The following is a 65,831-nucleotide window of genomic DNA, read 5'->3' as shown; positions in this document are numbered from 1 at the left end:
TCACCAATTATACTTTGAGCATTTTATAAATTTTAAACAACAAAATAATTTGTAAATTTTCAATTTGATAAATTATGACAAAAGGTTTTGACTGAGCAAAAAAGTTTTATCGACAATAATTTTAAAAAACTAACAAAACTAGAAATTTTCTTATGCCTATAAATATCTCAAACAGAATTGCAACATTACGAACATTTTAATGGTACATAGAAATTTGCTAATATAAACATTCTGTGAACATTTCATGTATCTATGGAAATGGACCATGCTATTTAATTTTTTTTAGTGTTAGGTACACTAAAAAAACCAAATCTTCAGATACATACTGGCTACTACCTACTTATGTGTTAAATACTTAAATTTAATACAATGATACAAAAAAATTATATAGTATATACGAAAAACTATTCTAAGGAAGACGGTCTGCAGTCAGCCAATAGGTATTACTATATCGTCTATATTATATTTCTACTATTAACTTAATTTATTTTACTATTAGTCAAACAGTAGGTTGAATTAATTTTTTGCAGAAAGCATTTGATATAGGTAGTTACCTAATTAAAAAGTTTCAAGTAAATAACCACAAATAATATCTTTAAATTACGAAAAAAAACACAACTTGTTACTCTCTGATTAAATATCTAATTTCGTCATTGCGATCAAATTTGAACTTATATAGGTACCTAGCCATATTATAGGTAGGTTACCTATTAAAAGTGTGTTCGTATAATTTTTAGATTTTTTGGTTACAGTATGAAATACTAATGAGCAGTGTTTGGAAGGAATGGGATTCCTGAAACGAATTTCTTTTTATAAAAAAGAACGAGAAAATGAACTAGTTCTTTTTTTCAAGGAAAAATAACAAAATTGTTCGTTCCTTTCTAGTTCCAATAATTTACACAGATAATTATGTAAATAATTGAAATTAAGATATATTTTTTTTAATGTGTATAATGTATATTGCTAATTAGTGATCGTTATCGAGTATCAACGTTAAGACAATCGAAATACGTTGGCCAACAATGTAATTTTGAAGAAAATCTCAAAATAGAATTATAAAATATGTACCTACTTGTAGTTATATATTATAATTAAAAATTAAAGAAGTATGCATATAAAAAAAAACATAAGTGATTAAATAAGAATTTTTATTTTATTTGGAACTAAAAAAGGAACGAATTCTTTTATTTTTTAAGGAACAAGGAACGGAACGAATTCCTTTTTATAAGGAACTTGCCAAACACTGCTAATGAGTAATGACGTATGAGAAACCTTATTTAAAATTTTCAATCCTTAGCTACGAAAATTCAAAATTTATATATCTACATAGTTTACAACAAAATGATTGAGAAATTTTCGTGATTTTTATGTATTTTACCAAAATTTGAACTTCAAATGATTAGAAAAAAATTATACCTATCTATCATGAATATTTTTGAATTACTGTCAAGGGCGTCCGCAAGAATTTGTCAATGGGAGGGCAAAATATTTTCTTTTAAATTTTTTGTCTCACTATACTATTAGTTATAAAGGATTTTTGTGACATGTTTTTTTTTTTTTATATAGTCAAGGAGTGTAAAAATATTTATGAATTATACGTAGATAGTAAGTTAAAACTTAATTACAGCATTAATTTTAATTAATTGTTATGTCATTTTAAATTATCAAATACATTTTTTTTAATAAATAAAATTTTACCGTTGATTTTATAGTTTTAGGTAATTTAGAAAATTAAATATTTTTAGCTTATTCAGTCAGTGATACCACAAACTTGAAAAGTTGTAACTATTGTAGGTATGCCATCTATGAACAATTAATTTTTTTATCAAAAAAGTAAAAACTGCACTTGGGACCACCACTACATTTCATAATCTATAAAAGCAACGTTCTTAGTTCTGACAAGTGTAATAAAAATCACTCTGTAACAAAAAAACATTTTTATATTACAACGATAATGATTGAGATTAGGATTACGATGCACTTTGCATTGTTTTCCAAATCTATGATACTTGTAAAAAACATACCTACATAGAATTTTTTGACGATTTTAAATTTTAAGGTCATTTTTGCATTTAAAGATTTTTGGAGCATTTTAAAGTTTTTTTTAATTTAAATTTTAAATTTTATTTTAAAATTTGCACATATTTTTACATTATTTTTATAATAAATATAATATGATCTAAAGTCTAAACCTATGGGTAAAGAAAAAAAATTAACTTTCAGATTGAATAAGTAGGTTGTCTAAATGATAAATTCTATCTGTAAAACTGTTAAACAACCATTTAAAAGTTTAAAATGTATATTATAATTTATACCAAATTTATTTTAGAATTTATATCTTTAATTTTAAAAATAAAAATAATTTAGTGTACCGTTTAGAATTGTTAGGGTATTTTTAAGTTTTTTTAGAACATTAAAATCATCAATAATAATTATGATAATCATCCCAAAAAAAGCCAAAGGGGACACAACTTCGCTACTTGCCCCCCCCCCACACCTGTGGACGCCCTTAATTACTGTTATAATAATTTATGAGGAAGTGAGGAATCTTGTATGAAACTTACAAGCTTTTTGACCCAGATGGCAAAAAAACTTTCTTATACCTGTAAATAGCTCAGTCAAAATATTTTTTAATTATACCATGTAAAGAAAAATCTAATTTAAATATTTTGTGAAATTTTCAGACGGTTGTTCATTATTAAACTAAACAAAAGAAGAAAATCCTTTAATGAGAAATCCTTATAGCATTTACGGTTGAATATCTAATGTCAACAAATATGTATCTTCAAACGCTCATGACAAATTAATTTGACTTTCGGGTAAACTCTTCTTTTTTGTTTAAGTAGTCAAAATTTTGAGGAATCTTGTATTACATTTTCAAATCATACAAAAAGGAAAATTGTTATGAATTTTGTTAAGATTCTAACTTCAGACGCTCTTAAAAAAATATAATGAATATACACTCAACTTCTTTTTTAATGACACTAATAACAACTTATAAAGAACCTTGTATTACCAAGCAACCATTTTTTTGTCGACCTAACCTATACAATGTTAGTTTATATGTACCTGTACCTACTATAATTTAAATACTCGGATGTACGATGCATTTATCAATTATCTTAGATACCTACCAATATATTTTTTTTTGATAATAGAGGTAGGTAAACAATACCTCATTTTGCAATTTCGTATGACCAGTTTAACATATTATTATTTTTGTTTTAACTATTTTGTCTCTATGCACATAAAGTAAATATAATAAAAACAATTTAGGTTATATAATTTCCTGAAATTATCTGTTATCAAATCAGTTTATTACAGACGAGTTACACATAAATATAACTGAAACAAAAACCTAACACATGATGTACAAAATTATTTCGTAAGGTAAACAAATACAATTTTTAAGTTTTGAAACAATTAAGTATTGTAAGTACATCAAAAAAAAATGTTAATATTGACGTGTTAACCACGAACAACTTGAATAACTCACAAATTTAACTTTGTGGCCAGGTTTTTAGTTGCCCTCAAAATATAATTATCATTTTTAAATAAGCGAAACAAACTTGAACGTACAAACTTAACAAAAGAAAAAAATGTAATGACCTTTTTAAATTAACAATCATATACACAATATTTGCTGAAAAAGAAATATTTTAAGTGATGCAGTCACCATTTTAAATTAATGTTTTTTGTTTTGTTTTTTCAAGAAGAAAGAGTAATTTTTTACACTGTTTCTTAATATATATATATATACAAATTACATACATAAATAATTACTATGATATATAAAAATTTATCGAAGAATATTAACGAATTCTGTAGAATTTTTTTCTGTGGAATGAAAAAAATTCATCATTTATTACAAAATATGATTAGTTGTCGAACACAAATTATGTTTAATCATAACATTATTTGGCAAAAATTTCATATGTCTCCAAGAACACCACTGTTATCTCGTTTGTATTCCAAAATGTTGGATCTACCATTGATTTTCTCTTTTTCAACATCTTGCCAAGCTGAATAAAATAATAAAATAAAAAATATATAACATTATAACATTTTGTAGTACAGTATAATATTTAGTATAATATTATATTATATAAATATTCGAAAACTTGGAATAAACAACATTTAATTTCCCATTAATTATTAGTTTTCAAATTTAGAAGTCCATACAGTATAACTCTCGGGGGAAAAAATGCTATGTAATATTAAATAATATTATTTCAAGACCAAAATAAGTTGTGTAAAAAGTGAGTACTTCTGTTATTTGGAACTGTTTTAAATATAATATTTTACAATAATAATAGTAATAATATGTATGCATGAAAACCAAAATAACAAAAAAGACATTTTTCAGTTATAAAATTCATGGTTTTATACTATGTATACTAGTTATAAATTAAAAATGCAATTAAATTTTTAATTACCTTGTTTGATGAACAATATCACTTCTTTATAGTTGTACTCTATAGGCATAGGAATTGGTGCTGGAGGTGAGTAATCATTACCACTATCACACAGTAAATTTTGGTCAATTTCAAATCCAAAAGACAGGCTTGTATCCACCTCATACTTATTATACATAATTGGGCTTTGTTTTTTCTTTGACGGTACACGCACAGTCAGCGAGGCGCTCTGTGGGGGGACCGCTGCAGGAACTTTGTTTAAAACGGCAGTCTTTTTAACGGTCTCAATATCCGCTTTTTGGGGTTCATGCACAATATATGTGACATGCACATCCCCATTGATACATTCATTATCGTAATTTACATTACTCGCTATACTGTCAGCATTTCGCTGCGGTAATGCAACAGTAACTGTTGGTATTGACTCTTCAGAAGTGGTAACTACACAGGCTGGTTTAGTCAAATCAGTTTTAGGAGCTTCTTTGTATGATGGCTGTTTAGAAGGTGTAGATGAGGCAGGCAGAGAGTGTACAGAATCTAGATCAGAGTTATCTTCAGATTTGTCAGAATGAGGCATTGAAGATGTGGATTTCCTTCTTTTTTTATTTTTTACACTTTTAGGTTGTGTATACTGTGACAATAAATATGAGTCATGGGGAGGAAAGTTACTAGTGGTCGTATTTAATTTATTTTGTGATTTTTGTTTTTTTCTCCTCTGTTTATTGGTAACCAACAAAAAATCAGCAGAATCTGTATCTTGTGACTCTGATGATAATACATCAAGTCTCTGTTCAGTAGACGCAAACTTCTTAGAAGATTGATTTTGTTTTGGTATTTTTTTTTTACTTTTTTTACTACTTTTAATTGATTTAGACTCATCGTCTGAACTATCCATATGTTGAAAGACTGTTGTAGATACTTCTTCAACACTATTATACTTGGTCATTTTCATTTTACCATTTTTTGGCCTACCACAATCATCATCAGAACCTTTTCCATTTCGACTTTTTATTTTATTTTTTGTTTTACTACCTTTATTTTTTTTATTATCACCACTTTTATCTCCAATGAACTTTAAGATTTCATCAATATTTTTGTCCCCTCGATATCCTTGAATATCTTCAGAGCGAACAATTTCATCTCTCTATAAATTGAAAATTTTATAGTTTTATATAAAAATTAAAATGCTTTAATATAATTATAATCATCAACAAACCTTCTTTAATTCCTTTTTTTGCTTATTTCTTTTAATTGCAGTATTACTAGTATCTTCAGTATTGTTTCTCTAAAAAAAATAAAACAACAAAAAGGATTAGATTTTGACAGAAATATTGGTTTACATATTAGTCATGACCATAAATTTGTAATTAAATTATATAATATCTTGCAAATTTAATTTATAAAATATGTAAGTTTAAATTACATACAGTTTTCACCAATGTTGCACCAATAAAACTTATTTAAAGTACACGGAAAACTAAAAAAAATATATTATTTACTTCAAAATTAGACATACCCTATTATTATTATATGCAGTCTGTAATCCTAGGTTATCTGAAACATTTTAAAATAATACATCACAATTAGAAAAAAATTGCAAGTAAATGAAAAATTAAAATATTAAAAATCATTCTGAACTGTCCAAAACTTTAACAATTTTTTTAATATATATTTATACCACTACAATTAATAAAAATTAAAAATAGAATAAATACTTTTTTATGTATATTTATTTATTTAACATTACAATTTTTATAAAAACAATAATGCATATTATTTATTTATTGCATATTGCTATTTAAAATAAAAAAAAAAATATACATTAAATATTCAATGAAACTAAAGTATTTTTTTAAAATTGAATAAAAATTAAAAATTAAGGAAGCGCTGAAGAAAATATTACCTATTTTTATCAAACTAATAAAAAAACTAAGTATTGTATTTGAAACAAATTCACATAATCAATTTTTATGTAAATAAATTCACCTTATAAATAAGTTGAAATTATTTAATTTTAATCCTTACCATACACCACAGCATAAGACCATTTTTATAAATATAAGTATGAATAATTTAAATTCTTTGCATCTTATAAAAACCAACAAAAACCACTTTAAGCAATTAAAATTAAAGCCAAAATTAAAAAGTTTTAATTCTTGAATACGTGATTTGTTAATTAATCCTACAAATAATATGTGCATGGCAGTGTTGACATCAAGTCAGCTAAAATGTATATTTTTCACGAAAAATATTAGGTGATTTATTATTACTTATTAGTTATTATTAACCACAAGATTGACTAAATCAATTTAATAAATTATAACTTTTTACATGAATTTTTATAAACCAAATGATAGCTTTTGTTTAATTGTACAATAGAGTTAAGGAAAAAAAAATATATAAACAATACACACTAAATACTGTTTAATATAAATAAGAATTTGTCAATTATCATGTCAGTAGATCTTAAAATGTGCTTCGTGATTATGTGTTAGTTAAAAAAAGTATACTTAAATTTCAACTAAATAAATTTAATTATATTATTTTAATTTTGATATACCATGTGTTCGTGGTAACTTAGTACCTTTTGCAATTTTCTTTAAATTTGGTTATGGAACATGAAACTAGATTATTATCCATTTATCTGACTCACAATTGTATTAACTCATGCATGGTACACGCAACACAAGTTACATTTTTTTAATAAGAATCCTTTAGCATTATATATTTGGATAAGTCAATTTATTAAGTCATTTTTTGTACCTGTTAACTTATATACTAAATCTAAAATTGATTAAATGAGAGCTTTTTCAATTTGATGTTTGTTTTGTATACAGTCTCAATTTTCAAAAAGCATACTAAACTTAAGAGTTATTATTCTAATAATAATCAGTCAAATTGTTAAATTTTAATTATATCATAGTTTAGAAGTTAGATCTAAAAAGTACATGCACACATTTGTTTATTTTATTTGAAATAGCTTTCATAAAGTCAATTCTGGATTTAGAATACAGGTTGATAGATCAGTGTGACCAGTCAGAATATGTTATTAAAAATAAGAGTTATAGTTTAAAAATAATAAAGTTGTACAGCACATCATGCACAGAGTAAACAAAATAAATAAAAAGTTGGGCAAGTGGTTACCACTCTGCTGTACAGTTGGTGGCTAGAGGATGGATGTGTTAAATTTTAATTAAATTATAGAAAATGTTTGTATAGAAAATTAGATTCTAGGCAAAGATAGTTAGCCTAAGTATACTTTATGATATTATTGGTGTTAAAATATTTTATTTTACTATTAAACATTCGTAATACAGTAGATTGAATACAATTGTTTCTAAATACATTTTATTTTAAAACGTAATTGTGTGTATAAAATATTAAAATATAATAATATACTTTTAAAGTTTCAAGTAACCATAAATATTTTTTTTTTAAATTACAACGAAATAAACATTTGGTGAAAATTTCAAGTTCTATAGGTTTTAATTTTATTGAATTATAACAAAATAAGAAAATTGTTAATTTATGGGTAAATATCCAATGACAAAAAAAATAGAGCTTCAAAAGCTTTAGAGCTTCTGAAAAAAAATTAATTTAACTTTTCAGTAAACATTTTTTTAATAAGGTAGAAAACTTATGAGGAATTTTGTATCCAATTTTAAAATTGTAATATAAAAAGAAATTTTTTTATGTATTTCTATGTTGTTAAATTTCTAACTTCAGACACCTATAAAATATTGATTGTGGAATAACGTTCAATTTTTTTTTTAATTCCACCAACAACAGCTTGAGGAACTTTATATTAAATTTTCAAGTTTATTAACCAAACCAAATATGTTTTGTGTAAACATAACATTTTTTTTTTTAAAACATCATTGTAAAATCAATATATTTATCGTTTCCGTTCAGAATCTAAAATGGTAAGTGAAACAAAAAGTGATTGCTCAGGAATCAGTAGTCTAGTTTCATACTCCAAAAACTGAATTAAAAATTATTAAAAAAATATTAATTTTAGAATGCCTAGGTTGAGGTAAAATTGTATTTGTCTTGGCAATGTTGCCACGTTAAGAGGATGTCACACCCGAATGTGTTGTTCTGTCTTACACACGTGCGATATACCAAATTTTCATTTGCTAGTTTTAATAGGATGCTGTCAATTTTGATATTAGAGTGAATTGACCGACCTAATATCAAACTTTTAAGTAACAACATTATCTATGTTCTCCCGTTGGTTTTTTACAAGATTTTAGTTTTTAAATTAGTTATGAGTATGTAAAACATCAATATTTTAAAATGGTCATAATTTACTTAAAAATTAAAATATCTTTAAACCAACAAGAGAACACAGAAAATACTGTGAACTAACAATTAAAAATTGAACATAATACTAAAAAATTGATAATAACTAAATTCACTCTAATATCAAAACTAACAGCACACTATTGAAACTACCAAACAAAAATTTGCTATGTCGTTCGTGTGTACGACGGAGATAACACATCAGGTTTGACATCCTTTTAAAGGAAAATTATTGTGGACTGCTACCACTTTAGTGTGTACGGGCCCTCAAAGTGAATTTATTGTTTCGGTAAACATACAGTATAATAAAGTTTAATAAATGTACAAATATTAGGTTTATGAATTTTAATTTATATTTCAGTTTTCTAGGAAGTGTCACAATCCGAAAAGTTTGAAAACAATCATCACAGTTGTGTACATAATTATTCATTGATACTACTGATACAAGAAATTAATATAATACTATGGATTATAATTTTCTTATTTGTATTATACTTATTGAACTGTAACACAAATAGGTATATTTTTTCTTAGATATTCAATTATTCAAATATAATAAAATGTGATGTTTTCAAGTAAAATTTTTAAGTTTAAACATCTATAATATTAATATATACTGTTTCTGAAATTAAAATATTGATAAAACTTGATGTAATACACTAAATGTCTGTTTGTTTTAATTGTATAGTTGTAGGCATGAAGTGGCTTGTAATCATAATAGCATGAGCAATTAAGCATTATGTGTAATCATAACTTAGGACCTACAAGTTAAAAATCAATGTTTTTGTTATTTTACATAAGAAGAATGATAAGTCTAAAATGTTGAACAAAAATATTAAAGAATCTTATAGAAAATAAATAAATATATTATTGAATAAAAAATTTGATTTTCATTTAAAGTTAAATTTAATTGTATAAATACCTATTAAAACTCCAATAATTCTAAAATCTGGATCAAAAAAAATAGATGAAACCCATAGAAAATTAAATAAAATATTAATTTCAACATTGAAATGGTTGTACAATAATGAATATTGAAATTTAAGGTCAGTTAAGTTTTATCAATTATATTGTGTTACTATGATTTAAAAATTATTATTGTATTTAGCTTGATTCTAATTAACATTTTGAAAGTATGCCTATCAACTACAAATTGTACAGAAAAATAAATGAGTTCAGCGATATTAATATACTTAGAATGAATGTAATTATAGTAAATAACAAGTTACCATTTGGTGTTAAAAAATGCAAACTCATTGGTTGTGAAAATCCATTATAAGGATTTTGATAGCAATTAATTTGGCCGCCAAATAGGTGTAACAAACGATGGTCTATCACTTGTGCATCTTTATTAAAATCCGTTACCACTGTAGCTGGCTGAAGTAAACAGTTTTTCACGTCTTGATCGCCCTCACCTGAAGTCCGTGGCAGTACTTCCAAATAGAATATAAAAAGCATGCCAATTAAAAATGAAAAACAAAAACAAAACAAGGAATATTCTGCATTTTGAAAAAAGTTAGATAATTAAAAAAAGAAAAACACCACACACTCCAATAAATTATTAAATAATTCATTCCTTAAAATGAAATCAATTGTTAGCAATATTTTGTATAATAAAGTGTCAACAACTCATATTCATATATGGTTCATTAGTTCTAGATTAATTTAACTATAATTAATTGTGCCTCTGCCTTTCAAGTTAATTGAATATTATTTTTAGTATTTAAAATAAAGGTTACGGTTAAGTTTCTAAAATATACTATTATTTGTAGGTTTTAATAACTATACATGATGTTCAATACAAGAAAAATTAAAATAATTTGTTAATATTATAAAAAGTTTTTTTCAGCTTTAAGCAATCAAAGTTAATAAAAAATGTAATAGTAAATAATTGCAAGCCTAACAATTAAAAATACAGTAAAAAAAAAATATTTTATGTTTTTATTTAAGTAGATATTCTAGATTTCAATGTCAAAATATACAATTGTATAATAATACTGCTGAAGTAATACTTTAAAATCAGATTCATTATTCAATTAAGCATTTATTAATATTTTTAAAAGTGATATATTAAAATTTACTTTTAAAAATAAATTAAACAAAGCTTGTCAATATTATCATGTTGCAGAAACAAAGCAAGTAATTAATTGAATTGACAATCACTTACCCAATCAGATGAAAACAAATCTAAATAATTAATTTTAAATACATACTTCATGCAGTTTATATGAATAAAATTAATACTCAATATAAATTATAACAAGCATTGTACATATAATTTGTGTAATCAATAAAGTTGAAAAAAAAAATTATAAAATAAATATTTAATCAAATATATAAGATAACATTTCCTTTAAAATGTATGGACTACTCAATATTAAATATTAAACCAATACATAACAAAACCAATTACAAGTGAATATTATTTTCTAGTAACAGACCACAAAAGAAAAGCACAATTAATTACATAGGTACTGAATAAAAAATGTGTATTTTTTTTTTTTTAATTGCCGTGGAAAATCTATTAAAACTTTTAAAAAGCTACTTAAGCATAAATGCAGGAGCTATGATTTCCAATTTGAACTTTTTAAAGCAAAATAAATTTGTAAGTATATATTTTATCCTTGAAACAATTAAAAATATATTACCTTTAGTCATTCCGTCTTTGGAATCTTTAGTGTATGGTGAAGCATCTATTTCCATGTAGGAATCATGGTCTTCATAATTTTGACTTGATTGCTTCAAAAAAAAAAAAAATTTAATTACAATGACAGTTATTATTGAATATTCTAGAAAAAAATTTAAATAATGAATTGTTTAGTATCTTCGTATCTATAGAAATTAGGTTTTAAAAAATCAAAATATTCCAAGTTATTTTGCAGCTAACAAATATAGTACATTTTTATCTGTCTTGTTATGATTAATATGAAAAATAAATTATTGTTAATATTTTCATTTAAATGATTAAAATTATTTTTAATTGACAACTTGAAATATAAAATACAAAGAAAAATCAAATCAAAGTTGGTACAAATATTAGTCATTTGATAGTTCATTAAAACAACTTGAAAACAGTATTGGAGACACTTGAAGACAAATTAATAAGAATTTATGAAAAATAAGGTATCGGACAGTTGTTTTGTTTTGCTATGCCTATCCAAGAGCAGGAGAGTGTTCTATGATTATAAAATATAAACGCAATGATATTCGAAGCCTAAATTAGTTCACTATAGTAAAACATTTATAAATGTTAAATTCTGGATTGTAAAAAATAAAGCAGATGTTCATTTTGTTAAAATGGTGGTCGTTGTTTTTACATGTCATGAATATATTTTGCTAGTAGTTTTCCATATGTTAAATAAAACTATTCAGAGATTTATTTCTTTTAAACATAATCTAATAAAGTTTTTTTTATAAAGGATATGGGAAACTTGTTCATTACATAAAAGCGTTCAAATTATAAACAATTTATTATTAAGTTAAATCTCACAAAGTTATAACTAAAATGTAATTAAAAACGAATTTGTTACATATTATAGAAAATTATTATTGGGTGTTTCTGGAATGTGATCTAATTATTATATTTCCAAGGTCATCAAATTATAAAATTTAACACAGTTAGGCTTTTAGTTTTTTCAATGTATTGTATTACTATAATTAATATTGTGAGACCATTTCCACATATTTAGATAACTAAAATTAAATATAATTTATATTATATACCTAAATATAAATAATAATTTTATTTAACAATTATTTTTCACCAGATATAAAATGTAACTATTAATTATCCATTCAAATATAAATAGGAAATGTATTATTATTTTCAATAAATGATAAATAAAACAAATTTTCAATAATGTTATAGGTATTTATTATAAATTACTATACTATTATTGTTTCTATTAAAACTATTGTTAAGTTGTGAACATTTATGTTATAACAAATAATTTGAAATAACCATCAGGAATTTGATGTGGGTTTTATACATTTATTTAGATATTTAAAATTGGTCTATTAAGCAGATTGTGGTATACTATAATAAAGATAAATTGTTGTATCCATTAATTTTAGTAGAGTAATAATAAAATTATTACTCTTGTGAGTTTGTCATAATATAAACTTGTTCTACCTACTAAGTTTTGAAAATGTTCACCAAATGTTTATCTTATAATTAATGACCACTATAACCAATGTTGAATTTTGATAATCTATACTTAAAAGTAATAACTCGATTGATTTAATAACAATTTTCATTTATTTTAACTAAGTATTTACATATATTCAAATTTAAAACAATATGTTTAATAATAGTTCAATATGTATTTATGAATTTTAAAAATATAAATAAAATAACAGAACATTAATTATGAAATTACATATTCACTAAAGTTAATAAACCTTTCACTCATATGCCAATATTTTTTCTACTCTGTTCAAAATATTATACTATTTTAAAAATTGTTTTTCAACATAATTATGGCTGAGATAAGAAACTAGTCTGACAGCCTTTTAATGAATCAATTTATCATTGTATACATAACTATATTATCCCTGTCTTCATAGTCTTCATATTAAATAGTTGTTAATTCTTAACCGTAAGTTCCTATTGTTAATAAATAATATACTGAAGTGTTAACTTTTGTAGTGTAACCTAAGCTAGAAAACATTGTGCATGTTATTGAACAATAGAAATGTATAAAAATATATTTCTAAAGAACAGACTATATTGGTACCTATTATACTAGAGCTCAATCTTGATTTATTTTTTAATATTAAATAAGAAATAGTGACAACACTTTTATCAGTGCAAAAGGAGTAATTACAATACAACTAATAGATGATTCAAGAAATATTTTTAGTGTTACTTTAGTTTTATTTATATTTACCTTGCACAATAATGGTGTGGTAAATCGATCATCTATTTTAGTCTCATCTTTACCGGGACAGATTTCCAAACTTGCATGACTAGTATAATTTGACATATCTTTAACCTGAATTTCTTCATACCCAAAGTCTCCAAGATCAACCACTTTATCTACATTTTTAGCCATTTTTGATGACTCTGCAATTTTCTTACGAGTGTTTTGGGTATTTTTCTTATTTATCAATACAGATATAGCTTGTGCATGATTAACATGACTTGGCAATGAACCTCCTTCTAGTTGACGGGCACTAACTTTGGTAGTGACACCAGAGAGCCGCTTTTTAAAATCTGGTGCTAAATCAAAAGCTTCAAGAGAAGAATTTTCCTTGATGTGTTGGTCTTTAGATGATAACTTATCAAGATCAGTCTGGCTATCAACTAAGCGTTGATTGTGCAATGGTCGCTTTACATCATCTTCTCCATTTTGAGTCACATCTTCCAGCAGATTCTGTAACATAAACTATGCAATATTTAATCTTATCTAAAAATGGTTTTGTAGTTCTGCTAAGATGATGTATATAGTTATAAATAACAAACTAAAAATTGACAAAACAATAAATATAAATCTATAATTTTTTAACATGTTATCACGGTTATCTCTAATGTCTTACAAATATTTACTAATTTTAACTTAATTTAACATAAAATTTAGTTTTCAATAATAAAACTTAAAATTTATAATTTAAAAAAATTAATTTACTTTTATTATAAATCACATATATTTATTATAGGTAGTTTGGATATACTTGATTTATGATAATATTATATAAAAATTAAAATAATTGGTACTCAGTCAAATAATTACTTTTTTTATCAATTTAAGTAGCATTAATTATTGTTAATTATATTTAAAGACCGGATTTATATGTTTTTACATATCGTTACTGGGTCAATGTAGTCTTATGAAAGTGAAAAATATGGACAATTTATTCAATTCTAAATGCGTGGAAAAAAGTTGTTTTGCATATTTGAGAATATTTCATGGGCAAGAGAATATTTAACCCATTTAGCATATTTTGGAATAATTCGTAAATTGTGAGAAAAAATTTGTATTTATTTTTAATTTTAATATTACGGTATTTTTAAGAGGATATAATGAGAATATTTGAAGGTTTTTTTTTAGAGAATATTAGCATCATATTTTAGGTATTTTAAGAGAATATAAATATATATAAATCTGGTCTTTAAAAAAAATTAATAAATAGTAACATGATTCAAATAATGGGTGATATTAGGTAAATTTATTTCTTTATTTTCAAAAGAAGTTTAAATGAATAAACATAAAATTTCAATATGCAGCTTATAGGTGACGTAAGTTGATTCAAATTTTAATTTATAGATGAATTATTTGCATTTAAAAATATAGATATATATATATAGATTATAAATATTATAGTACCAAACTCAAATTAAAGACTTCCGCATAAGGCACAGGTTTCTATATACAGTAGTAGGTACGTGTAGTCTGTGAAGTCAATCTGTGGCACGGACTAAGATAGATCCTATATAGTCAGTGTTCTGTTATATAAAGTCCGTGAACATTAGAGAATATCATCTAATGTTCATGGTACAATCCTAACAATATTGATAATACATTAATACCCATGGATGAAACAATTTAATGTAAATAGTCTCCGTGATTATCCCAAACGCATACCTAGAAATAGGTTAGGTTAGGTTAGGTTAGGTTTATACTAGTTATTTCTTTAGGAATCACCATTTAAGATAGTATGGTTGCACATTCATTAGTGATAAACTGACCTACAGATTAAATCATTAAATAAATAGAAAATTTCGATTTGCTAATAGCGTACTAAGCGAATAAAATATTCAACCATAGTTACAAAGGCCAAGAAGGAGGTAACAAAAAACCAACTGTAAAATCAGATTACTAGGCGCGCTAATAGTAGATCGAAACAGCTGATTTCTGGATTAAATTCTGTTGCCACAATTTAAGGGCATTATCACTGATGGATGGGCATCTATCTTAAATCGTGTCCATCTCGTCTCCATTAACCACGATTTAAGATATACAGGTTGCGTATCGAACTCCCATAATTTGACCGGTGAACTAACTATCTGAAACAGCTGTTCCCAGTACTACTAGCACACCCTGAGGACAAATTTAAAGATTCAATAATACTGTATACTATAGGTATTAATGGTATCAAAAGCAGATAACCGTGGTAAGTGGTTTATATCGTCATGATATTATATATATATTTAACATATTTAAACCACAACGAGCGCTAGTGATTCTGGGCCCTCAGCTGTTTCAGATAGTTGGTTCACCAGTCACCGTAAAGCACTATTCGTTATAGGTCGATGTTTAACCTGTATATTTTAAATCGTGCCATTAACTATAGGCAAAACCCTGGCCATTAGATAACAGGTTTATGTTGAAGATAAATGATAAGTTTTGAAATCACGTATTTCAAATACATGTAAAACAGTCCGCAATTTTCCAATGACTATAGTACTTATCAATAAATACAAAATGTTTTCCTCTTTATAACGGGAACACTGTTTTTTCAAATTGATATTAAATCCTTAGTCATGAAGATTAGAACAAGGAGACAAAACTCGAACGGCCACTCACAGGCTGCACTGCGGTTGTAAAATGTAAAGGTTTACTTAAACCCACGTAGCATATAGGGATCATTAATGTTTTTTACGTTTTTGGAAAATATATTTATTATTTTAAACCACGACCCTTTATACATTTTATAGCTTAAGGGGATTCGATACCGTGATTTTCTGTTTTTGTCTAACACACACGTGACATAGTATTTTAGACGTGTTTTTTGCCAAACATTCCAATTGATCTAATAAGCGATATAAAATCTAAAAACAGACTTGAATTTTTGGTCAAGTCTACTTGAAATTAATTTTCCCACATTTTTGATATCATCCCCAAAATTCCTAAAATTGTCATATTAAAAAAAAGTATTTAAAAATTATTATATTTAAATTTTTGGAGAAGTTAAAATAAAAAAATAAAAAATGTGGAAAATTCGATTTTAAGTAGACTTGACGACAAATTTAAATCTGTTTTTAGAATTCTTATCGCTTCATTAGATCAATTGGTATGTTTGGCAAAAAACACGTCTAAAATACTATGTCGCGCCTGTGTTAGACATAAACAGAAAATCTTAGTATCGAATACCCTTAAAGAATTACGCATTCATGCATGTGCAATGTGCATATGTGTATATTTCATAAACATTTATTTTATTATTGTGTAAATAATCAAATCATAGAATCCGTTAACACTATATCTAGTTATTTGTTTACCACATATCTGTGTTCACAGATCACAGTAAGCCTGAGCCCGATACTAATCCGCGATGCACCATCCACATGTCGTGTCTCCTATTTTGATCAATCGTTTTGTACGGATATGTACAAAAATTTGTTTTTTAAGAATGTTCAATGTTTATACAGGGCTGTATTAGCGCATAGGCACTGTGCCTAGAAAGTAAAATGTGTGACTACAATTTTTTTGTAATAGTTTATGTTTTTTTTTATTATTTTTATAAGTTAATCTGTACGATTGTACACGTTAGCACAACAAGTAAAATGTAATGTATTTAAGAATAATACCCCGATTACTGTTAAGAGTATTTTAGGAAATAATAATAAAAAAATAATATCGTTTAAGTAATACAAACAATAGTTTATTATCGACTGCAATACGGTCGCTCCACGACTGTACGGTAGGTACTCACTAGTCTCGATAAATTATGGCAATGCAATTGATGCTGTAGACAAAATGACTGCTAGAGTTAAATTCAAAATTCAAACATTTTATGTTATAATATTATTGACAAATTGATCGTAGAAATGGAAAAACGAAAAGACGTATTTATAATTAGACGAAAGATTTAGTTTTTAACTGAATCGAGTTTAAAAGACGAAGAAATAAAAATAAAGTCAAATAATTTAGTTGAAGCCTATAAAACTGATTTGGAATCTGAATTTGTTAATGAGTTTTTAATCTTTTAGAGCTTTCGAGTAACTGGAATGTCTGTCAATGAAATTCTAATGAAACAAATAAATACTAAAATGGTAACAAGTTTTCCAAATGTAAACATTGCTTTCAGAATATATTTATCAATTTTTGGTACTTCGTGATATAATAAAGAAATATGCAAAATGGTATAGAATAAGTTGTTTTTTATGGATTTTGACAATTTAATTGTATATAATATATTTGAAGTAAAATGAATTGTTTTTAAGATCTATTAAAATTGTTATCATATAAAAAGTAATAAAAGTTTAGATTTGATTTTTATGTTGTAAATATTATTGTTTTTAAAGAATTAACACTAAGATTTGACACTTCCTCACTCAAACAGAAGGTTTCTTAACCATTTAAACACTGGACACTGCAGGGCAATGTTAGCGTGTATGCACTAAATGTACTGTGTCTAGGACCTACGATAGCGTTAATCCAGGCCTGTGTTTATGAAATACACACATATGCACATGTCATATATAAATGAGTTATTATACAAGCTATACAATTAAAAAAGAAAACATAGATTTTCCAAAAAAAAATAATGAATAATCCTTATTTAACGCGGGTTAAAGTCAATACTACCTTTGCAACCTTTGGCCGGTGTGATTCTTTTCGGGACGTTACCAGAAACGGAGTTTAGTCTCCTTATTAGTCTTCATGCAATCATGCGTATAGTAATAACTAATAAGTATACTTATTACCATATGCATGAAATCACAGACCTATACACCAATGGACAGCGTCTACCCATAGATAATCCCTATAAACAATCTCGGTCCCTAATGTGGATGAGAGATCGACTGCTTTTATTTAATGTGAACACTCCAGCAAGGGGTTTTGTCATTAATTTTATTTTTTTTATATAAAAATAAGATCTTTCAAAACCTAAAAATATTAAATGTTCATTCTCGCGTTATGAATTCTGCTGGCATGTTCATTCTTATATGACCACAAAAACCTTTCCAGATATACTTCATGGTAACGAGATAGAGTGAGAGAGAAAGGACTACAAGTTTGGGAATATCATGGAGGATCTACATTACGTTTTTCGTCTATGCGTATTATCAATATTGTTACAGTAATATCATAGACTTATTAATAAATGAACTGCGCGTCTCCCATACCATACTATTATAGGTTGCCAAATGCAAACATTGTTGGATGGATAGCCCATCGACCTTATCACACGGGCATGAACATTATGTGGCCACCACGATTTAAGATAGAATAGTCGCCCAATGCCCATCCATCAGTGATAATTCCTTTATATTGTGGCAACAGAATTAATTCCAGAAATCAGCTGTTTCGATCTACTACTAGCGAGCCTAGTAATCTGATTTAACAGCCGATTTTTTTACCTCCTTCTTGGCCTTTGTAGTAATATGGTTAAATATTTTATCCGCTTGGTACGCTATTAGCAAATCGAAAATTTCTATTTATTTAATGATTTAATCTGTAGGTCAGTGTATCACTAATGAATGTGCAACCATACTATCTTAAATCTTGGAGGTTACAAGGGATCTTATCAATTATCAAAATGGTAGTGTTCTATTATTGTGAAATAAAATTAATGATGAAACCCCTTTCCAGAGTGAGAGCACTATATAAAAGCAGTCTGTCTCTAATCCACATTCCGGCCCGCAAACTCTTATGTTGTTAATATAGGAATGGCCTATCCATTATTTTATTAGCTATGGTCCCGCTCTCAGTCTATCTCTCTATTTCTTTATAGGTTCTAGTATAATATTGATAATACGAATGGATGAAAAAATGTAATGTATCACTTGGACCTCGTCCGCTGGTTTGTCTCTCTAGTCTCTAAGCGCTGTCAGAAATTAGGATAATTAGTATATTATAGTAGTTATAATATTATATCAAGATAATTCAAAATATTTTGAATATCCATGTTTAATGTATCGATGCATCGAAATTTAATAAATCGATTATTTAGATGTATCGAATTCTTGGAAAAAAAATAAAAATCTCGATGTTTTTCGACGTTTAGTAAAAAAAAATTTGAATTCTGTTTTAAGCGTTCTATCATAGCTAAAACAATTTACAAATTAAGATTATATTTTTTCTCATAAATTTACATGGACCTTACATGTTGGTATGTACTGTTTCAAATAAAATATTTTTTTAAAAATATAAATTCAAAAATGTAAAAAAAACGTATAATATGAAAAAAACATCGATATTTTTTTCGATACATCGAAGACCAAAAATCGATGTAAAAACATCAATGTATCGAACAAAAATCATGATTTTTTTTTGCCCACATCTTGTTATATATAATAGCATTTTAAAATAGTAAATTTATTGTACATTTTAAAATGCTATGAGCAACTTTAAAATTTAAATTAAAAAAAAAACATATGTCATAATATTTTTAATTCTAATTTAGTAATGGGGCAATTCACTCTAAAATTAAACATAACAGAGTTAAATTATATATTTTGAATGTACTATTTGCTATGTTATGTGTTTGTAAGATGAAGAAAACGCATCTGGGTATGGCATCCAGGGGCGTAATTAAGGGGTGATGAAGTGGATACCCCTTCGGCCCTCCCAGAGCCTTCATCATATATTTATACAAGAAAATTAGTTTCTTTTATAAATCCTACAAAAAAACTAGGTATGTAAGTACATTATACAACATTATATTATACTACAAATAAAATTAATTTAATATTTTCAAAATTATTATTCAATTTTAGTGTACCCAATATAAAATATTATTTTGAAGAATTTATTATAATATTGTATGGGCAGTGTTGGAATTGGGAAAAATTAAGTAGAGGAGCTCAATCCAACAATTTAAAAACTCTGTTCCAAGGGCGCAATTACTCAACACAGACCCAGGAGGGGCCTTGCCTCCCCACCCACGCTCCTGGGTATAAAAAAATTCAAAAATTAAAAAACACCGATAAATGATAACCGCGTATAACTGAAACAGATAACATTTCATTCGGAACACGATTTGAGATGGTATACTAGCACACATCAGTATCTATGCCTTAGATAATATACTTGTATATTATGATCTATGAACTGTGAACTACTATATAGGCAAAACACAGGGTGATATTATAATTAATTAATAAACTTATATCAAAAATAATTATTTCGGACATTAGTTTGTACCATTCCCCTGTCCAAGTAAAAAAAAATAGTAGGATACGCAAAAAATAAATAAAAATAGTAGGGGAGCTCCGTCCCCCTGCGCACTCCCCCCCCCCAAATTCAAGCACTGTGTATGGGTACTAATTTTAAAACAAAATTTAATAACTTTGTGTATATGTTTAAGGATTTATGATAAAATAGTATTACCAGCTACCACTCACTACTGTACTTGAAAATGTAGTATTTATTATATTTATTTAGTATTAAGTATTTTGTGTGTATAAAATGTCTCCAACCCCCTCAAGCCAAATTTCTAATTACGGCTACTGATAGCATCCTTTTAAATTTTTGTTTTCATGGCTTATCAATAATCAACCATGAAGCAAGAAACTTTGAATATCGTTTAAGGCATTAAGCCATGCATGTTATTTTAAAACATCTTGTTAAAAATTACTTTATATTTCTAGTATAAGTATTATTATAGATTTAACTTTTATAGTTTTTACATTATATTATCATAAACACCATGATTCGTATCATAATCATTGGGAAAAAAAACGAACATAACAATTTTCTTAGTAAAGAAAAAAAAACTATGAATTTTTATAGAAAATGTGTCTATAAAATATGAGAAAGTAATTTGATATTTTAAAAATGAATTTATTGAGGTGGATATTTTATTTTACAAAAGCAATCAATTAGGTGCCTATTACCTTGGATTATAAAATAAAATGTCGGTGAGAAGATTTTTTTTAGGAAATTACTTATTTATGTATTTTTTATTTTCCAACTTGTACCAATTTAAAAGTATTATCCTAATTATTTCTAAGTAAATAATAATATTATCTTCTATGTTATAGAACATTTAAAAAAAATTACATATTCGATTTTAGATATATAATTAAAAATAAATTTGGTTAAAGACACAGATAAGTGTACAAACAAATAGGAATTAATATTGAAACGTTAAGTTAACAAAATTGATATCTGAAATAATACATACGTTATATAATTCGCTTTTAGTCTGTTTGGCCGTATCATATGCGACCACTTCTTCTAATAAGGACTTAAAACTAGCTGTGTTCAAATTCGATAAATCCAGTGACAATGATTTGGACTTGTTGTTCTGTATAAAAAAAAAAATGTGATGAAATATAAATATATAATATACAAAAATAAAAAAATTAGATAGGTACAATTCACAAATATAGGTACATGGGTAATACAGTATTATAAGGTATTATTATTATTATTATTATTATTATATGTGGACGGATAGATGCATAGATAAGAAATGCATGACCTTATGATTTAAAAAAAGGGCATTAAACGAGTATAATATATACCTATATATAGATTATAATAAGTATTCTAGCGTTGAGTAACAAGATTAGCAAGTGTGTCCGTACAAAGGCACTAGTAAGGTAAAATTGTCGATTTAAAGGGCGATTAAGAAAAAAAAAAAATCAAAGGCAATGCAAAAACGTACCGGAGAACACACGATGGACATACCTCGCCAGTCGCCACTATACACTCGCGCACTAACACGCATAAACGCACCGACGCACACACTGCAGTGCTTTTGATACAGAAAATTGATTACTCATTATTTCGTATATATAAATATATACAAACATAAAGCTATATTATAATAGTCGGGTGGTGTTGAGGCTTTGCAGTAATATTATGCGTTATTATTATTATTATTATTATTATTAATATTATTATTATCATCATTATTATCATTATCATCGCCGTCGTCGTCATTATCATGGTCGTCGCCCATCGGACGCAAAAATCCGGAATAGGTTAGGTAGGAATTCTCAATTCTGGAAGTATTATGGGCAGGTAGTAAGTACCTATTTTTGAACACAGAGAAATAACGCGACAGAAAAAAAAATGTACACGAATAAAAACGCTCAAGCAAACGCAGACCGACTGACCCGCACACGCGAATACGGACGATAACAATATTATTACATATAATATAATAATAATAATAATAATAATATAACATACCTAATGATATCGCTTAGATCGTACATAGGTACTAGGTATATAGATGGGGAAATGAAAAATATCTCAAGAGGTGCGCGCCCTTCTGTGTGCAATTCCTAATAATTAGGGCTTTGGAGACACGAATGATGACTGAAATTTAACGACAACGAGTGTGAGAAAAACCACTGGCCCGAGGACTGTCTATTATACTGTATAATTTGTGTATAACTACCGGTGACATGGTACGAAAAAGGTGTTGTTGGTGTGTTATTACTACTCACGTTCGAACAGTCGGCGGATTCTTGAATTTTCTTTTGAACTTCGCACGCGGCCGCCGACGAGCTTTTGTCGGGGGCTTTAGGTTCAAATTTGGGTTGCGGCAACGATGCCATTTATATATTACGTCGACGACGACGACGACGACAACGACGACGACGGATGTCGGGCGACCAGCGAGGCGGCGGCTTTTACGCTACGGTGCGCGTCATCTCCACGGCGGCAAAGAACGGCGGATACGACGACAGCGGACGGTGGCGGGACGGCGACGTTACGGCGGATGCGGTGGTGGCGAGTGGTGACGAACCGGTCATTCTAACGTCACACGCGGGGCCCGTCCGCGACCGGCAAAACTTAACTTGGGCACTTGGCACTTCCTACGACGGCGATCGCGTAAAGTCGACCCGTCGGCGAGCGGCGGGTAATACGCGATAACCGGTGGGCAGACCGATATAAGTATATAACACTCGGTCGTCGGCGAGCACTGTGTACGTATTATAGTAGTCGTAGTACGGACGACAGGACCGCGCGCGCACCTCACACAGTCCCACACGTACCGCGCACACGCACACAGGCACACATACTCGCGCCGGCGCACGTTGCGCACTCACGTCTCACGCACGCACGCACACACACACAATCAGCGGTTCCGACGCGGGCGCACACGCGACACGGGCACGTCGGCGGTCGGCACTACGGCACACCACACACACGGCAGCTGAAGCGTCGAGCGTGGAGTGTACACTGTATAGTGTGAAGCGTTATCATTTATCAGGTAGTCGGCACTCGGCCGAGTCGGCGCTCGTTTGCGCCACAGTGGTTATTGCGTGCAGCTGCGGCAGTGCGACGGCGATGTTTTATTGCGCTATGAACTGCACTGCCGCGGTCGCCGCCGTATTTTTTCTACAATTCTGTAACGTGGTTACTGGTTTTTGGGGTGGCCTATACCACCGGTCATAAACGGCTCCACCGCGATCATGATGGTGGGATGGTGGGACAGTCCAACAGACTGACCGATCTCGCTGACAGAGGATTGCGTTACGTTCCGATTTATCACGGCGAACTAAAATAAGTGGTTCACACTACACCGTGTCGTGTCCCGTATATTTAATACATGGGCACGGACGTACAGACGTGTACATAGGTAACAAAATGTTGGTAGCATTGTAGCACGTGGTTACCCACTTTTTTATTTAACTACACGTCATAGTGAAATGTGAATCTTCATCGTGAAGTCGTGAAACCAACTTGATGATATTTTTGAAAAATAACCCCGTCCAATTACCGGCTGGCGTCGAGATGCGTATTAGAATCTAGAACTAAGAAGTGGATACGCAGTGCCAGTATCGTGGCTAAAGCTCATCAACTTGATAAATAAGTAATAGCGTCATGGCACTCGATGACAGGCGTAAACCTCGGCCACTCATAGATAATAAATACATATTAAACGCGGCCACTATAAAAGTATAAAAGCCATCACCCGATCACCGTGATCGAATCAAAAAGATTACAAAACGTATTATCTGAATGTCCATGGAATACAATCAAATGCATCATTTATGCCAAGAAATATTGACGTCACTGATCACTATAAGATTCTGGTTAAAATAGCTTCAATATATTTTTATATTCATGTTTGAATCACCAATTTCGAATTCAATATTGAGTATAAAGAAATTAAGTTATTACATTTCGTTATTGGATTTATTTTACCGAGATCTTTGCATACCTATTATATTTCTAGTTACTATTTGTATATCTAAATAAGAGGACGCCTTACGTCGTATGTGTGGTCCTATTGTCTCCGTCTTACTAACGCATCACATACCAAAATGTACGTCCACCAGTTCCAATTTCGTGTTGTTATAGTTAAAATATTAAAGTGAATTAACCTATGATAAAACTTAAAGGTCAGACTATTATTTGTGTTAAATTGTTGAATTTTTGCAATACTTGAATTTTAAATTAAGTAATGAGTATGGAAAATTTAAAATAGTAATATATTAAATAGTAATAATTACTAATTAATATTTGGGTAGGTAGTACCAATCTTAGAAATGTTCTACAAAACCTCAAAAAGTCTTCAAGACTTCAAATAGTTCAATTATGTATTTATTTTATTTGTTTGTCACACGTGTCCCTTATATCATGTATAATGTATCGTAATTATATAATATATTATTCAAAATCGACAAAAAAAAATGTAAATATTTTTTAATGATGCTCAAGTATTGAGTTACGTCAATAGATTTCTTGGGAGTCGTAAAGAAACGTATATAGAATGAAATATAGAAATATCATTCTTATTGAAGAATTTAAGGACAAAATTAAGAACGTAACATTTATTCATCTAATGGGTGCATTATTGTTCAACTTCCTAAATAAAACAAAAGTAGGTCGCGTAAATAGATTTATGTGACAAGTTCGGATTTATTTTCTGGCATAAAAAATATTAAATCAATTCATCTGTATAAAAAAACATTGAAACTAAAGACGATAGTGAATATTTGTACAGATGATTTGTAAGAAGAATTTGATGAGTATAAATCATTTAATTGAATAAATATTTTTTAACGAAACAAAACATACTTCAATACTTCAATAATACGTCCTTAAGCATAATCTCCCTTAATTTTTAACTTTGAATTGTCTTTAAAATAACGAGTTGTATACACATGTACCCAGTGATGTAAATTGTATAGTACAAATTGTATAATATTGTATTATACTAGCGTATTATACGTCATGTATAAAAAAATACAATACAAATGGTATAAAAAAAATCAGTGATAAATGCTAGATCAATAATAAAGATAAAATATACGCAGTACATAATGGGCCAGAGATTTTGTATGGAATTGTCTAAATACTAAAACTGATGGTAATCATATGAACATAATAACATGGTGGAATGGAATTTGTTCATCTACAAATTTGGCAAAAGTTGCATCGGAAATTTGACAATGTCCACCTACTTCAGCTTCGACAGAGAGATCATTTTCAACTTATGGACTAGTGAAATATAGCTAAAAAGAATAGATTAACAACAGAGATAACTTCTAAACTAGGGTATGTTAAGCACAATCTAAAATTGCAAAAGAGTAATGATGGTGATTACTAATTAGGTATATTTTATATTTAATTATTAATATTTTTCTGATAAATTGTTTCAAAAAGTTATTTATTTATGTTTCTGTATTTTATAATAAAGTTGCTTTCTTGTTTTGTTAAAACTTTGTTTTTATTAGAACTATAATGTTTTGGGTCTACACTTACTAGTTGTGTAGCCAGTAGCCACAGTAAACACTTACTAATTAAATAATTACATAGGTACTAATTAAAATTAATGAAAATATTAAAACCCAGTATCTATTCAAAACTTAGAACTATAATCTATTTCCATAAACTTACTATTAGTTATTAATTTATTACCAGACTGCCATTACATAACTTAATAATCAAATTGAATCAGTATTCATCAATAAACTGCAATATTATTATTGCACTCTGGTAGCTATATACTCATATTATTTAACATTAATCCAAACGCCATACGATTTTTGTAAAATACTGTATTATACACGTACAATATATGTATAATACACGTATTATACGATTGAAAAATAAAATACGGTATTTTTACATCACTGCTTGTACCTATGCCACATTCTAATTATTATCTAGCTATTAATATTTTTATTTAGTTTTGTTTGAGAATTAAACGTACCTATATGTAATATCTTAGATTTTCTAAAGAAATGATATCAAATATTCAAATGTCATGTTGAATTGGCCCGTATTAGGGCACCAATTATATTATAAAAAAATAGTTAGCATGGTTCAGCATATTTTGTTATATAATGCATTATTGTAACTATTATCATTAATTATACAAATACGTATACTGTATACTAGGTAGTATCAATAGGTACTATATTATTATAAAATTATGGTTAGTAAAAAATATTGGTATGATTTATTAGACTATTTATTAATATTTATTAGGTATAGATTGTAGGTATATACGAAAAGTTACAATAAATAATTTTTTATAAATTTTGATTAATTCTAAACTATCCATTATATGTGTATAATTGTATAGCTTACAATGCAGTATTACAGCTAAGACGATTGACTATATAATCTTCAATAGGGCAAACTCAACGGGGGAGGGGGGATTTGAACTGTTATTGCATAATATATATATATACATGCAGATTACAATAATAATTATTAAACAATTACTTACATTTTAATAAATGTGCAGTATTTTATTTTGATGTCTTATAAATTATAATAATATGTGATTAAAATAATTGTCTATTCATAATCTCGAATGTCTAAGACAAATACCACGCCAAAGTCTGCTTGCGGCCATGGCCCATAGGCCGCGAACGAGTCCGAAGACCTTTTTTTATGTCTGTCGTATAATAAACTTTTATTTGATTGGCGTTTTTCTGGTCTATCGTCGATTTAGGGAGTAGAAACTCCGGAAACTTTTTATCGAAATATATAACCGCAAGTAATTTTTAGACGCAATTTTTGTTTACAGGGCCCAAGGCCGTTCTTTATGGGGCCACTTAAAAAAACTGATCCATGGGCCTTTGGTGGGCCCGTGGCCAACACTGAACACTACATGTACAATAACGTCTAACGCATAACATATCATATTTTACATTTATCAGAATAATCCATTTTACTCTATTGTTTTTAAATCCTGAGTGGAGCGATGAATGTATTGATTTTACGTGTTTTTTGATATTTTTTGTCTGTATACACAATACACGTAATGTCCTCAATTTTCAATTTTGGGGTTGATTTCTGGTACCAAATTAGATCTATATGGTACATTTGAGAGGTTGATAACATTCGCTATAGTTTTCAAAAGCACCGGAAAAAAATGTAAGAAAAAAATAGAATTTTTACACAAAATCTATATTTTTGACAAAACTGATTGTTTTTTTGAAATAACAAAAAAAAAATAGCTGTATATACTTGAAGTTTTTAACAAATGTGTATATTATGATATGATAAAATAATCAAAATATTTTGACTCTATTTGTCATTATTGAGTTATTTATAGACAGTTTCAATTTTTCGATTTTTTTTTTTTTGCTTGGTTCTTCATGAGTTGCGATTATAGCAATTTAAGAATATTATAGATATATATATTTTTTTAATACCAAAGGGCTTTTTTATTTAAACAACTCGAATGTCTTTATAAATATGTTTAACAATTGTATATATTTTACATACTAGATAATAAATTATATATATTTTACATACTATAGGCACAATTGCACAATTTTTTTTTATAAGCTTTTGAAATTCAAATATTGACAAAATTTGTAGAAATAACGGTAATTTGAAAATCATTTGGTTGTTAAAACTTTAAAAATGTATGAATTGTTCAATTTGTATAGCTGAGGATTGAAAATTAAAATACAACGTTTCCCATAACGAGCAAATATTGTAATCAAAAACTCCAAACAAACATACTATAACACAGTTTTTATTTAGATATTTTAGGTTCAAATTTAAACAAAATTAGATATTTAAACGAATAATAACAATAGTTCAGTTATTTTGTTGTAATTTCAGAATTACCGTGTAAAAATTCGTGGTAGTGGTACCTATCTATTTCGTTACCTACTTGAAACTTTTAAAGTATATAATAGAATATTATTATTTACCTAATATTTATTATATTTTGTACAGCCAATAACATTTTAAAATTTGATGTTTTCGGCAAAAACTAATTCAACCTACAACCTACTGTATTACTTTAATAGCAATAATGTATAATATCATAAAATATACTTGTAATGTAGGCTAATAGTACTTGCAACTGCAAGCAATTCGACGGCGATCGACCAGACATATTATACCTAATAGCATAATACAATATTATTATTATTAATTTATTGTAAAATAATGTTATTTAAATGTACCATGTGGAAGATGTTGGTACTTGCCACTTGGTATATTATCATTTATCATATCTACTATAGCACTATCACTAGCAACAGTATATTTTACTATTTGCTATTTACTTCGTAATATTGATAATTGATAAACTTAAAATAATAAATAATATTTAATATTACGAGTAACGAAAAACTTACAAGTTACTACAACCGTTTGTTTTCGGACTGAATAACAATGGGTAAAGGTCGAGCGGAGCCAGGAACCCCAAAGTACATAGCGAACAAGATCAAGTCAAAAGGATTACAAAAACTAAGATGGTTTTGTCAGATGTGCAACAAACAGTGTCGGGACGAAAATGGATTCAAATGTCACACTATGTCCGAATCACATCAGCGGCAACTGTTATTATTTGCAGACAATGCGGGACGTTATCTGAGTGAATTCAGTTATGAATTCTCCAAGGGATTTTTGTTCCTATTGAAACGGCAGTTCGGTACTAAAAGAGTAAAAGCGAACAAAGTTTACCAGGAGTATATCTCAGATCGAACCCATCTGCACATGAACGCCACTCAGTGGACAACTCTTACTGGATTTGTCAAATGGCTTGGGAAAACAGGTACTTAATCATAAATAAATATGAAATAGACACTTGATAATCTGTTATGTTACAGACTACCTACGGTATGTAATAGTATAAATTATAAAGGTAACAACAAATCTTGAAAAGGCTTAATTTTAAATTGTTTTCTTTTTATTCTTTTAATTAATTATTGTTTGTATGAAAGTGTGTGTTCATTATTGATTTTAGTACATTAGTACCATTTATTACATTGTAATATGTATGAACTATTAATATTATAATTTATAAATATAAACTATATAAATAGTTAATGATTTTTAGTTACATTTATCATCTTAAAAGCTTAAATGAATCATGTTTTAGTTTCAAATATTTTAGAGTAAATGAGGAATATCTATAGATATTCAAAATATAAATTTCATTGAAATTAACGTGTTACAAATACCTTTTAAATTAGTTCCTATATACGTTTTACACTTTTACCTGTTATTTGTTTAGGTAACATTCATGTTTGATACTTTCAAAAGCAATGTATTAAACTTAATAAGTAATAATAATCAGATCATTGATCCAATCCAGTATTTACATTTAAAAAAATCAACATCATAATGTTGTTTTTAATTATTTATTATTTACTTATTTTAATTATATTCTATATTTATTTTTAGGTAAATGTGTGGTTGATGAGACAGATGAAGGTTGGTTTATAACATATATTGACCGTGATCCAGCTACAATCGAACTTGAAGAAAAAATGAGAAGAAAAGAAAAAGCAGAAAAAGATGATAAAGAACGTGAAACGGATTTTTTACAACGTCAAATTCGAGAAGGCCAAAAAAAAGAGTCTACCGAGAAACCAACTGATGATGGCAATACAAAAGAACTCATCAGAGAAGAAGATGGAAAATTGTCTTTGAATTTAAAAATGGACACTTTTAAAAAACCAGCTGTTGCCCCAATTAAAAATGTTTTGAGCACAGCCGGCTCTGACCGTATGTCTATGATATCTAAATCAAGCAGTCGTAAATCTGAGAAACGAAAAATGTCTGCCCTTGAAGAAATAATCCAAGAAGAGACTAAAAAAAAAAATTACATGAGAAAAGATTATTGGTTATTAGAAAATATTGTTGTAAAAGTGACCACTAAAACTTTAGGTCTGGAATATTTAGGAAAAAAAGGCGTTGTTATCAAAGTAATGGACAAATATGGTTGTATGGTAAAATTATTTGAACCAAAAGTGAAATTAAAATTGGATCAAAATCATGTAGAAACTGTAATACCAAATGTTGGAGGTAGAGTAATAGTGGTGAATGGTATGCATGTTGGACGAGAAGCGGAACTAATAAAGTTGGATGCAGATAATTTTTGTGTTGATGTCAAACTCAAAAGTGGACCAGCTACTGGTAAAATCATAACACGTTTACCGTTTGAAGATCTATGTAAACAACACATAGCAGAATTGTAATTTTTAGTGTTTAGTAATAAACAAATTTGTAAATAATGTATACATCTTCAAAAAATAAATATAAGACTAAAATATAAACTACTTTATTTAGAACTCAGATGATATATTGGTATTTTTATAAATCTGTGATATATATATTATGTTAAAAAATAAAAATGAATCCAATGATTTAGAATACCTATTGTAATAAATTAAACAAATGTACAGGTTCAAAAATATTGTTACTCATTTAAAAATTCTTCAAGTTTTGGAACCTCGTTTGGAGCTGTAGCTGCATCTGCTGTTTAGGTAACAAATTGGCTTGCCAGTTGATTTTTGATGAAACTTTACCATTAATTATTGTAGCTACTATATAGCTACGTGAGCTGTGGCCTGTGATCACTACTGAACAACATCTATAATAGCTGTCAACAATACACTCACAATGGCTTTTCTACGTTCTTTATTATAGTTAATAAGAATTTTCTTGTATTTTGAAAGTAATAGATTTAACTTCGGCCATTTTTGTCTGGGTACTGGTGTAAGATTTAGATAACACAGTTGTGTTATAGTTTTTAATCCAAAAAACATTGTGAATGTCTCAAACTTCAATTCACTGTGCACCTTTACAGAATATATTCATATCAGTGCAATACAGTACGTTAACATTATTAACTATTTTAGATCCTGAGCGTAGCAATGAATGTATTGATTTTCATATTTTACAAAATGTTTTTTTAGTATATATACGATACACGTTAAGTAATCTAAATAATGCTTTGATATTTTCTTAGTCAGTATAGTGAATCTAGTTGGTACTTTTGAGGATCATAATAGAAAATTGCCAGTAAATTCAAGTGTTGGGAAAAACAAAAAAAAAATTAGGAAAAAGTAGGAATACTAGTTTTTGAAAAAATGTATTGTTTTTGGTGTAAATTAAAAAAAAATAGGCATGAAATATTTACTAAATTTTATTTTAATATTTTCTATACAATTTTAAAAATATTTTCCCATTTTGAGTTATTACAATTATTTTCAATTTTCAAAATTCTTTTGGTATAAACGTCAATAAAAACTACCCTATGGACGGGGTAACTACACCACTGGACTGTAAGCCACTTCAAAGCAACATACATGGTTGAAAAATAATGCAAACACACTACCTCCAGTGTCTAAGAATTTATTGATAAGTATATAACTTTAATAGAAAACTTGTTCAGAACAGGTAAACCCCGGTTACTTGCCCACTTTTTTATTTATTGCAAAACAGTAAAAATTCAAAAAATTGGCAACAGTCATTTATTGAAATTGGACTCACAAAGGCTAAGAGCCAACAGGCTTATCACTGTCTTATATTATATCAGTAGTTTAAACACAGATTACCTATATATGAAAATTTTTTTCCATTGCATTTTCATATAATGTATTTTAAATCTGAGTAAGTGGCTATCATTTGCCATTGACCCATATACATATAAATGTATGTCTATGCAATTACCCTAACATAAATAAAAATATTAGGTAAACCAATCGCTACCGCAAACCATGATAGGTCATAACGTATCCACAAAATATAATAAATATAACCCAGTAGAGTACTCCACAAATTTTTGGTTCATCAATGTTTATCAGAACTTTAAATACTTACTAATAATTAATAAATCTGTTGAAATTCAATAAATTCAAACTACTCCAAAAAAGTTAAATTAGTACAGAAAAATAAAAATGTTATTAAACTATTTTAGCAATTTTTTGTTTTACATACAACATTAAATTATGTAAAAACATTTTTTTTTTTTAATGTTAGTACTTCTTGAAATAATGTGGAATCAGACTCAAAGAGATCACCTTGTATTGTGTAATTAATACCTATACAGTAAACTAGCAAAATTAAGAGATATTGTAGTAGTAATGATAAAATAATTTTCATTAGTAAATAGCAGTAACATTATTACTCCCCACCATCTAAATTAGTCATTTTGGTCTGAACAGAATGATTATGAATTGTAATTGTGTTCGATTTTTTTTTTACCATGATATAAATCATCTGAAACCAATTCTTGTTTAAGTAGATTTATTGTTTTTACTGCTGTTATTTGTATAGGTATTTAACCTATTTTAATTATTTGTGTTGACTGTATTCACTATTCACTGTATGCACTTTTTGCCTTTGGGCACATAATAAATTATTATTATTTTAAAATGACACCTCAGAAAGTATGAGACTGGTGTAAAAATACATTAGTTTCCAATAAAAAAAACAACCCACATTTATAAATTGTGTATCAATTTTGTTATTAATATATTTGTCACAATATAATATTTTAAAAATTGTACATCATGAATCCTTGCAGGCAATAAAATAGTATTTAACAAAAAAAAATTAAATAGATTATTGACCTTTCTTTTTCTTTTTCTTTTTTCCTGATTCACCTGTAAATTTGTTTTAAATATTAATAAAAAGGTTAAGTAATTTTAGAAAAATTCTCATGGTGTGTCTACTTACTAACTGCTTCGCCTACTGAAGTATCAGCAACAATGGATTTCTTCTTCTTTTTGGGAGAATGTTCTAGAATAATAAAAAATTTAAATTAAAACTAAAATAATAAACTTCCCAAAAAAATATTTGAAATAGTAAGTGCACATACAATGAATAAAAAGTTATTAGATTTTAAAATAATTATATAAATAAAAAATTAATTAATCATACCAATTGTCTCAGTTTCTTCTTCTACTTGACTCTTATTTTTCTTTTTCTTTTTCCCAGATTCCGCTAAAAATGCAATGATAATTCATTATGTATAAGAATATTAATAATTAAGTGTACAATGTCTACTTACTAACTACTTCAGTAATTGAAGTATCAGCAACAACTGACTTCTTCTTCTTTTTAGTAACATTTTCTGCAGAAAAGATATAATTAATATCCAATATTAGGAGGATGTACCCTATTTATTTTCTTTAACATACAAACTTATTACCCACAAAATATCAAATTTGGGTTCAGCAAAACATCACAGCTTCAATATTGTTATAAATTGATCAACAATTAAACTTTATGTTACAAACATTAATTGATATTGTACATTGAATTTTTACAATACTTCAATTAATTGCTAAGCAAGTTATGAATAATAATTATGTAAAATATTAAATGCTTATAAATTGCAGAATAATATAAAAAGCCAACATACAAATACAGATAATGTTCTTAATGAAGTAAATTTTGATAATAGGACAAATTTACTATAATATTGAAGCAAGCAACGCAAGATAAACTATGCAAAATATTAAATTATACTAACATTTTTTTTGCATGTCACTTCTAGGAAATACCTCTTACCTAGCCTTGGCATTGAGTATAATTTTATTTATATATTGTAAAGAGAAAAAATGTTTGATATTTCATGCTACGCCAAATATTAGTTTGTCGCTGATAATAGAGAAAGCTACCAATCACTGTTATTTTTTATTTTTTTTTAATAATTGTAAAAAAATATATAATACTATTGGTCGTAATTTATTGTTTGACATGATAATATTATTATTATGTAGTGAACTACTATATCGTACATATTAGATTATAGGTAATTATTTTAATGATTAATTTGACACTGGTGATTGTGTAAAATAATTATTAATAGGTAGAATTTTATTCTCTAAAGAAATGGTAATATTCTTATATAAAAATATATTGTACATACCAACTATAGGCTCATCTTCTACTGGCTCTTCTTGAAGTTCTCTCTTCTTCTTCTTTTTAGATTTTGGTGTTTGTTCTTTAAAAATATTTAAAATTAAAATGTACCATAATATCTTTAACAATTTCAATAGTATTTGGTACAGTATTTTACTGCTGTTTTATTTACCCTCAGTCAATATCGATTCTTGTTCACTTTTTACTGAAATATCTGCACCATTGTTAATAGATTTATCGGCACCATTTGATTGTTCCTTGTTTTTTTTCTTTTTCTTCTTTGGAGGTTGTTGGCCTATTGTTAAAATACAAATTGTTAGAAAAAAAAAAAAAGGAACCATAAATAAAAACTTACCTTCCGGTTCTTGTTTGATATCTTTTAAAGTTGCTTTTTCTGAATATTCTTCTTTTATGTCAGCATCTTCTATTTTGCGTTTATTGCTGGGAATAGTAGAATCGGCCGCAGCTGAATACTGTACTATTTCTCTAAATATATAATATATAATATATAATATATAATATATAATGAGTTATTAAAAAATCAAATCAAAATATTTACCTTTTAACTTGATACTTTTCAAATTTAGCTTTAGCTTTAGCAGTTCCGCTTATTCTAGTCATAGAACCTTCTTCCATAAGACGAAGTTTATATTCTAAATTGGCCAAATGGTTAGTACCTAAATCTAAATTAATTGTTTCAGATTCACCAAATGCATCAAAACGTGCAGCAAGAGCAACTTTTGCTGCCAACATACGAGACATCTAAAAATAATAATTAGAGATTAAAGTTAATAAATAACACTAGATACTTTAAGGTAATATTTGATCAATATCTTATAATTTGGTTTACATTTTTAAGTAATTGTACTTACTCTTCCTTTAACTTTAGCAGTGGCTCGTCCGACCAAACTGGAATGATAAATAAGACCATATTTAGGTGTATCATGTTTTTTTTTCAAAGCTCTAAATAATGCTTTTTCAGCTCCACAAAGTTGAATTGTAGATGCAGGCATTTTAGCAACATTTACCAAAGATCCTATAAATCATAAAATAACAAATTACCCAAATATAGTTATTACATATGCTAGAAAAAAAAATTACCTCCTTGTGCCAACATTCTAGCTCCAACCAAATCGCCAAGAAGTACAGTTACATTGGGTGCAACAGCCATCATTCGAGACTTTAAATAGTCAGATAGCGATGTTCGGTAAGTGGATATATCTAATATCTATAAAGATGAATGAACAATTAATATTACATTACTCAGAAAATGCACAAATAAAATATGAAAATTTAAAATAAAAATACATATATTTTTAGTAATTAACTTAAAAAATAAATAAATTTATTACAATGTAACATCAAAAATTACCTCGTCACACATTTGTACTATATGTTGTATATCATCTTCAGCAATCTCAGTTCCCATAGAAATTTCTGCCGCAGTCTTAACTTGATCCTCTAAAGCAGGATTTAGAATAGAAGATAAATCTATTGATTTGGCATTTTCTCTCATACCTAATAAAAGTAAAAAGTATTAATAATATTTCATGCACTTATAATTTTAACATAAGTAAAAGAAAAAAATTAACATTTAACTTATACTAAACCTTCAGTTAAGCTAATTTTATTTGTTTGTTGTTTAAAATATGCGAGATTTTCTAATGTTGTTAGAATAGTGACTTTTTACAAAAGCTAGTAACTTATTTTTTTGTAATTTTAATTCAACGTTTCCCAATTTAGATACCCGTAAAATATAAAATGTTTATCAATTAAATCTATTTTTTTTTTAATTTTCTTTATTTGTGTACTAGATGACTAGATGAGGAAGACATGATGATTAATTAATAATAAATATTGAGTAAAGCATGATTCACAGCAAGATTATGTTGAGTCATGCAAGGGAATGGTAACTAGGTTTACAATTGGTAACCATATTGGTTTAAAATTTGAGCTGTAGTCTATTTATGGTATACTCGGGTAGTATTACATGATACCAAAAAAATTACTGTCCTATCAATATGTGATTTGATCGACACACAATGTAGCTGTGAATGTTCATTTATAGAGTATTTGTTAAGCCCAGGAAACATTGAGATTATAATTTGTCAATAGTTAAGAAAAGGTTGACAAGACTTTTTTTTATTAAATTGGATAGTAATTTCCTAGAGGGCGGTGAATATTTTTTTTTCTAATAATGTTAAGCAATTTTAAAATATATTAAAAGAACATAATATGTAAAACTAGCTTAACAAAATATATTGAATGAAAGATATAGCACATTTTATCTGATTTATGCTTACCGAGTGTTTTGATTGTTTTAACATATTCTAAATTGTCAGTAAGAATCTTTCCAAGTTCTGGGAAATGCCAACCGTACCATTCTCTACATCGCATTATGTAATTATTTACTTCTTTATCAAGTTCATCTAAAAGTCCAATTGCCTGAACTATCATTGTATCAATTTTGTCTGGGCTAAATTTTAGCTTATATCGTGACAAACTATAAAAATGAAATTCATTCTAAAACTGAAATGCAAATAAAATTATTAAAGCAATATAATTATATATTACCTATGGGCAAGACCTAATGACATAGCAGTCAAGTCTTTCTTAGGAAGGCCAACCAATAAGTTTTCAAATTGAGACCGAATGCATCGTAACAAATCTGCTGCAGAAGAACTTGAAACGCAGCTGATATTAAATTTTTCTTTAATAGCTGCTCCCAATTTTGGGTCAGCAACCATTAACGAATCACTACTATTGACATGTGATTTAATAACCTGACAATTGAAACAACAATTAAAAAACCAATAATAAATAGAATCGAAGCTATACTAATTATTAATCATTTATTCTAAAAATAACATACCTTTTTTAAAGATTTGCATAACTTTCCTTCAATTAAGGAAGCAGCCGATGCTAATGCTTCTGTGGTGTCGTCAAATTTTTGAAAATGTTTTAACTTTATACTGTAAATAAATATTTTTAAAGACTTAATTCAATAAATAATTCAAGTATTTATATGTAGGTACCTACAATAATAGTATAATTAGGCAAATAGTGTTAGTTAAAATAAAACTTAATATTTGTATACATTTTTTTGATAAAAAATTCAATATAAAAGTTAAGTTATACAAATATCTTTATTATATTTATTTATTAATTTAATGTCCAAGGATATGTTGTGTAACGACTAACGGAATTACTATTATATTACACTCTTTCAGAAACAATATTTTTCAGGGTTTTTAAATAGTGATTCAATATTTGATGTCATTACAACAGGAAAGTACAAAACAGAATTCTGTAGATTGTTTAATTTTTAGGGAACTAGAACACGACCATACTTCAAAGTTCTAACACATCATCAAACTCAACGACAGGTCAGATTGGGAATGTCAATTAGTAAATTCAGTGAATAGTTAAACAATAACCACAATTTACAGGTAGATCCATAGATTAATTAGAAAACTGATAAATCAATCACCATACAGCTTTAACTACCTACTTAACTAATTCATAACGACAATTACTACTATTGATTTTAAATTCTGTTTAAAAATTAGATTGATTAACTGTATTTATTCTTGATCGATATAAATACTGAACTATTTATTATCCTTGTGACATTTATATGAAAACAACAAATAAGTAGGAATGAATAGTTACATTTTACTCGTTGCTTCTGGCGACTCGAAGTGGCTGTACAGATCGCTGACATTTTTCAGTTTGTTTTCATCCAGTAACTGAAACACGAAAAATCGAAAAGTAACACGTATTATTATTGACATTTGTGGATGGACATAAACGTGGTGACGATATATATTGCTTATAAAAACGCCAAGATACCTTAAATATTGCGTAACCGGCAGAGGTTTCGAATAGAACCAACATATTTGATGTTGTCTTGGACCATCAACTATATAAAAATACAAAATAATTGTTTTAGTTAAAATAAAAAAGCACTACACTCGTCCGCATGACAGACAGACATGATACACGCACATGTTCGGTTGCGGTTTTCAAACAATATTGTATTTAATAACTGGGAAATGTATTCAACACCCGACATTTTTTAAGGTTAATACTTCTGGATGTCATGGAGGAAAAAAATATTCAGTAGTGACCACAAACTTAAAATGTTTAAAACGTTGTTGAATCTGAAGTTTATTGTACGCACAGCCGCTGATAAATGATGATTGCTAACTAGTGATATGATGCTTGGTTATCCGCCATTTTGAGTAGGTCAAAAGCATAACGAAATCCCACCAAAATTTGAATTTTCGTTTAAAATATTTGAAATGTAATTTTTTTTTATCATTGATATTTATTTTTGTCACAATAAATTATGATTGTATATTTCAAAAATATATTTTTTGAATAAAATATTATCGTAGTATATAATTTTTAAGTTTATGATTTAAAATTTTAAACAATAAATCGAAATTATTATGATAATGCAGTACCTAGTACCGTACGTCAAAATTAAATACCATGTCTATAATGTACAGGGCTTCTACCTTTTACATCTGATAGGACATAATAACCAGACTTAATTAACATTTCCTTGATTTCTGCCTACTAAATACCTACTAAATACCTTATTGCGAATATTTCAGATTATAATTTATAACAGTGATTACACCACATAGCCAAAATAATAGTTGTATTGATTTCAATTAGAGCAAAATAAAAATGCTGTTACGTCGCTTCTGCTACGAGGTAGAAGACGAGAATACCTCGTCTTTGTAGTGTAAAGTGTTGTTGGTGTATTAAATTTTAAAGAAACGAAACAATAAATCATATGTTCAACGAAACGATTCGAAGCAATTTTTCAGTGTAATATAAAGAAAAAAAAATAGTTTTTAGAAATCAAATTTATACTAAACAATTTTTCAAGCATAATTCAAGTAAGTGTTTTTTCCATTGAATCTGAAGTATTTTTCACATTTTAAGTACATTTGAAAAATCTACATTTTCAAATGACTCGGCTGTAAAGATGACCTCACTCATTTAATTATTATTAGTTCACTAATAACTTCTCATATTTTATTTGAATGCACGACAGAGTAAATGTATTCATACACAGAATGCATATTAAAAGAAAAAAAATATTAATATTTTAATATTTCAAAGAAATAAGCAATTTGTTGGCATAATATATTGAACAATTATCTTAATTGTGATGGCCATTGTATTTTTCAATTTTAGAACATAATACATCCTAAAATAAATATGATTTATTTCAGAATGCATTAAATGTTTTAAAAAACAGGAAGACCTGATATATGAAAGAACTTGTTCTAATCAATATATACAAATTTTAGTCTAGAAATACATATATAATATAAAAAAAATATATTTTCTAATGAAAATTGGAAAAATTTAAAATAGGCAATTTGTAAATCTAATTATAAGAACAACTTTGTAGGTAAAAACATTTATCTCAGTTAAGGAATTTATTTTTTAGAATTTTTAATGGTATAAATACATTTTTGAGTAAATTAATTTAGAATGTAATCACTTTTTCAAAATATTTGTTTTGGGAATTTCTGGACATGAGTATATTTCTTAAATTTTTTATCAGCAATAGACTCACAATTTTTGTCATACGTTAGCATCATATTTTATTTTTTTTATCAGGTTTTCCTGTACATTTATTGGTAATATTGTCAAATGTTAAAATGCCCCGGCGACCCGACCCACACATGTAAGTCTGCCCGATGTGCTGTAGCACACTAGCACACCTGGCCAGTCCGCCCCTGATTCCAGCTAATAGTTGTTCATCCCTCAATAATTTATAGAAGCAAATTATTGAATTTATATCTGAATAAAATAAAATATCAATGTGGTATCTTTTTTTATTAAACCATTATAATATATAAATAAAAAAAACAGTACCTAATCAATAATTATAATAAAAAGGAACCTGTATCTGATAAATTATATATTTTTTTCTAAAGAATTATTACAATTAAATTAATTCAATTTATACCAAATAGTGGAGAAACAATATCAGAAGAACAAAATACATACAGACGTACATAAATTAAGCATTATGTTAAGTATATATTTGTTTAAATTTATTGTTGATTATAATCTGATTCATAGGCAAATGATATCACCATACAGCTTACATGCTATTTGAAATAAATTTAAATCTGAAAATTAAAAATATTAATTGTTATTATTTTTAAAAGAATTATTCATGTGAAAATGATCTTACATTATCAACAGCATTGTCTGCTTCTTCGTCATCGCTAATATCATCTCCGAATTCAATATCTTCATCCAATCCATCATCAACAAATGTGACTGTGTCGTTGATACGAACTAAAGATAATATATTTTTATGTCAATTACCTTTTAAATATCTTTAAAAATAAATTAATGAAACTAATTTTACCAGTTTCTGGAAATTCGCCATATGTTTTTAAGTTACGAGCTTCATCTGGCGTATACTTCAAAATTACATCGGCTTTTGTGTCTTGATATTCACGTAAACCTATTAATACTATGTCAGCTTGATTAATCCACACCTAAAATCAAAAATCTATTATATAAAATAATCATATTCAAATAAATTAACATTAATTGAATAAAATAAAAAAAATATTAGTCATTGGCGTCAATATTTCAAAAAATCATTGGGTACTCTAAGTGAAACCCCCTCCTCTCCCATTAAAAAAATACTGTGTAAAGGCTTTAACCATCCATTCTTAATATGTGATATGACCACTTATATTTGCATTACCGTCATAACGCTGACCACGGCAGTTTGTTATTGATAGTTTAAATTGAGTTAGAATATCAGAATTCAAGGTAAACTGTCTGAGAATTAGTTAATCTGTTGAATCAAAAAACCCTAAAAACAGTTCAGATACATCTAAATTATCATCGACTTTACGAAAACATACTGATTGTCTGTTATTTCATTCTATATATTATTATCCATCAACTTATTAAATTTCTTTGTTAAATAAAAACTTATTCAAAATCATTTTTTTTTTTTAAGAATGTATTTTTTTTTTTTTTATTAATGAGATTTTAATGAATAATTATTATATCTCGACAATTACATTTTAAAAATTAAGAAATGTATTAGTTATTAACAAAATGTAATCCCAATTTTTATGGAGTGCTCAAAAACCCAGTTACCCGTCTACATGGTACCTTATGATATTAGTGAAATGCTTTATTTCAAAATAAATATATGTTTATTTTTATTGTCTAGTCTCCTTCTTACAACGAATAGTACATTTTACATTGAATAAAATCTTATATTGTTTTAAAATTAGAGCGAATTTTTAAGTTATCTTAAAGGTAAGAACATTATTTGTGTTTGTATGTTGACTTTTTCTTTAATTTAAATTTAAACATCATACTCAAAATTAAATAAGGGTGGGAATAGTGTTTAAATATTATATTAGAATAGCCCATGATACTTTGAATAAAATGTGAGAGAAAATGTTAGTCACTTAGATATAAATAATAAACACATATACAATATTAATTAAAATTAAGTACTTTTTTCCTAAGTTTTCCTCGTATGTGGCAAAGTCGTTTAACACCATCAAAGCACATAGCTTCTAGACGTCCATTTCCCAACATTTTGGTAACTTGAGCATATTCTGTAAAAAAAAAAATTAAAGCTATTATACACATCTTGAATAATAAAATATATAAAAATAAATAAATAAATTGAAAATTATAGAATGAATGTGTAGCGGCCACACATACTAACAAGCGTAGAAAGAAAAGGAAGTGGCTTGTAGTTTTAAAAATGTTTAAGTCCAATAGGCAATACTAATTAAAGATAATTATTGATATATTATCAAAATATTCTGAGTGCTATTCAAACTATTTAAAATTATTCTATATCCTAAGAAATTCAATTCAACTTAATATTTTTAAAGTCCAGAAAAATACAATTTGACTCGTTATTGTCATGACGTTCAACAGTAATACACTATTTTAAATTCACAGAGTACCAATGAATTTATCGGTTTTACAAAGTTATATGGTGCTACTTAGTACTCTTATGAGGTCTACATATTATATACGAGGTTCACATACATATTTTTGTTCGTATATTAGGTTAGTAAAAACATTGAATAATTATTTTAAAAAAAGCAATCCGATTATAAAGATCTTAGAATACCTACTTTTTTGTTTTGTTTTTTAATTGGTCTTTGAGCTTTGGCAATTATGGTTATTAGCATTGAGTGGGGGGTTACAGTTGTTTGAGGAACAAATGTTTTATGTGGGGCAAGTATTCGTCGCCAAGGACCCGATTGGTTACCCATCCGAGAGCTAGCAACAGTAAGTAGGGACTGTGGCCAACAACCACACCCCAATTATACCTTTTTACATATACCTAAATAATGCATTTAGATTACTTTATTCTGAAAATAAGTGAAAGTTGGAATTGGGAACATTTTGCTATAAAGTTATAACTTATAAGTGTCAAATGGAAAAATACTATTTAAACCTGGATTGATATATATATTAAAACGTTTTTAATATTTCATTAATACAGTAAAACTATATTTTATTTCTAATTAATATTTAATACATTATCTAGTTGAGTTAATTATCTTATATTGTGACACCAAAATTCCAAGGTTACAATATTTCAATATTTATTAATTTGTTTTTATATTTGATATTCTCTATGCATTCACATAGAAACAATAAAATAAAACATCCAATAGTGTATATTTTCATTCTTAATACTGTAGTCTGTAATATATCCAAAACTTTTATTACACACAGTATTTTATCCTAGATTACTTATAGGTAACGATAAATCATTTTAAAAGCCAAACATATAGCATGTACTGAATACTTGATAAATATTATTACCTTGGCCATCTTCTTTGAATACCAATTCACGCTTCTCGGTTTCATTCTCATTTTTACCACGTCTACGATTTTTACCTCCCTTTCCTAGGGGCGCAAAAAACAATATTAGTACGTACGGGAAAACATGTAAATTATACATGCCAAAAACATTGGATTGAATAACGGAACGTTTTACTTACCTTTATTTTTAGGCATTATGTATTAACGACTGACGTGACTTGAGGTTATAAACTTGCTAGTTCTACGAATGGGTTGATTATAAACGATTTCTTTATTAAAAATTAACAATGCTTTTTAGAGTTTAACAAAATTAATGCCAATGAGAAAATAGAAACATTAAAAACGCGTTATCAAAATCATCAGTCCACTTTGATCTAAAGAACATGATTGAGTAATGTCTGATTAGTGATGGTGGACGGTGGTTAGGGATCACTATCTTTTGTACCACAAAATAGTTATTCCAAAGTAAGTTTGTTCCACGACCTATTTATGCCACTAACCAATACTTCCAATATATTTTTGTTCTATAAGGTTTATTGTTCCAAACCATAAAAAAATTAATAAAAAAAAATTAATTAATAAATAAATAACCATAAATAAATTTATTTACATGCCTATGTTTCGAACTATATTCATTCCCAGACCCCAGTGGTGCCGAAATGTTTAAAATAAACTAGGGCAGTATAGGACATCGTACATAACGGTGGGGGGGGGGGGGGGGTGGCTGGGAATTCTTAACTGTACCTATATACTTGTTTATCATATAGGGCGTGGATTTTTATGCAATAAAAAAGTCAAAATATGTAAATATTTATGTTCTTATATTTTTGCCATAATATATACCCATTAAAAAACATGATATATTTTACAAAAATATCGATAGTTAATTTAATTTAATTTAATTTAAACTATTCATCAACGATCATGTACAAAAATCAAAAATTACCTATTGTAGATATAGCCATATTATAGGTTTATAATATATTTTTTTTTTTTAATATTATAATTATTAATTAATAATTATTCATTTAATCATCTTCATTGTTGCAGTTTTCATTATTGTCTTCTTGGAAACAATTGGATACAGCGTACATATTATGGAGATTTTCTAGTATAAATGCTCGACGGTTAGCTCTTAAAATTGTCTTGTAGCGGCTGAAGTCGACCGAGGATAATGAGACATATTTCATAGGTACCTACTATTATTATATCAGATGAAGTTAATTCAATATATCTATTGATGTATTTTCATTTTTATTCAGAAAGAATATTTCTAATAGTTTAAATTGTCTGTACAACAACATTCTTAGCGTGTATTTAGTTTAATTTATTTTTTATAATATTACTCTGGATTCTCCTTGAACTTCATTTAATTTTGTTTGCTGAATTTTTGTTTTTTTTTTTGTTTGCAAGGCTCAGTCAAACACAAAGCGGTCTGTCCGCCGTGGACAGTGTATCCGTACACAATGGCAGGTCGCTTTCTGTTTGACCGAGCCTTTAATGAATCAACTTAGGGAAACTGTAATCTAACTGTGTCACCTACACATTTTAAATGTAACATTTTTGAATAAAATGTTGTTGGATAAATTGTATACGGAGCAGCATCCGTGATCCGTTAGAAACAAAAGAACGTTTTCGTACTTCACCCCTCGTGGCCAAAGCAAAGCCATCGTATCATTAAAAGATGTTGCACTTGATATAATATCACTATAACCAAGGCCAATATCAATCCACCTTGACTCCAACTATAATATTACCTAGATTATAACGAACGATACCTCCGTTGGCTGTGTTTAATTTAGGAAAACATATAGGTATACGCCGTATACCTAGAAATTGAATTGTACAATGTAATCCATATAATATATAAATTTTTTGATTATACATAGATATTATTAATGATATTATACACATGCCACTCACTGTAATTGTTCTTCTTGATAAAACTAAATATTTATTTCATTCGATTAACACGTGATCTCAGATTCTTAGCTGATTTTTTATTAAAATTGTTATAACTTTTTAGGAGGTACTCTTGTGTTTGAATAGAGTAACGGGCTCAACAAGCCCGTGGCTTCCCCAGTTACTATTGGGCCCTCCATTAATGGGGTTTCTCGTAGGGCTAACCACTCTATTAGGCCTATAGGCATATATGTGTTAAAAAAAACCCTGTTACGAAGCAACCAAATAATATGCCTAGGATGAAAAATGTAGAGCTTAAGGATTTGATGACTGAAACTTGGAATGCGCGAAGGTCTGGACTATATGTCACTTTATTGTATGCTTTATTGTAAGAGCAAAAATCAAACTACGCTTGTCAGTGGAATTGTGGAAAAAGGCCGTCTCTATCAAAAGATTTACGACAGAAGGTCAGAAGAGATTACTATATAACGGAATAACAAAGGAATAATAACGGGTAAGAAAAAAGCCGCAAAAGAGTTCAAGGATGTTTAAAAAAACCAACCATTTCTGGTGGACGTGGAAGAAAATCTTAGCTCTATTGAACAAAGATAAGACGAACCCACGATAGATAAGTGGAACGGGTAGTAGATATGTTGGAAAATGGGAAGGCACCATGGGAAGATACAATTGTTGCAGAACTCTTGAAAAAAGGAGGAAAAGATCTAATAGAACAGATAAAACGACTAGTAGATATTATATGGAAACAAAAAAAAATACCAACAGGATGGCACGTGTCTGTGTTATGCCTAATTCACAAAAAAATGAGATACTATGGTGTACTAGAATTACAGAGGAATATCCCTACTAAACGTTTCTTAAAAAATAATATCAAACCGAAAATTAAATAAAAAATAATCACAGCACTTAAAGAGTATAAATTTAAAATAAGTTCTAATTCAATATTATTAACTTAAAAAAATTGGGGGAAAATGTCCGCATCAAAAATATATTTGGGGGGGGGATGTCCATTTACCGCATAACTCGATATCCAAAATGGGAAGCAATCCCATGCGGCTTGCATAATGTGTTGTAACTTGTAGGTTAGGCTTAGCATGTAATATAGAGAATAAAATATAACATCATGTTTATGCTAATAATGGCGAATGTTTTATTCAATAAAAAAGTATATAATGAATAATGACGTGCATACCAAATAATACGTAGCATCAAAGGCGTGACTGTTTGGTAACACATTTTCCAGTAAAATCAGTGCTTGAATTGAGGAGAGGGACGAAGTCCCTATTATTTAAAAAAAAAATGTATGCTTAGTGCGTAACTACCATAGACCTATTAACTAATGAACAGCGCATTCCACTCTGTCCTGCCATGAATGCGCGGGATCATATAAAAGAAAGAAAGAAGAAAGAACGAAGAGAAAAAAGAGAGAAAGAACACAAAGGGGGTAATCATTGACGTATGAAACTTAATAGTATATTTCCCCCACGTTCTCTTTTCTCTTTTACTCTATTTCGTACCCCTGGCCTCTCTTTTTAAGCGCTGTCCATTAGTTTATAGGTCTATGGTAACTACTCCTTCCAAATATATCCTAATCAATAAGACACTTAAACATTCGGGTATGCACATTTTTTTTACACTTTTCCATCCCCGCCTTCTTTTTTTTTTTACAATTCAAGCACTGACAGTACCTATAATTGACGTTTTTGTTTAAATTTCATTAAAACTTGTCGTACGACAAATGTTCGTATGGATGAAGTGACTCGTAATGATGGCGGTTCGCGGTGTCGGAGTACTCGCCGTGGTGATGGGGTGCGTCGATCTTCTTGACGACAGCGTTGAAACCGTGTTCGTGGTCAGCGGTGTATTCGACCACGCGGGTGGAACCGTCGGGTTCCACGAGACGGTACGATCCTTTCACGTTACCGTGACCGTCGCTCACCTCGTGTTGGCTCTTGATGTCGTGCGTGTGAAGATCTTTCACTCCGTACTCGAAATGATATGGCTTAGGTGCGTGATCGTCGTAGTGGCTGACGTCGTAACTTTTGTACTCGGTGGGTGGATAAGCAGAGGCCAAGTGCCCGAACAAAGCGGCAAACATTATCAACTGGAATGTTCAACGATAAGTTTTTATCAAATGGACTGCAATATAATATTATAATAAAAATACTCTTGCAGGTGAGAATAAAACGTTAAGAGAAAATATACAGTTTAAAAATGGTCATAACTTACTTAAAAATAACAATATCAATAAAATGTTCCAAGATGCACTATAAAGTATCATAGTAGATAATAATCTTACCTTTTAGTTTTAGAAATTACAGAATAAAATGTATAATTGTGAACGTACAGTTTTCCATGTTGCATGTTTGTAAGAAGGAGACAACACGGTGTGGCGGCCTCTTAATAATAATTAATATTATAACTTAGGTATATACTTTTACTATTTAAAAAATGAATAATTATTACTTATTTACTATTTGGCATTTGCTGTTATTGTTATTATTAGTTTGGACATTTTTTCCGATATATTTATTAATTTTTTAGTATGGATGGTGGTGAGCTTAAAAACCTGAGCGGTGGGTATTATATATAAACTATAAAGTTTTCACTCATTCGGCGGGGCTATAGGTAAGAGGTACCAAACCAGTACCTACCTTATTTTGACAATGTGATGAAAACAATAAGTATAGAAATAAATGTATTAATAAAAATAATGATATTTTAATAATTGATAACAATACCTATATGATGAAGTTTATAAAATGGGAGTCGTGAACTACATTGTACGCATAGATGATAGTCTTTATTATTTTATGATTTTTTTTTTATTATTTAAAAAAATACGCCTCAACTACTGGGGTTATTGGCGTTTCAGAAATACATATTACAATTTATTTAAATTTTACAAAAGCATAAGGTGTATATAAGATAATTAATATGATACAATAAGTTGTATGATATAGTGTAGTGTTCATGTTATATTTTTTGAAGAAGGTTCGTCTCTTTGAAAAGTTCTAGAAGTGACGATGTTCTCTCTGTGTTTGGCGTTAGTATTTCACAAAGATTGTAGGGGAACATCAGTTTGTCTCTGGCGGATTTTGTGAGGAGGCATTCAGTTAATAGGTGTTTAACAGTAGTCGCGGTGTTGCATGAGCTGGTGCGTATACCGTATACGTATTTTATGGTTGTACGAGGTAATATAGTAAAGATTTATACAATTATATTATACAGTCGTAAAAATGTGGTGATACAATTTTTTTGAAGTTAAAGTAGAAAAGGGGGCCACTAAGTGTATGGTGTCCCGCGCGTGGCTAAATCTGGGCTTGATAATATATTTCCCGAGCCATGTACAAAATATATTTATTTAAATTGTAAAATATTATTTACCTACCTAATGAGAATTATTACTGTTTGTAATACATTGTTAAGTTAGGACGCCGTTACGTGCGTACTGCATTATTTTAGTATTTATTAAATATTATTGCATGAATATCAAAATATATGAATAATAAATAAAATGTTTTACTTATAATGTATTGTAAAATATTGTAAAAATAAAAATGCTTATTGTATTTGTAGAAAATTATTAAATAATAATATAACCTTACCTTTGTAGCCATTTTGGATGTGTTTTAGGTACGTATAGGTAGATTATACACTATTAAAAAACGTAATGGTCGAAAATAAATTTGTTTTCACAAAAAAAATGACCACACTGATGATTATTGGAACTTCGTTTTCGGTATTTATACTGTAGAACTGTAGAAGTCCCTACTTATTAGATTGTTCACCTAGATAAATTATAACTATAAGAAATGGATCGAGTTACATAAACTCATTATAAAGAATAATAATAATTATACACGCAATATCCATTTTTATATCTATTATAATGTAACTATTATTAAATATAATTAATTACATTTCTAATTTAAAAAAAAAGTTAAGAAAAATGTAGGTTTACAGATATTATTACATGTATTACAATATCATGTATGTATTACGACTTATAGTAGGTATATAATATATAATAATATAGTATACATACCATAATTGGTTGAGTTAATAAAGGTAATAATTTCCAAATTAAAATAAATATCTTCTTACTGTTTTTGTTGCTTCTGTTAAAATGTTTAAATTACGTATCCAAACATAACAAAAAGTGTCACCGCCTGCGGTGGCTTTTTTTATTTACCATTTACATATTGTATTCCATACAACCAGTCAAAAAAAGATTTTGATTATGTATTACACAGATTAAGTAGGTATGCCATACAATAAAAAAAGTATTTATGACGAATACATAATAAATACAAATAAAATATGGATGATAAATAAGTAAATAAAATTACCGAGTTTGAACAATCCTTCACAATTTATTACTTGCAAGTTGCAAGAGATATAATTTTAAATACGTACATAATATTTGGGTAGGCGGGTATAGCTATTGCTGATATAGTAGTATGATATAATTTAATACATTTTACAGCTTGTTAATTTAAACAAACAATGGTCGATCGATATTATACATATTAAAACCTATTAACAAATTTACATACAATTTCAAAAATATGGTATTATATAACATTATACATAATCAAAAATCAGTGGAAAACTATACCAATAATTATACCACTAAATAGTTATAGTGAAACTTATTTACTCGATGATGGTCGCATATTTGATCTTAGTGGTATTAAGAGTAATTCTCAATATTTTCTTAAATCCGGTCATAAAACCATCATAGAGTTAATAAGTTTCACCATAACTATTTAATGGTATAATTATTGGTATAGTTTTCCACTGATTTGTGATTATGTTAAACAAAAGAGGAAGATGGTGTTTGGCTCTTTTGCTCATAATTAAAACATTTTGCAACAAGTAAAATTTGGTGCTTCTAACTCAGTTCCAAGAACTGTATGAACAGCATAAGCTTCATCTAAATATTTTCTACCTACCAACATAAATATATTTTGAAAAAATAAGAAAATCAAATATGAAAATGACAAATGTTCTATAGTTACAATTGTTATTTAACTTCAAAAGTGGTTCTTTATCAACAGTACACTAAAAAAATTCATGGGAAACAATTGGTAACCGAAAGTATTCCATGTCTGGTAAATGTTTATTCCGACTTTATCTATCATACTTGATCCATTTCATTACACCTATATTAATAATTAGAACATTATTCAGTTTCGGTCAAGCCGTTTCGGATTAGTTCAATAACAAACACTGCGGCACGACATTTTTATTTATTAGATATACATAATATCTACTTGATATGCTGTCGCACTATGTCCAAGATCCGACGTAGGTGGATTGCCTACCAGGGTGCCTGAGTTGCACTTACTACGAGAGCGACTTCTAGAGCGACGTTTATGTTACCTACTTAGATTTTTAAAAGAAAGGAGCTTATTTGAAGTCTCAAACTGCGATATACTATTTATTTAAATGGCGATCTATAAGTTGACAGATAAATATTTGGAAAATACTAGTTTTTTGAAACTTGTTGATGGCGACAGTTTTTAAAACAGCGTTTATGTGACGTCCATATATGTTTCTTAACTGATAAATAATTTGCACATTTACGTGATTTTGGCGAATTCCGTAAAAATTCTAATTTCCGCTAATCATAGAAATTTAGTGTGGATTAATGCTCAAATTTTTTTTAATTACACTTTAAACAACTTACAAGGATCTGTCATCACAATTTCAAGTCAATTACTGAAAAAAAACTTGTTTCCTGGCTATAAAGCTTTAAAAGTGTCAAAATGTTTTCAAAGTGCTATCAAGTATAGAAAATACGAATTTTAACCATCTAGTTGAAATTTATAGGATCAACGGTCAATCGTTTTTGAGTTACACCAAAAAAAAATCGAATTTGTCAAAAATTGGTATTCCTTCGTCCATACATACCGTAGGAATCTATTATTATTTTTAATATAATTTACTAGTAGGATAATTAGTACATAAATAACATAATAAATGCTACGTTTTCTTTTAAAAATGATTTTAAAACTTGTAGTTAATTATGTTACACTAATTTTTCATAGTATAATAAATAATCACCCATCATCCAACCACCCACATACCAAATTGTGTATGTGTTGCTGAAGCAACACATGTACTATAGTATAGCCGCCACTGATCATGGTGGATATATATTGTCATATTGGATAATATTATAAAAAAAAAATAATAATAATAATACCTACGTACAATTTCAACGAGTACCTATTTTTCTTTATTATCCATTGGATTAGCATTAGTTATCAAAGTGTGAGAACCAAACATTTTTACAATATTATAATATGCAATTAATTCATTCAAAATTTAAGGTATTTAAAAATTATTTTTTTCTCCATAGTTCATATTATGAATTAATAACTCTACAAAATGGCTAAATGGTAAAAGGGAGGCTATTAGTCATAATATTATTAATATATGAATATAAAATTGTAATATTATATAACATTAAAAATTCTTGAGAATTGTGAGTAAATCTATATCAATTTCTTTCTCATTTGGCTAGGGCCCCCAATATATAAAAATATCCCAAGTCCCCCAGAGTTTTCCGAGTAGCCGGGTGGGCTAGACCGATGCTGGTGACATCTGAAAATTATTGAAATTATTGAAGTAATTAAAGAATGAATTTATTAATAATTTAAATATACTACAAAAAAGTACTTTTTTCAGTATTCGAATACATATTTCAAATACAATGACATCAAGTATTCTGAATAGATTTGAAAAGTATTCTTAACAAAACAGGGTTTTCATAGTTTTTATATTACCTGTTAAATAAAATAGCTATTATGATTGGATATAATCAGTAGTCAGGACGCTACTAGTTTTTGTGACGCAGTAACTCTACAGCTACTCCTCCATAAAAAGTAGCTCGCTATGGCTATCGCTACTTTTTTTTAAATGTAGTGCGCTACTTTTTGCTACATTTTTTAAAAATGTTCTTATTGAAAACTAGTGTTTGTAGTTTGTACTAATTTGACATTTGGTCACTGAACAGGACCCAGGACAAAAAATTCATTGATAGTCATCATTATCATAATATAAATAAACAAATATAATCATAATTGATATTTTAATAATCACCAATTAGAATATTAGATTGTAGGTAGCAGTGGGGCAATTAGGAATTTGGTTTGGGGGATATACGTTTTTAGCTAACATTAATGGTATTGCCAATACTTTGATCAAAATGTTAGCAGTAAAAAAAGTTTTGGGGGGATCTATCCACATGATTCCTCCCTTAATAACACCCCTACTAGGTAACGGCAAAATAATGATAATTTTTGCTATGCTAACCGGAAATGTTTAGCGCGCTATAGTATTTCGCTATCTAAGGCATAATGTAGCGACGCTACGTCAATCTCTACAATTAGCGCGCTATTCCTGACCACTGGATATAATTTTACAACTGTATTTTATATTTGATCAAAACAACCTAAATAACTAAAGCAACTTTTTTTTTACTGTTGAGATTTTGATCAAAGTAATGAAAATTTATACTTAAAATATTGGCCAATCTAAAAAAAAATTATAATTTTTATTACCTACTAGATAAATAAATAAAATATATTATAGTTTTACAATAGAACAATTTAGGCAGTAACTGGTCCGTGTATACTATAATATGTACATTATTCGTATATAAATCAATAAATTCATCACTCACTCAGAATCTAAGTCATACGATATAAACCCAATTCATTTTAAAATATCAAGTGATTTTTTTTTAATTTCTACATCTAACTTCAATGCTTCAACCCTTAGCTCATGCTCAACTCTTTCCCACTCAAATTGCATCATAGTCATCTTTTTTTCCATCTGGATTAAATTCAACTTTTCTTCATACACACGATTCTGGTTTCTCCGCTGTATTTTATTCATACTCCCAGGAATACGTTTTCTTTTCCCAGTAACTAGTTTAACAGGCCGATTTAGAGAAGGTGAAGTCCAATTTTTCAAGTTGGGTAGTTTGCTGTTGGTAATGGCCTCTAATGGTGTTTCATTTGAATCTTCATTAGTATCAGCATTTTGACTAGTACTAGCCTCTAATTGTGCAACGTTACGAGTGTCAACCTTTTAAAAAAAAAATTATTATTTAACTAATTTGACTTCCACATTACAGTTTATATCCTTACATTAAGTTATGTTTTGTTAAATAAAATAAGTTAAATCAAATTAAGTAAAACATTGTAATATCGGCCCTTAGAATCTTGGGCAGCAATTCTCAAACTGTGGGTCAACAACAATTTTTTTGGGTCGCTAATACATAGGTACACTTTTTTAATAATATCATAATAAAAGATAGCTAAAAATCTTAGTGACATTATAGGGGGTTCAAACTATAGAGAAGCGCTGGTCAAGGGTATAAGATCTTAGTGAATGATGTTTGGCCATAGAGATTGAGTTTTGTGGTGTATGTGGTATCAAACATATGATAAAATTTAACATGAGTGTATGATATTATAATTTAATCATTGATCATTCCATAAAATCTATTTTCTTGAAAAAGGTAGTAGGAAAATAAAATCATGGATAACATACCTCTGGTGATGTTGTTGATTTTACCAAATAGATTGAATGAAGAAATTTATTCATTTGACTATAAGCAAACCAATCTGGTTGATAAACGTGTTCATATCCTGATTCTGTCCTGGAAGTCCTCTTGCTTTTTTTTACTTTCCGGTTTAATTTTCTATATGTAGCCATTAAAGAATCTTTTTTCTTTTTGATTTCAATTACTGAAAATGGGACACTTAAACTAAGAGCTATCCTATCCCAAGCATTAGTGACTACATTTTGGATTTTATGGTTTTCGTCTCGTGGATCCCAGATGCATCTCTCTTTTTCGTACAAATTTAGAAATTCAATAATAACATTGTTTGTCCACATTTTAATATGGTGCCATGTAGAAAGGTACAATTTTGAATTCTGTTGAGAATAAAAATTTTAAATATTACCATTTATCAAAACACAGAATGAAAATGCAACTACTTGTTCTATGACTGTACTGCGTCTACAACTGATAAGAATGATAATAATCATCTATTCTATACCAAAAGTACTATAAATTATAAAAGCATCGAGACAGACTCCTGCCATCTGTCAGAGACTCACCATTAGATTATAATATATTATAATGTTACTTACTGACTTACTCATCCATGTATAAAATAGTAGATCAGCTAACCAAATACTAGCATTGAGCTACACATAAGGGTAATTGGGGGGGGGGGGGGGGCTACTATATTCAAATCCAGATTTGCCAAATTATTCGGATTTATAAATTTGGTTTTTTTATGTGACTAATATAAACTTTAATTTATGGTAATGAAAATTCAAAACAATGAATTTACAATTAAGTTTTGTTAACTAGAGTATTAATTATTTAATCATAACTATTACCTACTCTAACGGTTATTCCTTATTTATTATTACTTTATAATATAACACCAAGTATGATTTTTGTTTTTAAAAATAATTTGTACTGTCTTGTGTGGGCCTGGGATTATGGTTTTTGTCTTGTTTGAGTGGTTATATTTACTTGTCTACATATAAGCAAATAATAGTGTTAGGTCTCATTGAGCCACAAAAATACCTAGAGCTAAGCACCCCCTTGTTCAAATGTCTATAGTTGCGCCTATGTATGTAACTAAAATTGATATCTAATGACTAGGTAATGACCCAAACAAAAGTTTACTTATTATTATTACCTTTTGTTCTTTACCGTTTCCAGTATACCTACTGGGTTTATGAAAGATCGTTTCTTATTTATCATTTTTCCTTATTCTCTTCTCAGCACTTAGCACGACAATAATTGTCCTTTACAGGTCAAAAGTATTTCACAGTATTTTCATCTCTAGAACTAAGAGTTTCTTTCATCAGTTTTTCTTAATGGCAATATCTCACTATCTCAACTCTATAATAAGTAATTAAAAGTCATAGTATTGATAGTATTGTGATAATTAATAGTATTTTTAAATCCTTTGAAAGTGATTGCGATCCCAGCAATTTTGCAAGACCATAGAGGCATTCATTTATTTCCTAACTGAATTCTTGTCCCTATATTTTTTTTTGATTTCATTTCTTTTCGACAGTACAGAACTACAGACCCTAGGTATTTGAATTATTTTTATAATCTTATGGTACAAGAACCTGGAACTCATACTTATTACCTATGGTAAGAATTAACTACCTAGAGGCTGATACTCTAAGGCAGGGTGGTCCAACCTTTTATAGTTAACGTCCATTGACACTTCCATAAATGCACTGGGAGCTGCCAAATGAAAACAATCTTTCACGAGAATTTGGATCCGCTGTGGCTGCTATACAAATAAGATACCTACATAGTATGGACGTAGCGGGCTGAATTTAATCATGGTTTTGGACGTCACTCATTGCATGTATACTTAGTACATATGTCTTATAGTAATTTTTAGTTTTCATCAGAAAAAAGATATTCTTTTAATAGAAATCTTATAGGAGCCAAAAAAATATAAATTTATGACAAATCATTGACCCATGTTTTTAAATTCTATTAGATAACTAGAATCATTTTTATTTAAAATTTTAAATATTTGATTTTATCAAAAAGCCAACTTGCAGACATGTCTAAAAAAATATGTGCTCAAGTGAGAACCTTTTAAGATTTCTGTAAGAACTTATGAAAAAACCTTGAATTGAATTTTCAATCTAAATTATCATGCATAAGACTTTTTATCGACATTTTTAATATAATTATACATTGTGATGTTATTTATTATTAAAAATAAAAACAATATATATATGTATATAAATATTAACATTTTTTTGCGTTCCATGGATTTGCCATCCCTGCTATAAAAATTATCCTTTAAATAAATAATCTTAATATTTTGTATAAACATGCTAGTTAAAAATATGTTGATGATTTAATTAGATGTTTATTTAGGAATCAAAATATTATGTAGATGTAATTAAAACATTCTTTTGCTAACACCAACTACAGTAGTTAATTGTACCAAAAACAATGTAAATATAGTATTTACTATTTAGGTGGTATGGTAATTTAATTAATCTTAGTTTGTTTATTAGTATAAAAAGTAAAATAAAGTTATATAAAAACATTTCAGTCTCACATTATAAAATCACTTGTGTAACAATATTAATTGTTAAATTATACATCATAATAAAGAATAATATTATATAAAATATATTGAATTATGAATAAACAGTTACTGTAGGCATTAATTATACAGTGGTTTATTAACAACTACTCCATCATAAATTTGACCAATACAACTTGGTAATACTTTTATGGACCAGGTATTGGTGTTGGGATTGTAAATTTCTACAGAAAACAAAATAGACGTTCCGTTAAATCCACCCATCACATACACCATGCCATTAAATATGATTACTGCTATAATAAACATTTTGATTAAATTCAATAAAATGCAAAGAAAATTAAAATAAAATAGTTACCAGCAGAGGCTCGACCCAAATGCATGTCAGCAATAGGAGTCCAATTTCCAGTACTTGGACTATACTTCTCGGCACATTTAAAAAATCCTGAACTATTACACCCACCAATAGCGTACATAACATTTCCCAAGACTCCAACACCAACACCAATGCGATGTTCTGACATTTCTGCAACTGGAGTCCATGTGTCAAGAGTTGGATTATAACATTCTACGGATTTCAAATATGATGAACCATTAAAACCTCCTACCTGCAAAATGTAATTTGAGTAAATACTGTAAATAAATATTTAATTTTTATTTACCGCATATATAAGATTATTAACTATGCCAACACCAAAGCGACTTCTTTTAGTAGACATACTTGATACCATTCGCCATTTTTGAATACTGACATCAAAAACCTCTACAGTATTTAAATGGCCAGTATCACCTTCTCCGCCAATCTAGCATTTAATATAATATAAAATAAATAGGTAATATATTGGTAAAAGTGCACAACTTACAGCATAAATACAACTGTTTGCAATTCCAACTCCTAAATTTCTCCGACTAATTAACATGTCAACCATCGGTATCCATCTTAGTGATCGTGTCGATATATCTACAAATTCAACAGACCGAGAACTTGAGTTATAAACACCGCCTACAGCAAATATAAATTGATCTGACACCAAGCCTAGATCAGCATTACTACGGCGTTCTTTCAATCCTGGTGCAATCTGAAATCTGTTGGCTTCTGGGTCATACCAGTTAGTATAACTCATTTTCATTGCTCGAGACCAACTTAATACCAAAAAAACCTGATGGAATTAAATATATTAAATAATTGTAATGGTAAATAATTTAAAACTAAAGCATAGGTACTTTATGTTCAGACTGTCTAGGTTTACTCCGAATTGACTGTGGAATGGTGAAAATTTGTTGTGTCTTAAGTAGATTAAATCGTAACGCTTCAATTACATAGTCTTTACCTAAAAATATTTTAATAATACTTGTATAAAATATAATTTCATAATAAAACTATGTCTTAAGAAAACAAATATACATTTAGGAATGCGTTCGAGAAGAGGATGATCAACTACTTCTTTTAATATGTACTGTATACCAATTAATGGCAAACGGACATAAGACATTAAATTCGGTAAACTATCATCAGCTCTTAAATCTAATTCATGTTGTACCCATTTAATGACAGATTCAAATACCTATAACAACAAATAAATTGAATTGAATTAAAATGTAGTTATATAAGATACCAGTGTATTCAACATTTTTTTTTTGCCTTGACTTGCATCCAACAGAAATTCAAAGCATAGTTCGTAGGTACTTTAGGATCTCCTAATATTATAATCATCACAGTCTCTTACAACAGTAGCAGTGTAAGCCACAAAAATCAAATTTCAATAGGTGACTTTTTTATTATACAGATATTAAAATAATTATTCTGGTTAATAAATTATCTATGACACAGGACATCCACCTATCTATTAATTTTGTTAGTGAAATTCACGATTGAAATATTAATATACTCTCTTCAAACCGCAATTGTATAATATAAGATTATATATTTATGTTCAAAACAATCATACATTTAAGTTTGCTTACTTTTTCTTCAAATGGAACATTAAGGTCATTACAGGAGATTAACCCAATCACTTCTTCAAAAGATAAAGACAGGAACTCATCATATTCGACCACTTCGCTGAAAATAATAATCACAATTTATGAAATTTACCGATGGAACCAGGAATTAAGTTATATGTATTATGTATCATACAAAAACTGTTTTTTAATGTATGCTTCACAACTTGATAACAATTCTACACTGTTATGTAAGTCAGCAAATGCTTTGATACCAAGACAATTTGATGGATTCAGTTGTTTTTGCAAAAACTCGGCACATACATCTTTTACATAGTCCATCTGTAAGATATTATTTAAATATATTATTGTTGATTGCTAAAGGTATTATTAGCAGCTGCAAATATCTTACAGATGGACTATGTAAAAGATGTATGTGCCGAGTTTTTAATAATACCTTTAGCAATCAACAATAATATATTTAAATAATTTGGATACAAGTCTATAAAAAATAATGTTTTTTATACCTTTACATTTTCTATAGTGACCGTGATTTCGCCAGTGTACATGTAATCAACCAACATTTTTAATGTAGTTGAATCTATTGATATATTAACAAAATCTTTATTTCTATCATAAATATTGGGGAACATTGCACGGAAATATGAACTAATTATTACTAAAACAGCCTTATGACCAAATACTTTTTGGCCATCATCAGTTTGAAGAATTATATCACTTAAATTTTCAACACTACAAAATTAAAAAATTGTTAATTAGTTATTTTTGTTAACAGATAAATTCACTTACAACATACTTTTGCATTGATTGAAGGCCTTTTAATACTTCAACTGCGTGATTTCTATTTTCATATTTTGTTGATTCACAATTATAGGATTTCAGAACTTGCTTTGAACCTTGTTCACTTGATGTACTCATTATGTCATCCATTTCTTTAAAAATATGATAAAAATGATTATATGACATAAGTATCGGTTGACGGTTTTATATTTTATTATTATTTGATTTCCAAAATAATACAAAAATATACAAATATACAAAAAATTAAACTAGTTACCTGTGAAGTTGTCAGCTACTGCCTAGTGCCTACTGTATAATATTTTTGTCATAGAATAATAATATAAGCTACTGCCTAGTGCCTACTAAATACTAATCATGACAAATTTGTAATGATACTAATATTATTTTCATAACATACTCATAACAGTCATAAGATGTCGTCTGCCAAGTGCCAATAGGTAAAGACTTTAAGACTATAGAGTCACGACTCACGATAGAGGGCTAAGCGACGGCCGGCGGACAAGGGACAAATTAAATAATGTAATAACTAATATTAGATATATTATTATGTAACTAATCAAGTTTTAGAAAATACCGACAAAGGTGTAGAATTGAAGATAATAATATTGTGATACCGATCAACCTCTAAAATATATTGTTGTTTACCCGTATGGCTATATTTACGGTTATAAACATGGCATAACGAGTATAATTGTGTATAACATCATCTATAAATATTTATAATAATGACAATCTACAATTTATTATTATTGGAATGATTTTGATGTAAAAATAAACAGAATTTATTTATTAAATTTTTAAACAGAATTTATTTTCATAATAATATGCGTAATTGTTATTTTCATTTCAAGGTATTCTATATATTATTATACGCATTGACGTACACGGGAAACCAGGAATTCCCCAGTGGATCCCCCCTATATTTGGCTCATTTTCATCATTTGATGCAATGACGCTTTGACGGTAGAATATGGGTAATACCACGGACTTCTACGGAATTAAAACTTGTGAAACTTACACCAAAATTGAAGTATATTATACCCTATATTTTGGTAAAAAAATTAGGAAAATATATAAATTATTGAAGAAACAGGACCGGATTCCAACGTCACAGGTGATGAAATATAGTTAAAATTGTAGACGGGATGAACTTTAGTTACCTAATTTTAAAATACCAGCCCAAGTTGCAAAAAAAGGTCATTTTTTTCAGTGGATTTTTATTTAATATTAATATAATACATTGAATAATATTAATATAATATATTATATAATGTTAAAATAATAAATTGAATTACATTAATATTACGTTATGTTAAAATAATTAAATTAAGTAAGGTAAATTACACTGAAAATACATACTGTACAATTTGCTTAATATTTTTTTTTTTTGTGCAGTAGATGATTGGGAAAATTGTATTTAATTAATACATATATTAATATATTTATAACGAATTACCGAAACTCTCGATCAGATGGAAATACCGGCTTTTTATAATTATTGGTCACGCCTGCACCGAAAGTTTGGTTTTCGATAGCGGTTGAAGTGTTGGAAAGCGTCATTTTTCCGTCCAGCGGGCGGTAAAGTAGGAATCTCTAATAGTGCCGGGCGGTAAAGTGGAAATCCCCAAAAGTGCTGCGCGCCCATTTCACGCGCGACGCACGTATACTCTGCACAAACAGTCACTGAAATGAGTGAAATGTATACTACGGTCGTCGCGTCGGTTCCTTACAAATTATAAACTTTTGATTACATCTCATAATCATATTATAACCTCCATGCGTGACGCTTAATAAATAAAACCAAATCGTTTCTCGTCTTTCGAAATATTGCAGTTGTCGTATAAATAATAGTCTAGTTGTTGCATAGATCCCTGCATTACCTTTGCCGTGATCGATGAATGCAGAGGCGTGACAAAAAATAGTATGTGTGGTTCGTGCGGGAAGGCAATTTCAGTCTTGGGCGAAATGCGGCTCGTGCCGCACACATCACCCGCGACTGAAATAGCTCACTTCCCGCCCTTGCCACACAATACACTATTACAATTATCACTTTGAAAATACCGGGTTTTTATAGGTTAATACCGGCAACCCGCTTTTTAAGTTTATGGATGTGAAACCGGTTGGTAGCCTGGTAAGTAATGGTAACTTCAGTAGTCAAAAATGATTTATAACTCATAAAACGTAAACATATATCTTAATGTGTATGAAATTTATTTTATTTTATCATATTGATATTATTATAATACTTACAGTAGTGACACTACTGACACTAGTGATTCTATTTTATGCATTTTAGTTTATAATATAGTATACCTATTTAACACGTTAAGTGCCATGAGGCCGCCGGCTGCCGCAAAATCGTATGGATGTTTGTGTGATTTTTAGGCCGCCGGCTGCCGCACCATATTATTCCTAGGAGGCCATACGGCCGCGGGCTGCCTCAAAACCAATGTATATTCCTACCTGTTTTATATGATTGGCGCTGTAGTTATGCTTCTAAATCTAATGTTGGAATCATATTTTTAGACCAAATACTTCCTGAGATAATGCTGATAGCATTTCACGAATGTCAACATTAAAAGCCCGATAACGTTTTAAAAATACCATTAAGTAAGGCCGCCGGCGGCCGCATGGCACTTAACGTGTTAAATTTGTTTATTTTAATTATTTTATTGATCTATTATAGAGCCCATCCCGTAAACTTCTTAATGTGAATGACATTTATTTTTATTTATTATTGTATGATTTCTTTTATTTTTATTTTTATTAAATAATATTGTACAGCTGCGCACGTATTGTGGTCGTCGTCTGACCATCAAACACGCACACGCTATTTTATATCTTTATCTTTTGTTTATTATATATATATGTATTTGTGTATGGGGAACGACCCGTTGACGGTCGTCGACTATAAAGCTGGTTACACACGGAGCGGTTTGGCCGCGCGCGGTCGCGGTTTTTATCCGACGGGTTATTCAATTGGCATATTCATACGGGAAAAACAGCGCCGCTGATCGGCGCGGTCGGCCGCTTGCGACCGCTCTTGTTTAATTTTCGAGCGGTCGACCGCTTCCGCTCTCTAAAATTAAACAATGCTTTTCCAATAGACCTGTTCAGACGCGCGGTTCGCTAGCGGTAGTCTTGTAAAAACATTTAAAAATCATGATTGAAGTGTGAACTTGGTAAATTCATTGCTTCAATCCTAATCAGCCTTTCTTCTTTTGAAATTGGAATGCGCATATTTGTTAATTGTTTCGATATCAATGGTCCACTTAATGAAATCTAAAAAAGAATAGAAATTAGTAGTTACATTATAATTGGAATAAAAATATATTATTAAAAGTATATCTTATTTACTAAGAGCATGACCCTAATTATTTTAAAGCTAAAAAAAGAAGGTTGGATAAGTAACTTTGCCACTCTACTGTACAGTTGGTAAATAGTACCTTGTAATTTATAGGAGTAACTCAGTAACATGAGTATGTTAGGTAAGTAAAAGTTACTCTCTGTAGGATGTTTTAAGTTTGAATTGAATGATATAAAATCATACGAAAAACAATAAATTATCAACCATATTTTTTAATATTATTGCTATTAATGTAATTTATTTTTCTATAAGTAATACTGTAGATACTGATATAGGTACTGTAGTAAACCGACGACAGTTTACTATTATTTTTATTATTCAACTATTTGTCACTTCACTATAAATTAAACCTCGTGCCACGCCTGGTTGTTGTTGCAAGTCTCCAGATTCTGAGAATCACAAATAATCCGGTACCTATCCAACTCAAGGATTTGGCAACAACATTCACACCTGCGTCGGTACTCGTTACTCCTTCGCCGGTGCTCTTCCGATCCACCTCCTAAGTCGATACCGTGTACCTAATCGTTAAGGGAGACTTGGTATATATACGAGTCTCCATCCATAGCAGAATATTAGAATTAGTCCCATAGCCCTACATGTAGTACTTACCTGGTCGTAGAGTCCGCGCACTCTACATCGCCGCCAGACTAAGTACATTCCCAGTAATCATACGTAGATTTAACTAGTTCTCGGGCAGTAACTTAACGTGCTGTCCACAAATTTTTATAACATTTATTGTAACAAATTACCTTATCTTATTAAATAAACTATTATAACTATAAACTAATTATTGAAACCTGTGACTTGAACCTCTGTCAATACAAATCCTACCACATACAGCAACGTCGTCACAACTCAAAAATATAAGCGTTAGTGAGGGATCACTACAGTACTTAAAAAGTTTCAATAACTCACGAATAATATTTTTAAATTGTAACAAAATAGGTAACTAAAAAAGTTTTTAAACTTTAAATAGGTATCTGATTTCATCAACATACTTAAAAATGTGATATTAAATAAATGTTATTTATATATTTCTAAAATTTTTTGGTTACAGTATAAAATATTTATGAAAAACATTGTTTTTAATTTTCAACTATTAGCTATAAAAATTGAACATTTTACCTATACATTTTTATCTATAATATAATTTTAAAATATTATACAATATTATACAAGTTATTATTGATATGCTGGCTCAATAGTATGCTGCCTAGTTATTAATTTTCTTATTACCTTTTTAATTTTGTTCAAAATACATTTGTATAATAATACTAGCAGACCCGGCGAACTCCGTTCCGCCACCAGATTCGTTTTATGTAACATTTCGTTTGGTGATTTAAAGATAAAGAAAAAAAATTTTTTGTGACACAGCATTATTAGCGTGAAAAAATGCTTGCAACTGTTCAATAATTCGTCTCTTTAACTGTTGTGCTCCCTGTATATTGCACCGCACGTTCAGCTGATCCACCATCGACGATGGTGTAGTGTGTGGTGTATATGAAGTTGTTATGTGTTGCAATTATGTGTTGGTTATGTGTGTTGTATCTTTTACCTTGCAAGTCGGCATGAAGCCGCCTTCTCGAATGATATTAGCTCCAAAGGAAGTCATGCGAAAGCAGTTATTGTATTCAAGGATGTGTTGAAGAAAATTGCTGGAATCGGGATCACTTCCATCAAACAATGTTTTCAGTGGCTGTGGTGGTGTAAGTAATGGATCCAGTTTGACTTTTCCACTTGCGCAGCACAATCCAACCGTTTCTCTTTTGAACTTTAACGCATTGCAATATCGGCATATAGTCGTCATTCGTCCAATATCCAAATTTTCATCATCACTGTAGTTCGCAGTGGGATCATATTGGAATGCCAAGCGATTGTATGATGCCAATGATCTTCGTGTGCTCACGCGATGTCTCAATCGGTCATTTTCTCTTATTATATTTTGTCCTTCTTCTCTTAAGTTCCTTGAATAGACTTGTTGCTTGCTTGCATGTCTTGTGCGGCGGCCGATGTTCGCACGTCGTTCTCTAGGCATTTTGGACTATGGACAGAGTGTTGAATTTAACTTCAAATGCACGATCCACATAATTTACACTGAGCTTAAATGAAATTAACTGAGCAGAGAATAATGACTATCTGTCAAACACTTTATCACGCACCGTTGCTATTGGTTTGAAGTACATGCTATGTATAATAGATGGCGCTGTATGTGAAAAACGATTTCCCCACTTTTATGTTGAATTTTTCCTGAATTTTCCAGAATTTTCTTTGCTATAAACCTCACGGAGCCCAAGACCTTTCCAACGAATGCAAAACCGTGGAAATCGGTTCGTGCGTTCTGGAGTTATAGCGTCAGGGAGGAAAACCGGACTTATTTTTATATAATAGATAATACATCTGTTTTTTCTTTCGTTAATAATATTTATATTTTCCCGATTACTGTTATAATTTTTATTTTCTAAAAGTTTTCCTATATTCTTATTAACTTGTTTAAGTTTCTTTTCGTTCGCAAAGTATAAGTTCTTTTTATTTTCAACATAAAACAGTTACACTTTTTAGATTCATAAACGCGTGCACATCAACAAAGAATGCAATTATTAACGAAAGATTATATCTCTCAGGCCACATAGCTGAAGACTGAAATATTTTAATGCACCTACAATGTTTCATATCCCGTCAAGCTTTATAGAAAAGTTTTTAAGTCCAAGTGACGATAAGATATTATTTTGATATAAGTCTTGGTCGGTGCATAAGTAAGTAAAACTATAGATGCCTAAACAAAGTAAGATGACTTTATGTATTAAGTATTTTGTAAAATGTATTTATTTAATATTGTTGTCCCAGCCTCACCATTCCATCTCTACACCAAACACATCACCCACTATCGCCAGCCGGCGTCACCACACACACAAAATAAACACTTTTTTCACGACCGTAAAAAAATGTTTATATGAATGAATTTCACGAAATTTAAAACAGGTTGAATCAGTGGCGGTCAAACCGGCGGGGGTGGCCCGGTGAGGGGGATAGATCCCTCCATGAATTTTTTTTCAGTATTTATAACAATTTA

General features: G+C 28.6%; 7 protein-coding genes across 13 annotated transcripts; 1 reads left to right on the top strand and 6 right to left on the bottom strand.

Annotated features, from left to right (window-relative positions):
- Positions 1 to 3,285: 3,285 nt before the first annotated feature.
- On the bottom strand, positions 3,286 to 23,776 carry LOC132940510 (putative leucine-rich repeat-containing protein DDB_G0290503). Of its 3 annotated transcripts, none has more exons than XM_061008162.1 (9): positions 23,068 to 23,776; positions 21,792 to 21,914; positions 13,607 to 14,092; positions 11,366 to 11,456; positions 9,947 to 10,150; positions 5,932 to 5,969; positions 5,632 to 5,700; positions 4,437 to 5,559; positions 3,286 to 4,022 (listed from the first exon to the last, which is right to left on the bottom strand). In XM_061008162.1, exons 1-9 carry the CDS (start codon positions 23,176 to 23,178, stop codon positions 3,931 to 3,933), a joined length of 2,337 nt encoding a protein of 778 aa, XP_060864145.1. In that variant the 5' UTR covers positions 23,179 to 23,776; the 3' UTR covers positions 3,286 to 3,930. The 3 variants fall into 3 exon arrangements, with proteins under 3 accessions (XP_060864145.1, XP_060864146.1, XP_060864147.1); XM_061008163.1 differs by lacking the exon at positions 23,068 to 23,776 and adding an exon at positions 22,278 to 22,447; XM_061008164.1 differs by lacking the exon at positions 9,947 to 10,150 and having other exon boundaries at positions 23,068 to 23,775.
- A 5,337-nt stretch (positions 23,777 to 29,113) lies between these two features.
- Positions 29,114 to 31,262, top strand: LOC132941556 (DNA/RNA-binding protein KIN17). Its single transcript, XM_061009659.1, has 2 exons — positions 29,114 to 29,606; positions 30,239 to 31,262. The coding sequence occupies exons 1-2, from the start codon at positions 29,225 to 29,227 to the stop codon at positions 31,033 to 31,035; spliced, it is 1,179 nt and encodes a 392-aa protein (XP_060865642.1). The 5' UTR covers positions 29,114 to 29,224; the 3' UTR covers positions 31,036 to 31,262.
- Positions 31,263 to 33,284: 2,022 nt separating this feature from the next.
- LOC132941554 (nucleolar protein 58) lies at positions 33,285 to 38,759 on the bottom strand. The gene is made up of 16 exons (XM_061009654.1): positions 38,564 to 38,759; positions 38,384 to 38,460; positions 37,584 to 37,683; positions 37,286 to 37,494; positions 37,015 to 37,214; positions 36,084 to 36,229; positions 35,813 to 35,939; positions 35,584 to 35,747; positions 35,271 to 35,473; positions 35,067 to 35,197; positions 34,884 to 35,006; positions 34,719 to 34,793; positions 33,855 to 33,917; positions 33,725 to 33,787; positions 33,521 to 33,583; positions 33,285 to 33,447 (listed from the first exon to the last, which is right to left on the bottom strand). The coding sequence occupies exons 1-16, from the start codon at positions 38,606 to 38,608 to the stop codon at positions 33,407 to 33,409; spliced, it is 1,830 nt and encodes a 609-aa protein (XP_060865637.1). The 5' UTR covers positions 38,609 to 38,759; the 3' UTR covers positions 33,285 to 33,406.
- Positions 38,760 to 40,557: 1,798 nt separating this feature from the next.
- LOC132941002 (eukaryotic translation initiation factor 1A, X-chromosomal-like) lies at positions 40,558 to 43,956 on the bottom strand. The gene is made up of 6 exons (XM_061008848.1): positions 43,759 to 43,956; positions 43,580 to 43,663; positions 42,242 to 42,345; positions 41,121 to 41,253; positions 40,941 to 41,047; positions 40,558 to 40,875 (listed from the first exon to the last, which is right to left on the bottom strand). Exons 1-6 carry the CDS (start codon positions 43,772 to 43,774, stop codon positions 40,870 to 40,872), a joined length of 450 nt encoding a protein of 149 aa, XP_060864831.1. The 5' UTR covers positions 43,775 to 43,956; the 3' UTR covers positions 40,558 to 40,869.
- A 2,669-nt stretch (positions 43,957 to 46,625) lies between these two features.
- On the bottom strand, positions 46,626 to 49,237 carry LOC132941060 (cuticle protein 18.6-like). Its single transcript, XM_061008912.1, has 2 exons — positions 49,108 to 49,237; positions 46,626 to 47,603 (listed from the first exon to the last, which is right to left on the bottom strand). Exons 1-2 carry the CDS (start codon positions 49,117 to 49,119, stop codon positions 47,217 to 47,219), a joined length of 399 nt encoding a protein of 132 aa, XP_060864895.1. The 5' UTR covers positions 49,120 to 49,237; the 3' UTR covers positions 46,626 to 47,216.
- A 2,904-nt stretch (positions 49,238 to 52,141) lies between these two features.
- On the bottom strand, positions 52,142 to 54,703 carry LOC132941794 (uncharacterized). Of its 2 annotated transcripts, none has more exons than XM_061009969.1 (3): positions 54,677 to 54,703; positions 54,071 to 54,457; positions 52,142 to 53,602 (listed from the first exon to the last, which is right to left on the bottom strand). In XM_061009969.1, exons 1-3 carry the CDS (start codon positions 54,686 to 54,688, stop codon positions 53,228 to 53,230), a joined length of 774 nt encoding a protein of 257 aa, XP_060865952.1. In that variant the 5' UTR covers positions 54,689 to 54,703; the 3' UTR covers positions 52,142 to 53,227. The 2 variants fall into 2 exon arrangements, with proteins under 2 accessions (XP_060865952.1, XP_060865951.1); XM_061009968.1 differs by lacking the exon at positions 54,677 to 54,703 and adding an exon at positions 54,521 to 54,632.
- A 1,744-nt stretch (positions 54,704 to 56,447) lies between these two features.
- Positions 56,448 to 61,143, bottom strand: LOC132941325 (kelch-like protein 2). 4 transcript variants are annotated; one of them, XM_061009336.1, is made up of 11 exons: positions 60,851 to 61,143; positions 59,390 to 59,525; positions 59,100 to 59,325; positions 58,769 to 58,914; positions 58,597 to 58,693; positions 58,037 to 58,196; positions 57,856 to 57,962; positions 57,495 to 57,791; positions 57,294 to 57,434; positions 56,990 to 57,239; positions 56,448 to 56,927 (listed from the first exon to the last, which is right to left on the bottom strand). In XM_061009336.1, the coding sequence occupies exons 2-11, from the start codon at positions 59,521 to 59,523 to the stop codon at positions 56,752 to 56,754; spliced, it is 1,734 nt and encodes a 577-aa protein (XP_060865319.1). In that variant the 5' UTR covers positions 59,524 to 59,525; positions 60,851 to 61,143; the 3' UTR covers positions 56,448 to 56,751. The 4 variants fall into 4 exon arrangements, with proteins under 4 accessions (XP_060865319.1, XP_060865320.1, XP_060865318.1 ...); XM_061009337.1 differs by lacking the exon at positions 60,851 to 61,143 and adding an exon at positions 60,754 to 60,765; XM_061009335.1 differs by lacking the exon at positions 60,851 to 61,143 and adding an exon at positions 59,651 to 60,169.
- Positions 61,144 to 65,831: the final 4,688 nt, after the last annotated feature.

This window comes from Metopolophium dirhodum, chromosome 3 (genome assembly GCF_019925205.1).
Source record: "Metopolophium dirhodum isolate CAU chromosome 3, ASM1992520v1, whole genome shotgun sequence".
NCBI classification, from domain to species: domain Eukaryota; kingdom Metazoa; phylum Arthropoda; class Insecta; order Hemiptera; family Aphididae; genus Metopolophium; species Metopolophium dirhodum.
The sequence above is the reverse complement of the archived record's forward strand: the minus strand, read 5'-3'. Positions and strand labels throughout refer to the sequence as shown.

What these genes read in the sequence shown, in the direction of transcription:
- LOC132940510 (XM_061008162.1), bottom strand. Translation starts at nt 23,178, where the DNA reads ATGGCATCGTTGCCGCAACCCAAATTTGAACCTAAAGCCCCCGACAAA. An exon ending in AATCCGCCGACTGTTCGAAC is followed by an intron (nt 21,915 to 23,067) that starts GTGAGTAGTAAT and finishes TTTTTTATACAG; the next exon opens with AACAACAAGTCCAAATCATT. An exon ending in CTGCATATAATAATAATAGG is followed by an intron (nt 5,701 to 5,931) that starts GTATGTCTAATT and finishes TATTTTTTTTAG; the next exon opens with AGAAACAATACTGAAGATAC.
- LOC132941556 (XM_061009659.1), top strand. Translation starts at nt 29,225, where the DNA reads ATGGGTAAAGGTCGAGCGGAGCCAGGAACCCCAAAGTACATAGCGAAC. An exon ending in CAAATGGCTTGGGAAAACAG is followed by an intron (nt 29,607 to 30,238) that starts GTACTTAATCAT and finishes ATTTATTTTTAG; the next exon opens with GTAAATGTGTGGTTGATGAG.
- LOC132941554 (XM_061009654.1), bottom strand. Translation starts at nt 38,608, where the DNA reads ATGTTGGTTCTATTCGAAACCTCTGCCGGTTACGCAATATTTAAG. An exon ending in CCAGAAGCAACGAGTAAAAT is followed by an intron (nt 37,684 to 38,383) that starts GTAACTATTCAT and finishes ATTTATTTACAG; the next exon opens with TATAAAGTTAAAACATTTTC. An exon ending in AGAAGATGAGCCTATAGTTG is followed by an intron (nt 33,918 to 34,718) that starts GTATGTACAATA and finishes TCTTTTCTGCAG; the next exon opens with AAAATGTTACTAAAAAGAAG.
- LOC132941002 (XM_061008848.1), bottom strand. An exon ending in ATTCAAAGAAGATGGCCAAG is followed by an intron (nt 42,346 to 43,579) that starts GTAATAATATTT and finishes TTTTTTTTACAG; the next exon opens with AATATGCTCAAGTTACCAAA. An exon ending in GAGGAAAACTTAGGAAAAAA is followed by an intron (nt 41,254 to 42,241) that starts GTACTTAATTTT and finishes TTTTGATTTTAG; the next exon opens with GTGTGGATTAATCAAGCTGA.
- LOC132941794 (XM_061009968.1), bottom strand. Translation starts at nt 54,571, where the DNA reads ATGATTATTATCATTCTTATCAGTTGTAGACGCAGTACAGTCATAGAA. An exon ending in GCAGTACAGTCATAGAACAA is followed by an intron (nt 54,458 to 54,520) that starts GTAGTTGCATTT and finishes TATTCTCAACAG; the next exon opens with AATTCAAAATTGTACCTTTC. An exon ending in AATCAACAACATCACCAGAG is followed by an intron (nt 53,603 to 54,070) that starts GTATGTTATCCA and finishes TTTTTTTAAAAG; the next exon opens with GTTGACACTCGTAACGTTGC.
- LOC132941325 (XM_061009336.1), bottom strand. Translation starts at nt 59,523, where the DNA reads ATGGATGACATAATGAGTACATCAAGTGAACAAGGTTCAAAGCAAGTT. An exon ending in TACATTAAAAAACAGTTTTT is followed by an intron (nt 58,694 to 58,768) that starts GTATGATACATA and finishes TATTATTTTCAG; the next exon opens with CGAAGTGGTCGAATATGATG. An exon ending in CTAGACAGTCTGAACATAAA is followed by an intron (nt 57,792 to 57,855) that starts GTACCTATGCTT and finishes TAATTCCATCAG; the next exon opens with GTTTTTTTGGTATTAAGTTG.